Source organism: Tympanuchus pallidicinctus, unplaced genomic scaffold (genome assembly GCF_026119805.1).
Source record: "Tympanuchus pallidicinctus isolate F22 unplaced genomic scaffold, pur_lepc_1.0 scaffold7, whole genome shotgun sequence".
Classification (NCBI taxonomy): Eukaryota; Metazoa; Chordata; class Aves; order Galliformes; family Phasianidae; genus Tympanuchus; species Tympanuchus pallidicinctus.
Window position 1 is genome coordinate 14,574,843 of NW_026294791.1, and position 60,948 is coordinate 14,635,790.

General features: G+C 39.2%; 1 protein-coding gene across 1 annotated transcript; it reads left to right on the plus strand.

Moving 5' to 3' along the window:
* The first annotated feature begins 5,529 nt into the window (after positions 1-5,529).
* On the plus strand, positions 5,530-57,254 carry PKN2 (protein kinase N2). The gene is made up of 22 exons (XM_052666593.1): positions 5,530-5,824; positions 27,227-27,527; positions 35,408-35,559; positions 40,157-40,274; positions 41,788-41,933; positions 42,034-42,247; positions 44,885-45,070; positions 45,358-45,467; positions 47,217-47,360; positions 47,501-47,576; positions 47,897-48,071; positions 48,299-48,428; positions 48,921-49,057; positions 49,142-49,217; positions 49,301-49,392; positions 50,415-50,591; positions 51,186-51,248; positions 51,337-51,413; positions 52,642-52,784; positions 54,119-54,226; positions 55,504-55,584; positions 55,667-57,254. Exons 1-22 carry the CDS (start codon positions 5,603-5,605, stop codon positions 55,868-55,870), a joined length of 3,132 nt encoding a protein of 1,043 aa, XP_052522553.1. The 5' UTR covers positions 5,530-5,602; the 3' UTR covers positions 55,871-57,254.
* Positions 57,255-60,948: the final 3,694 nt, after the last annotated feature.

The window sequence follows — 60,948 nt, forward strand, 5'->3', positions numbered from 1 at the left end:
ATAAGGCCTTAATGTTACAAATGCTGCACCAAGCCCAATTCACTTCAGTGTATTCAATAGAAACACAGAAGCCCATCTGTGCTCACTGCAGAAACAGCATTGAGTATGTTAAGCTTGATCTTATCATCAAGTTTAATTAGAATCACTGGGACTTAGCATAGGTGTAAAGATCCATCATGTTGATCTACTTGTAGGATCATAGCCTTAATGTAAAGACATACAGCGTTTTGTTATTACTTCAAATAATCCGAGTTGATCTCCTTTAAAGAAATAAGGTCTGATCTTCCAGGTGATTCTGCACAGGTAGGACACATTCTTTCCACAAACATTAACTGTCATTCACAAGTCAGAGTTTCTCCTCATGAGAGTAGATAAGAACGGGAATTATTCTCCTTCCCTTCCAGCACTTTTTTCTCACTCACTGCAAGTCATCCCAGGGTCCAAAATCAATAAAATAGGTAATGTTTGTTGCACTCCACTCCTCAAGGCATCTGTCTACATTGCTGGTGATAATATGCTAATATTATCTATGCTAATAACATCTACCCCTGGGTAATAAGTATGTAAATCCAGAAGGCAATTTTTAACTACAAAGTGCACCACAATTGGTAGCAGATCTATGATTATGTCATAGTAACTCAGTCAAAAATGTTAACGTTACCTATGTAATTAAAAGAGTATTAAATGAATAGTTTAGGAATACACAAAATTTGCAAGCAGGCACCAGAAGAGCTAAATAAACTTACTAAGTCACTTCAGTTTTATCTTTGGAAACGTCCTCTTCACTGCCAGAGGTATATGAGCAACAGCCTCAGAGTTCTCATGCTCTCTCTCAGGAGGTTGAGTTTTGTCTGTTTATGTGTGTGTTTCTTTTTGTTTCTTTTGTTGTATTAGATTTTTTTTTTTATATAGAATTCCCTTTGAGAAATTACCCACTCAGATTAACTTTCACGAAGTACTGTGGAAGAAACGAGTTTTCAATAAAAGAAACAACATTCTCAAGCTAAACACACTAAAATTACCCATACCTTTGATATTTTTCCCCTGATTTAGCATTTTCTTTAGTAAATATTAGCAAGGCCTGGTCTAAAGAAAATTATGATATTAAGCTCTTTTTTTTAATGCAACCTCAACACATTTCCTTCTCAATTTATTTCAAGAATTATTACTGAAGAAAAGCATTCTCCTATCTTCATAATTATCTGAGAAGCAAAATAAGTAAAGTAAAGCAAAATAAAGAAAAGTAAAAAGTAGAAGTAATAAAAAGCTGTGTACATATGTTCATCTCATTTTTCCCATGTCTGATATCTCCTGGATTTCACAGGGTTTTCAGAGGATCCAATTCCAACTTAGAATAACAACTGTTAAAATACAAGAGTAATGTTTCTACGTTTACAAGTCAGGAAGAGCAAATGTCAGCATTACTAAAAAGACAACTGAAGAAGGAAAAAAAAAAAACAACCCTGAAAGCTAACACCAGGTAGCCCATTTCTTTTATACAATTATCTTCATTCCTAAGCGAAAGAATTTAGAGAAAATGCTTGCATAAATTAGACTTGTACTATGAATTTTAGTATTCCCACTTCACAGGTGAAGAGTGGGAAAAGAAGGGATGGAAAATAATTTTCTTTAACAGGTATCAATATTGCTTACAAACCTAATTAATTCTTCCCCTATTAAAAAAAAAAAAAAAAAAAAAAAAAAAAAAAAGTTCATTAATTTCTAGCTCTTACTCTGTGCTTAAAAACTTTGGTGCTAGGCTGAAACTGCTGTACCCTCACTCACCTAACAGACAGATCTCATTTCTTCCTTGATGTCATCCACGCCAATCACGCTTATTCACGTTTATACACTGTTTTCCCTCTAGAATACATCACTAATTTAAACAGGCAATACTAATCAGAAGCTTCAAGAAGAACTTCTATTTCCTGGTAGCATCTTGATATCAATAAGTATAATATAACGATCACACACGGCTACTCTTCTTCAGATATCCTCCATCCTAATTTCTACATGCATTACTCGGTGAAATCAGGCTCTCCCTTTTAAAACATAGACAGCTAGTTAGACTTTATCTAAAAAATATCTTGTATTTTGCTTACAGTATCCTTGATACTTTGCTAATGAGTTCTGTAATGTGCCCAAGGATTCATAAGGTACACTTGCGTAATGGAAATACTAAGTCACAGCCTGAACCAGTGATTGAGCACCTGGTGGAAGACAGGGCCAACCAGGGGAGCTCAGCTGTATGCAATGCCCCTGAGAAACCAGAAGGATTGGAGCCAGAATCCAGCCCTTCCCAGACCTCATTTAAGGGTGGGCAGTGGAGGTGACAGCATCTCTTGCTGGAGATCCTTGTCTACCTAAGACCCTCCAAAGGTAAGTAGCTCTTTTCCTTAACTTCTGCATCTGTGGCTTCCGTATTTAGGCTTGTTCTCATTTGTTACAGCCAAAGACTTTGCCACCCTGCTATAATTGCAGTACTTTCCATTCCATTATAGCATTACACTTTGTAATACATAAAACATTGGAAGTCATAGCAATTTACTCTTCCAGTTTTGTGGGATAAAGGTTTTAATAAAACAACCTGAAAAAGAAGAAATAATCAAGTGTAACTTAGCCAGGACTACTGTCATCCCTTTTGTTCATTTTGCTTTTCCAGCATGATAATTGAAGGGATGATCCAACAGAATAAGTGCTGAAGGAAAAAGCATTCAGACATCTTAAGGCAAAGGCTGAACTCAGGACTCCACATAATGCTAAATTCATGGACTTACGTACTTAACTGCTTTCTATTTTGAGACTCACTTGGAATGTTCTCTCTTGCTCAGTAATTCACTGTCAGAGTGCTTAAATGTAGAGCTACAGCTGTCCAGCAATGCCTTGTATTTTCTGGAATCTGGAAGAAGAACGATTTAATTATCAGAGATATAGATAACAATGTTTTATTACTTTTTCAATTCTTGTATCAATACACTTCTATCACAGAAACCAAAACATTGTCCTTACAAGCAGTGTAAATTATACTGGGAATACAAAAAAAAGCTTATAGGCTCTGTCTTGACAGGGATAACCATGTCTAGCCTTCACTCAATGAGCAGTTTACATTGAGCATGACCTAAATCAGCTGTCTGTTTCAGACACTCGCAGAGTTTATCAACTGTTGACATCAGCTCATACAGCTGCAAGTTTTTTTGTGTGGGGGGGGTATTCTGTGTTTCCTTCTGACCACACCTTAGAAAGGACACACACACAGACTCCTCCACTTCCTCTGCAATAGCAGCAGTAAGAGACCACGTTTGATGACAAGTATATGTAGTGATTAAAGTAGAATAACGTAGTAATTTCTGATTACTCGTATATATCTTTAAACACTTGTTCTCAAAAAAAGTCCAAGCTTTAAAGCTTGGCATCACACCAGCATGCTCTAAAAGATTAAATTATTGTACAATTGTCTTTCCTTGCTCCCCTACCTTGTTTCACAATGCACCCAAAACTTCACTTTTTGACTTCTGTCTGCTGATTTATGACCACTTCATATTAGTTACAGCAAAGCCATGCTAGCACAGATTTCACTGGGTAACTGGAACTCTGGCTATGGTAAAAATTGAGCTTGAATGTGTGGTGAAGACAGAATAAGTAGGACTTTCCCACGTAGCCTTTCTCACAATTGTGCTCTATGAACAGCTTCTGAAATTCTTCTTTATACTTAAGATTTGAGTAAGGTACATATTTTTCATACATTGATTACATAAAGATGTTTATATGATGCCAACATGTAGGTCACATTTCTGACCCTGACCTTCCAAGTTAGAATTCCTTCTGTAGATTAAAACTGCAACATAAGTTAAAAAAAATCACTCAAGAACCCAAACTGTTTGTGGGGAATTTCCATTCACCACAGAAGGCACATACCTCAACAGTTTTATTTAAGTCTAACCCTGTTACTGAGACAATTCCCAATTTAGCCTGGGATGGTGTATCTTCACCTGTGACGCCTGATGTACGTGACAGCAAGCAGTGAGAAAGACCAGTGTGACCTTGCATTAAAACTGTTTCCCCTGATTTATGAAGTTTTCAATATTCTTTGTAGTACTGTGACTGTTAGACAATTGACAAGTTTTCTTCCTCTTTACTTTCCACTTTTCATTCCAGCCTACAATTGCCTGGCCACACAAAACAGAAATTAAAGCCATTAATTCCACTGAACTAAGCCTGCATGCAAATTTGTACATGTGCAAGCTTATGAATAATATCAGTGTAGTGGAAAAATATCTCACTTGCGTACAGATGCACAGTGTCAGAGCAGAAATACCTTGATTTTGCTTTTATGTAAAATTAACTAATGGAGACATCATAGGCTTCTCCTGTACTGCGTGATAGACAGCACTTCAGGTTGCTGAGTTTGTCTGGTGCTCAGTGGAATCAAAAGAACACAAAACGTTTTGAATTTGCTCATAGTAAAATGTATGCTTCTTTTTGACCTCCCCTGTTCCTCTTTTCCCTCCAGAATTGAACCTGCAGTTCTGCATTGAACAGACCACGCTGGGCCCGCGGCCGCACAGCGATGCACTGAAATGAACGCAGCAAGCACGAGCGCTCGCATGAAGATGCACCTACAGAAAATACCTCAACTTGTACGAGCCTGGCAGGAACGGCACAGACGAAAACAGTTTTAATTACTTCCACGCAGCGTTTTGCATGAGCTCGATTAGCCCAGTGCAACGTCTGAAATGAGGGTGGAACGCGCGTGTGCGTACAGAGCGGGCAGCAAAAGCGCTCACGAACAGGTGGAACAACACACAGGCAGGAAACCGAGAATCGCAGCGGGTGCCGCTGAGGGAAGAGGCACCACTTCCTCACGGGCTCTGCCCTCGAGGCTTTCAGAGCTGCCTCTGGGGACTAAGCAGGCACTGCCGGCCCCCGAACTCACCCGGCCCCCGCACGCTGTCGCTCAGCCCATTTACGCTTCGGAGAACCGCGTTCGCCGCCCCCGCTCGCCGCAACCTGCCGGCCCGCCGCTCCGGCTCCCAGGGCGGCGCGTGGTTGCTTGCCTTGCGGCCGCGAGGCAACCGGGCTCGGGACGGCCACGAACGGCCGGGGGGTTTCGGCTGCCCTCGGCAGCTGTGGGACCGAGCCCCAGAGACCCTCAGCACCAGGGTTGTGCCATGCACCGCCCTCCCCGAGCCATCGCTGAGGGAAACAACGGGACTCTGGGAACCGGAGATTCACAGGAGGAGGAAACGCAGGAGGGAGCCGGGGACTTGAGGGGAGCGTTGCTGAGAGGAGCGCGCCGCACGCGCCCGCCCCGCCCGCGCGCCGTTCTGCCCGCGAGGGAGCAGAAGCTCCCGGGCGGCAGCCAGCACCCTCCCGCCCCCACGCTCCCTCCCCGCCCCCCTGCTCCAACTGTCACGTGCTCCGGGTGCCGCAAAGCAGCGCCGCTTTTGCGACAGGGTGACAGCCAAATGGTGCGACATCCGCGGCGGCCGCAGGAGCAGCAGCCGCGGCGGCCGAGCGCTGCCAGGGCCGAGCGCCACGACAGGGCGGGGGAGCGCACGGCGGCACCGCACCGCACCGCGGCCCAGCGCCCGGCGCGACCCCCATGAGCGGTAGGGGGGCGGCGGCGGCCCCTCCCGCATCCCCCTGCCTCAGCGCCGAGCGCTCCCCCCGCCCCCGATGCGCCCTTAGTCCCGGCCCCGGACCCGCCTCCCTCGCTCCCCTCCCCGGCGGCGGCGGCGGCGGCAGCGTCCAGGTGCGGACTTCAAACCCCAGCGCAATGGCGTCCAACGCGGCCGAGAGGGAGATCCTCTTCACCGAGCTGCAGGTAAGCGGCGGGCACCGCCCGAGCCGCGCTCCCCGGTGGGGAGGATGCGGCTGCCGCGCCCCGCCGCCCCCTGCCCGCCGCTCGGCGCGCCGCCGGGCGCCCACCCCGCTGGGCCGGGCCGAGGAGGCGGCGGCGGGGCGGAGGAAGCCCGCGCCCACCCAGGCCTCTTCCCGCCGCGCTCCCCCGAGAGCAAAGGCGCCGCCGCCCGGTCACGGCCCCACCCCGCCGCCGGCCGCGATCCGCTTTTGTCTGCTGGCGGCTCGCTCGCTCCCTCCCTCCTTCCCTCGCTCCTTCCCCCGCGGCCCTCCAGCCCGGCCCGCGCCGCGCCCCCCGCGGCCCCACGGCTGCCGAGCGCCCCCGGCCGCCAGCAGCGGAACGCGCTGCCTGTTCCGGGCACGGCCGAGAGGAGGGGGGAGGGAGTCCCGGGGGCTCCCGCGCAGGTTGGAGCCCGGGGCCGCTCCCCGCAGAACCAGGAGCGGTTCCTTTGTGCGGGCGTTGAGCTCCAAGCTGGGAGGAGGAGAAAATGGTCCCTAAGCGCCGCTGGTGGCACGGCGAGGGTTCATGTGGCTGCAGGACGAGACCCCCGGATCCGGCGGCCGGTCGCTTCCAGCTCCGAGTTGGGCCGTCAGTGCCCCGTGCAACTGTTACTTTTCTGCTAGTCAGCTGCAGGCGTAGGCAAAATTCAGGCGCTTCGCTACTGTGCTCTTATCTGTAAATGTCAGCCCAACCTGCTGGCTCTTCCGCTTCCTTGTCTAAAGAGTGCTCGTTTTCTGTTTTATTCTGTCCTTTTTTTTTTTTTTTTTTTTTAAATCTGTGTGAGTTACGGTTTATCTGGAAAAGAATGCATCTCTGGACTTGTTAGTTGGACAATTAACCAAACTAAGAAGTCCATAAATGGAAAGCATTGAATTTCATGTTTGAATAGAAGCAAGAAAGGCATGCTTAAAAAAGGAAATATTTATTTCATAAACGCTGAGAAATCCTTTGGTAGGTTTAAACGTTCGTGCTCTGCTCACTGCAGTAACAAAGGAAAGGAAGGCACAATGGGGACATAGCGTCCTTTTTGAGACTGCAGCACACGAGATGGCTGAAGGCTAAGGATCCATCTGGAATGCTGAACTTTAATCAGCAACTCAAAAGTGTCTAGGAAGAATTGCTATGGTAATACAAACTTGATACGATGATATGTAAGCTGGTAATCCTGTTTGAAGTGGTGAGCTGTGTGAATAAGTAACTGTGGTAGTGCTACAGGTAAGCTGCGCGGGGCAGAGCTTCAGTAGGAGTACTGAGAAGGGGTGGGATTCAAATAGAGGGGCTTTGTTGTGTTTTGTGTTGCTTGGGGGTTGTGTTGTTTGTTTTTATTTCATCTTTTTGGGAAGATGAAATTAACAGTGATGATGGATATTTAATTTTTAAAAAGTGGATCAGATGCTTTGGTTAGGCTGTCTCCCACATTATAGATGGTAACTTCCACAGCAGTAAGGGTAGTCCTGGTGCCTACCAGAAAACTTACAGAGTTAAGGTGGAAATCCCACTAGGATTTAAGTTTTGTAAAACAGCTAGCTTTAGGTATTTTTTCAGAGGAAATTCTACATCAGGTTGTACCACTTTGAAGGTACTGCTTTCTTTTCAGTGGCACATACTGGCAAAAATCGCAATACCCTTTTCCTTGTGAGTTAAAGGCAAATAAGTCACTCTTCATATACCTACAAATAAAAGCTACTTCAGTGGCATGTTCCCAAAGAAAGAGGAACTACAGTGAAATGTGATGCCATTTTGCTCATCTCACATCAAGAGAAAACTTCCTCAAACTAAAAGATACTGACCTCAGAGTTGTTTATGCTTAATCTGGGCTGTTCTGTGCATATCACAATTCTGTATGGAAAGGTATGGAAGTTGTAAAATGCAAGGCTTTGCTAAAAGCTGAGTGCCTCTGGTAAGTGGCTTGATTTTGATTGTGAACTGTGTGAGGTTTAGATGTTTAGATAATGCTCATGAAGACCTACTGAAAGCAGTTGAACAGTGCTACCACTACGCTTGTTCCTGTCTTCGAATCTGAAGTATCAGTCAGTGATAAAAGTGGCGTATGGGTTATTGATGCTGCCCTGTGTGCTTTTGTTGTGATGGCCCCAAGTGCTCCACTGTGCTGCGAGTGGTTAACTGTGAGGTTGGGATTCGTTTAGTGAAAGTGGCTCCATCCTCGTGAATCAGTGGGGCTCTCCTGGCATAAAAATCTGTAGACTTTCCCAACTGCTGACTAATGGTGAGAAGTGGGTTTTGGGTAAATAGGAAAAACAAAAGGGCAAAATCACTAACTGCTGCAAAGAAAGTGATAAAACAGATGTGACATATGCACTTGTTTCAGAGTGAAGTCCAATTAGTCAACAGTCTGATTGCACTTCACAATGAGTTTTGTGTGTGTGTGTGTGTGTATATGCACGCACATTAAACTTACACACATATAATCATATAAAAATTAATTTTTTTAAAAAGACTTCATATGTTTCTTAAATGCATTTGCTGGCGAATATCCACATCTGTCCCACTACTGCTGCAAAGCATTTTTTCCCATTGTTGTATGTTACTTCAGCTTTTCACAAACAGTGGGAACTATCTCTTGCTTCTAAGCAAGTTTTCACGTAAATTTGTTCCAGGCAAAAATCGTACCACTTATCCCTCAGTAGTCACCAAATGCATACTAGAACATAAATCTGGTGGTAACCAAACATCCTTTTAGTTTGCTGTGTTTAGTGTGGCTCCAACAGGATTTCCTGCTTGCCAAAGGCTGACTGAGAGCTCACATAAAGCCAGCTTACCTTTTAACCTTCTTTTATCTCCAGTACAGGTTCTTATGTAGGAAGGGGCAGGAGCTTGGGTAAGAACCTGTATTGCTGATGTTGCCTTCCCTTCCAAAATTCTGCTGTCCTTCTCTGAGCTTGCATCCTGTTAGAACTTTTTCCAGCAGGTAAAGTGGCCTCGCAAGTGCTTGCTTTTGGGCTAATTGCAGAGCCTTAAACCATTTGCTTTTTGCTGGAAGTGACAAGAAAAAATGTTATCTTACAATGCAGTCAGCTGTTAAAGTAAAGCATCCATGAAATAAAACTTTTTACATTCCGTATGAAAAACGCTGTCTTTGCCTTTTCAAAATCCCTATTTAAAAAAAAAAAAACAACCGACAAAACACATTTTTGAGGTAGTGTGCTTTTCTAAACACTTGTGCTTTCTTGTAAGTGACAATAGCTGTCAGCATAGTAAACTGGTATGGCCTAATAGAAGTTATTACTCAGGCCATTTAAATGAAGCCATTGTGTATGTAAAGTGACTGTGCTTCTGGGTGTTCCCTACCACTTCTTTTCCAGAGAGTAATATAAATGTTTTCATTTGTAGACTTCTACTGTTAATGTTACAGGATTTATTTTAAGGAAAGAAATTGCTCATTCAGAATTGTGCTTCCAAAGCAATTCCTATTTTATTAAAAAGTATATTTGTTTTCATTTGCTAGAATTCAACAGCTAAAAGAGTTTTTCAAATGCCATCAAAATTATGTATTTATAAAATTACAGAATATTTGCAAAAAATGTTTCTATACATGGACTGGTCGGTATGACAGGATTTTTTCTTTCTTCCTCACTGGTAATGTTCCTTAATGGGCACCGTAGTCACCTCGTGCTCTCAGATGCAGTTTCTCAGGAAACTTGGAAGTGTGCATTTCACATTAGAGTCATTTTAAAAAGGCTGTTGCTAACTGGTTTGCTTAAAGGAGTGATGAACAATACCATGACTGAAATGTATGTAAAGTGAAGCTTATGCTTACTTGATGGCATTTCCTGTATAGTTTTTACTATTTGCTTTATTTTTCCATTTTATATCTGAGATGAGCATATTCATAAAATGAATGTGATTGAAGAACGCTCAGTGTTTTGTTATCTGCATGCAACAAACGGGACAACTTTGTTGTCTGTGTAAAAGTGCATAAAGCGAGGTGTTTGAACTCACCCTGTTGACTGAACTACCAGATGCATCTCTGCAGACCTGCATTTCCTTCCTGGCTGCTCTGCTCGCTGCCGGGTGACATTAGACAGACGACTTTGCTTACTCATGTTTCAATTTCCCCGTCTCTAGAACAGAGGTAATGATGCTTGCTTTTTAGGAGATAAAGAGTACTGGGTATTTATTATTAGCTGTGGTCAAGTGCCTAAGGACACTTTAAAAAGGTACAAGTAACCTAATTAATTTGTTTTGAACAGCCATTGTAATTAGGCTGGATATTCAGCCATAAGTCTACCTTCAGCTTCTGTTCAGCCAGGACAGATAAGCCTCAAATAATTTTGCATTACTCTTCTTTCTCCCAAACAAGAAAATGTCACATTTGGATGAAATTGCCTTAAACCATTCTGTTGCAGTTCAGACATGAAAATGTGTGTGCAGCTGCTTGGACTCCTCAGGTCCCTACAGACACTTCCAGAACTGGTGAATTTAGGGAAGCACTTCAGTTTTTTTCCATTTGTGGGTATATATTACTCTTGAAACAGTACTCTGTTCAAAATTTGTATTAGTAAAATATACATCCTGTCCTCAGTGGAACATAAACAGTCCTTAAAATACCTTAAGGTAGGTGCATGTGTAGGCTTTTGGTTTTGTTTTGGTTCGTGGGTTGTTTCCCCCATCTTCTGAATTCTGCTGGTCTGCCTGCTAACAGAAGTCCACACCATAAATCCTTGTATAAATTTAGTTTAATTTTCTTCATAGGGGCAGAGGTGTTTCTGGGACCCTGGTCTGTTATTGTAACTCAAAATACGTCTTCGGTGATGGGTAGTAGAAAAGTAGATTTAGTTACAGTATGCTTAGTAGCTCTGTTGGAAAAGTTGTATACACTGTGAATGGTCATTCATCATAATTTAACCTAAAATCTATAGTAGAATAACTAGGTAAACATGTCTTTTGCATTGGAGAACAGTGGTTTAAGGGCCTAATAATGGGATTAGGAGTCTCTTCCTTCAGTGTCTCAGTGCTTTGCTGAATTAGAGGCTCAGACATTACTTGGCCTCTACTTAGGTTCAGAGTAATGAAGCCTTATGGTGTGTTCTATGCAGCACAAGGGTCTCTGCTTTTTCTTTTGGCTTTTCTCAGAGCTCATTTGTACAACTGCTGAAAGTTGTTTGCTGGTAGGATTGTTGTTTTTGTGTGTTTTAATTTTATATTTTTTTATATATAAATTTTCTTTGTGTGGATCTATTAAGTGAACGAGTTCAGGAACAGTCTCAGCTGAAATTTCTCTCATGAGCTAGCTGCTCTGTAACAGAGGCATTTGTATGATATTCTGAAGTTTTATTTGTTTTAAAAACCAGGTCTGCACTTCCTACCATGAGGAAAACACCTTCTTTCCTTTTGGCTTTATGTTTTTTCCTCCCCTAGAAGAAATGAATCTTCTGTTATAGGACCCACAATTTCTGCTACCTTGAGCTGTGATTCAGAAGTACTACATTGAAACAGGAACTAATAGCACCCTGAGTCAAAGTGTGTTGGGCATCTCCTCACCATAATGTTACATCTGGTCAGTGTGTTTATTTTGAGCACATCAGTGTAACTGTGTCACACTGCCACACCTCCGTATCATTTCAGGTTACTGCAGTCTTATGGTTCCTGGTCACTCACCATGATGGCTCGCCAGTGATTTGGATTATTTGCATGGCAGTCTGAGCACGCATCCTGTGAAGCAAAGTTCTGTTCCGTGGGTTTTCTCGTGGTGCTTTCTGGGATGCTTTCCAGAACTTTCAGGAATCCTGTGACTGTGTCAGATGAGTGCAGTTTTGTGGCCTCCACTGACTGCCCGCACAGCTTCTGGCAGCTGCCATGGGGTGTATGGCTGAGCTCTGTGAGGAGCGGACGCTAATGTGAACAGTTACCTTCTGCCAAATGGATCAGCTCTGCTGGGAGTTATTTTGCTGCTGTACTGTCAATAAGAGAAGAGTCTAAAACCAGGATATTAAGGCCAAGGCATTTGTCTTTGCAATAGAGTGAACAATCTGTTCCTGCAACACAGTAGTGGTAATTTGCTGGTGTTGAAGAACATGGCCATAACTTCTGTTTTTATTGATACTAGATGCAGATGTGGGTATGCTGTGTGTCAGAGATATGGCTGCTTTGGCTGCAGTTCTGTTTGTTGTACAGTGGTGTACAGAGCTGAGCACTCCTGGAGTGACTTGAACCGTGATGGCAAAATGTGCTCCTGGCGATGGAGTTTTTTACTTCTGCTGGGCAGCTGGGGGAGAAAACAAGAGTATTAGCACGTGTAGCTCCACTAGGACAACTGTGTGTATGCTAAAGGCCTTTGTTGTACCACTACGGGCACTTACTTGTGCTCCTCTAGTACCTACGAATTGTGGCTCTGGGTCAGGATCGTTCTGCACTAGGCTTTGCTTAATGTGGAACAAGTAAGAGCTGCCACAAGAAAGCATGTGACAAAACAAGTGATGGAAATGTAGGGAAGAAGAGGAAGCACTGGGATGAGCAGCTCAGCCATTTGTCTGGGGACGTGCTATAGCAAGGGAGTGCTCAAAGGGGTGTTAGAAGGATGTAGGTTTGTAGGTGTTTGGCAGAAAATCTCCTCCAAGGACTGGGCGACGTTTGAGTATGTGGTATGGGTGGTGGAGAATGGTGACCAGGCTGATGATGAGTAGAAGTAACCTAGAGGTACCAAATAAGTTTGAGAAGGCCTTGGCTATGGAAGATGAGTACATGCAGATTTTTTCCTGTTTGGGTGGGGTTTAGTTGTTTTTGTTTGGTTTGCTGTATAGAAAGGTTAACGTGTGACTTGCTCTGACCTGTTAAGCAAATCCAGAAAACTGGATTATGTTTTTGGATTTCTTTGTTTTACTTTGTTTTTAGGTGGGAAAAACAACAATAAACGTGAATGCAGACAAAGTAAATTAATTAAATTTTTTCTGCCTCTAATTCCTGTGGGTTTCCATAGGCCTGACTTTCCACACTCTGACTGCATTGGTTTTTAAATTCCTGATTAGTTCTCTACATAAATACAAATCAGGGAGCTTGAATTGAAAGCCTGTAATTGTCTGCTTCGTGTCTGTAGTGTGCAGTAGTCAGGGCTGAAGGAAACTGATGTTTCTGCTCAGGGTTTCCAAATGTTTCCAGTCCTCCAAGGTAAAAGGATTCTGACTTTAAATGAAGCCTATTAAACAGAAGAACACACTAACCTGATGATGAAATTAGAAGAACCATTGGCTTTGCTGAACATAAAGTTGAGAAGAGCTGAGGGACAGCTTTCCATTAAGTTCTGAGATAAATAAGCAACAGGAGTGTTTTCTCAGTTAGCGCTGGGCATGCAACATGGAGAATGTTGCTCAGCTCCAGACTGTGATGGTTTTTTTGATATCCCATAAAAATTAATATTTGGAATATATAAAGATCACTGTAGTGTATATTGTTTTTATAACATTTGTATATATTACAAGGATTCCTTTTTTTTTTTTCTTTTTTACGTTTGAGGGAAGTTGGTGGTTGAAAGCAGCAGAAAAATCTGTTGGTTTTTTTTTTTTCTTTTGTTTTGTCTCTTATTTTTAAGTCCAAGCACAAATTGCTTAATTAAGTGTGAAAGAATTCTAGGGTTTAGTGTGTCACTCATGCTATAGTTTGCCTTTAACCTTAGCAACTCTGTATATTTGAAAACTGTAGAAAGGTATATTCAGTTAGTTCTGTTGTTGTAGCTGACTAAGATCAGGCAGATCTGTGACAAATTTAGGATGGAAAAGTTCTGCTTGTTCATTGTTCTCACTGCACGCTGTAACTGGAAGTTTTGCACATGCAGACTTAATCGTGTCAGACTTCCTCAGCTGGTGCTGCAGCTAAAAGCAGTTCTGTGCCATGTTGTGGCGCTTTACACTTGCGCAGACAGCTATACTGTGAACAGATTTTGTTGATAGTTTTGTTCTAATGTTTGTGGGGATTTTTTGTGTTGTGGTTTGTTGGTTTTTTTTCCTCCCTAAATTAGTTTTCAGCCTGATCAGTTTCACAGTCCAGCTCACTGTGTGGCCATATAAAGGTTTGTACTGGCGTACGTCAGGGAATAGTCCGGGGTAGGAACAAGCTGTTAGGAGAGGCTAGGACTGCTGGTTCTTTAGGGCTGCTTTTGTGCGTGTGATGCTGGTTTGTGTAGTAAAACATTCATCAGATTACAGGCCTGAGATTTACTCTGTGTATGTGGTTTTTGCTAGAGACTGTGAAGAGAGTCCAATTGTGCTGCAGATGAATATACAGATAATAAGCAACATGCTCTGTCTGTGGCAATTCTTTTCTAGCTTTGCATTCTTCAAGCAGAAGGTCTTATGGTATCCTGCATGTGACTGTAAGAACCTGTTTGTCTGCAAAAGCCTTGAAAATGGAATTGGTTTGGACATTATGCATGGATGGAAGATGTAGTTACACTTACTCTGATGACAAAGACTGAGAACAGCATTATGGTTTTGTATCAGAGTGCAAGATGTATGCGGGGACACCACCACAACTTTATTTACTAGGCTTCAGAAGTTCATGCTTGGGCTTTTTTGTGCTCAGAGCAAAAGAGAAGTTCTGAAAAATTCAGTCGTCTTGTTATTTCTGTAACTAAGTAAGAAGAAAAAAAGCAAGTATTCAATTGAAACAGATGGGATCAAATTTTAGAGTGGAAAAAAAAAACAACTTGCTGTGCAAATAATATAGCATTACTGTCCATAAACAAAATGAAGTGTGTGAGGTGTTGGTATGCTTCAGTTATTGAGTAGTTCAATGACTACGAGCCATTTGAATATTTAGTGGAGAAAAAAGATGAGGTGAATGTTTGCAATAACAGAATAGCTCTTAATGATCATGTCAGCATCAATTAAAGCTCTAATTAGAGGACTTCGATGTTGTACAGTGGAAGTTTAGCCAAATTTAGGGGAGGAAAGGCCTGAAAATATTGTCCACAAAGAACAGATTAAAGGTAGCAATGTAATTAAGTGTTTTCAAAATTACTATTTATTTTTCCTCTTCTTAGTGCACATTGACAGACTGTGGGTGAGTTTTTCATCATAACCCAGCTGTGCCATTAGGACTGTGGACATTATTTTTCAAATTTGTGCTGTGGGGGTGAGCATTATCTTCAGAACAAGCAAAAAGAGGGGTTTGGGTGATTCTAGGTGCTCCAAAGTACTGCTGCTGCCAACTGGCTCATCTGTTTTTCTAGGCAAGAACCTTTCTGCCAGCTCACAGTTAAATGGCAAAAAAAATACTTCTGTTCTCCTGCCTACCTTTCTTATTTCTTTGTCACAGAAGGAGAACCTTAGCCCCATTGTGATAGATTTATGACTCAAACTGTTTGTCATATCATTGGAGGTGTGACTGAAATTCCTCTTTCATCATTGTGATGCATATTATCTTCTCACTTGGATTTTTAAGTAACATAAATCCAAAGACCTCCAAAACGTGTCTTCAGAATTTAAGAGAAATGTGAACTGACTGTGTAGCCTGTCATTTTTTTACAGGCACAGTGTGTAAAACCGTCCATTGCTTTTCTGCTTCAAATGTTTATTTATGTGAAAGACTTTGCAAAGCAGTTAAGTGGAATGCATTGTAGGAGAATGTTCCTCATATAGATACAACTGCATGTGACACGAAAGGATTATTTCTTCTCTACATCTCAAAGTGTGTAGGCTAACATTTAAAGGGAGATGATGACAAAGAAGTGTCAGTTTTTCTTAAAAACAAAAGACAAAAGTACATCATGGTTTGTGACAGTGCTCCTGTTGACAGCTCTTTGGAGAACTTCAGTAGCTATGTGGGCTTAGTGGCAGGGGGAGAAGGAATACAGTAACAAGATTCTAGCAAAAGGTTATAGGAGACGAGTCACGCTGAAGGCGGGGTGTCAAAGGCTTGTATTGAAAGTACCAAAATAAGTCTTCTGTGGATCTACAGAACACTTGAATATCAGCAAGGCCTTTTTGTGTAGGGCTTCTAAACTTAGTGGCAGCAGTAGAAAAGTAAAAGTACTGTAAATCGTACATGCCTGACTACTAGTGTAGCATTCTTGAACTGCTGCCCATTTAGGACTCGGCAATCTCCTTTAATGGAAGCATGTTTTCTTCAATATTTGAGCTTGTTTATTGCTTATAAATAAGCTCATCTGAAGCTGGTGTTTGAGGTTGAGAATAACTGTGTTACAAGTCATCGTTTGCAAATTAGCATATCTGTATAATTAGGAAGATAGTTTAAATTCTGTTCTTGAAACTTAACTTATTATTTAATGATATTTTTTTAAGTTGCTAGCGTTTGTTTCTTAAGTCTTTCCTCTCCTGAAGAGCTGGAAATATGAAACTCGCTTACAGGGTGTCTGGTTTAAGTTTCAAAATACTTTTCTTCAGCATTGGGTTTTTTTTAACTCTTGTTCTCTACTTCCTTACTCATACCAGTTAGCCTGAGTCAAACTAAATATTTGTCAGCTGCCAGAAAAATAATCAGCTCTAAGTTTCTTAGGTGCGGAAGGACAAGGAGTGCTGATCCGCTGTAGGGTATTGTTCAGTATCGTCTTCTGTTTCTCAGGTTAGCAGCCAGCACTAATATTAAAATGTTCTTTTGAAGTGTTGATGGGAGTAGCTCAGTGACATGGTCAGGGCAGCAGCTGCCACACTTTTGAGAATTGGTTTCTTTAACTCCCATTTGATTCTTGAACCAGATGACCTTGGGTATGGAAGGAAGACAAGGGAGAGACGAGTTCTGTAAGTTGTCTCACATTTTTGTAACTCTTTTCTTTCTGTAACAGATAACATTTATGGACTAAAAAGCAATATGATATTTTTTTGGCACTTGTCTGCCTTCCTGTTCATTACATTTTACCTGAATGAATTTACTGACAATTTCAACTTCATGCAGCTGTTCAAGTAAGCGCACTTTAAACTGATCTACTGGCATCTGTATTCTGAATTAAGTTATTCACATGCGTATTCTGAACTATTTTTTCTGCATTTCCATCCAGCACAAAGTATTATCTGCAGACTTCCATCACTATTTTTTGTTTTGTGCTTTGCTAATTATAGGTATTGAAAATGTTAAATGTTCTGATTACTTTTATGAAATTTTCCATTGTTAAAAATTAAGCTGTCTACTACCCCAAAGTAGTTAAATGTGTTTTTATTGCAATGAATATACTTGAATCTTCATACACAGTCAAATACATCTACTGGGAGTTTCTGCAAATTGGGGTTACAGCAGCAATAAGCATTTCAGTGGCTGCTGTGATGCTGCTCAGAAAATGGGGAGGACCTGTGTCTGGACAGAAGCACTGACTATACCCCAGAATACTTTTATAATGCCAGTTTCTTAACCCCTCTTAAGGTTAAACAGTGGAAAATGTAAGGAAGAAACCAGTAATTCTCAGAGAGGTTAGAGAAGTGTATAGCTGAAAGGATGCTAGCCTGAGCTAAGCACAGTATCTTATTTTGGAAGATACAGACGGATTGAATCCAAAATTTGTTCTTGTGTAGTTTTAATTTTGTTATTATTGGGACCAATTTTTATTTTCCTCTTGTGACTTAGCATCTTGACATCTTTATGGGAATGCTTGAGGGAGCCTCAATGGCCACGCTCACCCTTCTCTTTCAAATACAGCTGGAAAATACAACCTCCTAAAACCATGTATTGAGTCAGAACGTGCTGCTCTTTGTGATCAAGTAGAAGTCATGCTCCTGCTGCTTTTTCAGTTGAAAGTTAGTTTGTGTATTTTTGGCTGCTAAAGACAATGTGGTTTAGATTAGATAGCTCATTATAGAGAAACACAAAGCAGATACTCGTGGGAATACAACAGGTTAAACTCCAAACCAAAATAGCTTCTGACTGTAGCAATTTCTTTCTTTAGCTTGAAGGACTTCTTCGTGAAGGTATTGCTGAATGTCATACCTTGAATATATTTTTGTAGCTCTTGGTAATTAGTAAGCAGAATATTCCACCACTGTGAACAAATTTTACAGGCTACCATTTGGATTGCTGAGTGTGTTCTCAGGCTGCTCACTAAAATGCTTCTGAACTGGAATGGAGCAGAAAACTTTGAGACTTGATGAAAAATGTCTTCAAAAGTTACAAGCGCACCAAAATCTGTTGTGCTGAAATATTCTTAGAACAACTTTTTTTTTCTTTTTTTAATTTTAAAGATGTGTGAAAACTACTATGTGAATATGCACTGTAAAATGGAGTGGGGCTTCAATACTAAAAAGGGGATGAGTTTAGACTGAAAATAGGTTAAATATCACATGACTGGAGACTCGAATATGATTGATGCTGGAAAGCACATAACACATATGTAGAATATTATACAGTCTGAAAAAGGAAAGGCATTGAAATCACCATCAAGTATGCCTTGTTGTGGGCTTTCTGAATACTTCCCAGTGTAAGAAACAACTTGTAGTTCCCAGTGCATTTATAAGGTGAATTCTTTTTTGCCATTATTCTATAGACTTAGTTTTGTAGCATATTCAGTAAGATTTTTTTTATAGGCACACACATACAATGATGCATATAAAAACTGTTGCTTTATGCTGCCTTAAAACTAATGCTGCCTTAGAAGTGCATTAGTTATTTGGAAACTAATGCTTCCTGTTTTCATTTTAGCTGCTATTGAGACCGGGCTGATAACAGCTAGATGGAAGAGTCCTACACAAGGGTGTGTGTGAAATGGAGAACAGCTTGCCTGAGAGATGATTTGGATTATTGTGCTGTAGGTCAGTAGGGGATCAGGGCTCCTAAAAACTACTGAAAATGCAGAAAGCTTAAAAAACAAAAACCTTAAGCAGATTTGTATTTTGAAATGTGAACGTATTAAGACTTTCTGTAGTCCACATAATCAGCAAGTGAAATCACCTGCCCCTTTCTCATTGCTCTTGAAGCAGCTGTCAGAAAATTTTCTTCTTGCTTGTGTTTGTAGGTTAAGACAGGCTTCGCAATGTTTGTGACTTCTGTAATGCCCAGGGAATTCTTAAGTAGAAAATGGACATTAGGAGCTAGTGGGAACTTTTCATACCGTATTTCAAAGGTCAGAGAAAGAAAGGATTACAGAAACTATTCAAATGTATCACAGCGTACATCAGTGATGCTTTGTAGAAGTCTTAAACAAATGGGGATGTGAAGTAATGCTTCTATAAATAGCTGAGTGTCCATCCATAAACTTCTACTGGAAAGGCATGGAATGAGAAGCCTGAATCTCTGCAGATGGAATTCTGGGTGTGGCAGTACTTACCCTGATACTGAGAAGTGATGAAAAGAGGATTTTTTTTCTCTTTTTCCCACTGGCCACCTGTAAAGATAAGGAGAGAGGCTCTGCCATCTTCCTTTTGCTGCTGGAGTTTAAAATGAGCAACTTTCTCAGCTTCTTGGAGTGGACAGTGCGAACATTTCCTGACTAACTTCAGATATAGCAACCCAAACTACTGCAAAAGAGTTCTCAATTCTGGAGTGTAAAGGCGGTTCCTTTGTATAAATACAAGCATACATCCCTTTCCTGTTTTAAGAAAAAAACCCTTTTCAATTCATCTACCAACTAAGGAACTCGCAAGCTGTGGCGAGAGCACTGTTAAACGGTCCTAGAAAGCAACAAAAAATCCAGTTCCTTTACCAGGATCAAGTATTTGGCCGCTTGGCCTTTTGCCTCATAAAACAGATGTTAGTATTATCTCTGATATGTATTGCTGCATTTATAATGTACAAAATAGTTGGCTGCTAAACATGATGGCTCAATTAGAGTGGAATGTAGACTCTCAGCTCTTCCATTAGTTTTGTAATGGCTAAAAATAGCTCTGCTAAAATATAATGAAGTTAAATGGAGTAGCACAGCGGTTGTCTGTGCTCAGAGCTGGAATTGCCAGAAACAGGGATCTTTTTCCAGGCATAATTATCCATCCCAGAAGTAAGGATTTTGATACATGGAGTGTTTTGTTGTGCTTTTCGAGTGAAATAAATTACTGGTTTGGTTGTCTGTCTGTGTGTGTTTGTTTTTTTACCATTGTCCTGACATTTGTATATTACCACGAAATTCCTGTTTCCTGGCTAAGGATTCCTTTTACATCCTTTCAATGACTTGCATTTTCTAACCTGCATGAACAGTACTGAGAAGTCCCAAATTGTGCTGAATTTTTTTTTAATATAAGGGTTTTTAGCATACTTCTCCAACAGTTTACTGGGAATTTGTAACATTTCAGGAACCATAGCTTAACAGTTGTGGTAATAGCTGATACTGTAATTTGTGGATGGGCAGAATGGACAATCTGTGAATTATGAGGCAGATAATAATACATTTTAATGAAATAATAGCAGCTATTCTATAATTCACTTACCATAATGCATGAAAACCACTTCATAAATGGGAGTGGACCTGCTTGTCATTAAGTGCCAATGACTTGGGTTTGGATTCTTTGGGTGTTAGACTGTGCTGTTGTGATATTTCTGCTTAGCAATTCAAGTAGGAATTTAAACATGTGTGTTTATTTTAATGTTGATGCTACAGCCCTTGAAATTGGATAATTGCAATGGTAACTGCATTGTTGTAAGTATATTTTCTGAGATTCATGCCCAGTTAAACTATACGGCCTCTGTACAATATACATTGTATTTGAGGAGTTACCCAAGTCATAAGGCACAGCTGTGACTCAGGTCTATCTACTGACCTTTTTACTTTTGAAAACATCTTCCACCAAGTAAACTATCATATCCTGAAGCTTGGATGGGGACTGTTTTCTCCAGCATCTTGAGCTGTAAGTGTAACTTTATTCTGCTCTGAGGGTTAGACAAAATCAGATAAGTACTTCATATAAAGAATCAATAGAAATATTTATATTGGAGCGAAGTAGAACAGATTTATACTTTCTGAAGCAGCAAGAGTGCTTTATCTTAGGTGTTTACTTCAATGCCTGCTTCAACAGATACCTTATTAGTTACTGCTTATTTGGGGAAGGGGGAGAGCAGTCACAGTTTCTGGACAGATTACTGGCTTCTGTATTGCATGTGGTTAGAGGTAAATTCTCCATACAACATCTGCATGAACTTATTTTTATCTCAAATAGTTCTGTATCATATCAATTTGTATTTGTCTGCAAGCACTTCAGAGCAGTAAAACAACTGCTGGCACCAAACTTGAGCTTCATCTGACTACTGGGAAATTCATCAACTCCAACTGAGACAAACCTGGTGATAAGAATTGCTCTCAAAACCTTTTTTCATCTCTAACAGTTATTCAGAATGTGTGTTAGTTTCTGAAAGAAATGATACCTCACATACCCATTTGTAATATTTGTTTGGCAAGAATATTAAAATGCACCCTTCATTTTAGAAGTGCATATTGTATGTATTCTATGAATTTTGGGCTATTAAGATGTTGTTTGTGTATTGCTGTGATACAGAAAATTACAGATGTTCTCATGATGATAACAATAATTCCATGCTTATCTGAAAATGGTTTAAAAGAACCCACTAAATTCCTTTCAGTGCTAATTTTTTACTAGCAGTTTAAAATGAAAAATAATTAACCATTCAGTAAATCATTTTTGCTTTATATTGAAAGAACTTGTTTGTGCTGTGGAATTTAATAGAACTTCTACTACTGTCTGTGGTCTGGTTGAAACCATGTTATTTTAAATGGAGTTTTCTTCTGAGTATTTATTCTGCTTCTTTGTGTTGTTACACTGACTTGGTTACAGTAGCACCACTGACCCCATCAGTATTTCAGATGGACATAAAATTGAGAAGCTGAATTACGACTAGTACAGCAAGGTATCATAAGAGAATGGAGAAATGACATTATTGCAGGCTCAGTTTCATATCCTGGTCTTCTTCCTGGTCATGTGTAGTACAAGTTGTGACAGCAGGCTGTATTCATTGTATGGGAAGTTTGTGCTGTCTCTTCTGAATGCAAGCGGGTCAGGTTTGTTTGTCATGTGCTGGATTCTGCTGCAGTTTTGTTGGTTGGGAGTAGGAGCTGCAAGTTAATTGTAGAAATTGGGGAACAGCTGAAGTGCCCATGTGCAGTGATGGTTCTTGGATAGCGCGGCCATCTCCTGAACTCAGATCCAGGTGCTTCTTGCTTGTGCTGTACTGGAACCTTCCCAACTCCTCACTTGTCATAAGAGAGGCAATGGTGGGGATTTTCTTTTTATGTCCTATTTCTTACAAGTCTTTTTGCAGGTCCGTCTCCCTGCTTAACACATCAGGAGCTGCTACAGTGAGAAGCAACTGAAGGCAACGTTTCTTAAAACATTTTCTTTCTCTTCCATGAAAAGCAAGCTCTATTCTCTATGTGACTTGCTGTAGTTAGTGCACAGCACTGCCACAGTTCTGGTTCTGTCCTGCAACCTCAGCAATGAACTTCCTGGGTTAGTGACCTTTGGCCTAATCAGGGACTGTTGGTGGCTGCAAGCGTAGGTGGGAATGAGGAACCCTACACAGCCAACCACTAAATGTTTAGTTTTGCTTTAGTTGTGGAAGGTTCTTTTAAGGCAGAAAGGAAAGATACCGCTTCAGAAGATAGCTCTGTGCTGCCTTCTGGGCACCAGTAGTTGTTTTCAGTCCTCCCAGTGCAGTGTTCTCGCAGGGTACAGTGTGCACATTGGCCATCCGTGTTTTAAGGAGCTCTTCTTCTAAAGAGCACTTACTGTGCCTCTTACTGGTGCAGCCAGGCACTTGCTGTATCACACAGGAATTGAACCCCATTTAATGAGCGTCTTACTTGAATTTATCCATGTATAATGCAATGCACCACAGTTATTTGTACCTTAAGCAGCCTCTTGCTACAAAGAAGAGAGCTGTGACTTGGATTAAATTTAAATCCTTGTTTGTAATGTGTTAGCATAGCAAACTAATGCCAAGATCTATTAAGCCTTCAAGGTTTTTTTGTTCTTGACATTGGGTAAGCGCTGAGATCTTGACCACAATCATATTTCCTTCTGGGCAGGAGGAAACAGTTGATGTAGTTCCAGTAATCCGGACAGACTGTCACAGCTGGTTTTATGAATGACTTTGGGGAGGGGGAGGAAGGAAAGTTAGCAATTGATTAACGTTGTTCTTAAAATCAAAGTTAGTTTTGGGGAATTGCTATAGCAGGCTTCTGGGACCTTGGCAGTTAGTTCAGAAGAACAACTTTATTTTATCCCTTAAAACATAATACTGAAAACTATAATAATAGGCCTAATAGTCCCGAATCTGTATTTCCAGCTCCTCAAAAGGAAATTAAAAATGGACACTTTGTCTTTCTGGATTATTGCAACTGTATTATATACAAGTATAAACAGCCAAACATTTTTGGCTATACTTGTCAAACAGGTTTTCTTACATTTCGGCAAACTGTACTGGACGTAAAATGGTTTCCACAATTAAAGAGCATATAAAAATGAACAGTAATACATGTAGGAAAAATGTACATAGTTTTACAGTGAGTTTTTGTATAGCTTTTTTTTTTTCCTGAGGGCAGGTTAATTGCAAGTCACTGTGAAACATAAACGATACTGTGCCTAACTACTCAGTGGTAGGTGCTGAGCATGCTGTTGTTTAAGAGCCTGCTTACGTTTCTTTAAGAATTCCCAGCAGAATTCAGCAACCTGCATTCTTATCCAGTATTCCCTAAGATGAATCCAGTGAATGAACCAAAGTTGCCGTACTGTGCTGCTAGAAGCAAGTCTTTGGCAGTTATGTATTTATTATGGCAATTAATAATGCCCAGGATTTTAAGGTTATCTGCTAAGAGGTAGCAATTTGAGGATCGCATTTAATTTGGAAGTCATTCTGTCTGTACAACTGAAGCAGAATCTCTGGTATATTCACCGTCACAGTAATCTCTTCTGACTCTATTACTAAAGGACAGGCTCTGCCCACTACCCAGAACTTTCAGCGTCTGTACTTAAAATGTTTCCCAGGCATACAGAAATTGAAAGCTAGCATCTTGAGTTCATCTGTGCAAATAGATAGCCTTTGAGCCCACAGTCAAAGTGAGGCTGAGTCACTAGGCTATTGCAGTGGACACACATATGTGGTGTTCTCTCTCTCTCAGAATTACTATCTAATTTGTGGTCCTTGATGATTTATTGCATTGAACATAGTTTGTTTCATTACATGCTGAAAGGTTTCCGAAATCTCCAGTCTGGCTAACAAACATGTATTTTTGCGTTGCAAAGAAGTATTCATCACTGCCTGTAATTGCCTTTCTTACAGCCTAGCAGCAGGTTGTTGCTGTGTGTGCAAAGAGGTGGGCCCTGGGCACTCTGGTGTGTTGGAGGGACAGACATCAAAATATAAGTAACAAATGAGAAAGAGAATATTTTTGAAAGAATATTCAGCTCTAACAAGAAGCTTTTGTGATATCTTAAATCAAGTACCATCAAAAAAGCTTGAACATCCTGTGTTTTAAGTCATTTCTCAGTTTAAAAGGGTTTGGACTTGGGGAGATGCCCTTCTTAAAAACCCTTGACCCTCTTACTGAGGTGTTAGAAGTTGTGTCCAGTGGTGTCTGTTGTCTCTGTTTTGAAGCAGAGCACCACTGAGGCCGCTCATCTGTCTGACACGAGGTCCTGTCTCCAGCCATCCTTGCGTCTCAGCAGCAAAACATGTCAGTGCACGAGCAGAGCAGCTTCCCTTGCAGAACGCCCTCCTGCTCTATTTTCACAGCAATCTTCAGTGTCTCTGGGTGCACGCTTTCCTCCTTTGAAAATTGTTTCACAGTGACCTTTGTGCCACGTGAGATGTGTAGATTGCCAGGTGACATGACGCTTTTTGTTTGTAAGTGGCATTAACTCTGGATGACAAGAGACAGCGTAATGCCTGTGGGTTTGTTTGGAGTTTCTTGTAGTAGCTATTACAAGTTTCTGCTCAGTTCTAGCACAGCAGGCTTTGTGAACTTTGCATGAAATGCTGTACCCTGAGGCATTGGTGCCATTTGGTGGTCTTGTCTGTATATAAGCATATATAAGTGAGCAATATTATATTTGTGTGTATAGGTACTTAATAAGTACGTAATATTTATAAAAATAGCTATTCAGTAACAACACTGAAATACATAGGCAATGTAACCAGCTACCAGTGGTAGCATCCACACTGTTGATGTCTTAGAAGCAGCTTAAAGAAAGACTGTATCCTGAAACTCCAACTCTGGGAACAGAGGTGCTGAGACTGCTCTGAGAACTTGACCTTAGTTACCGGAGTCTGAAATGCAAATCACTAATGATCATGAGAGGGCTCCAAAAACCTGTCCATTGAAGAACATAACACCCTTGAACAGCTGAGATGTTGGGTTAGTGGAGGGATGAAAAACTCCCCTGTAACAAAATATCGTATTGTTCAATAGATAAACGACTGACTGAAGTCTCTTCAGGAAACCCTAGTCTAGAATATTTCTGAATTATTTATATTCTAATTACATTGTTCTGTTTGAGAAGTGTACGCTCTTGGCATATTCTTAGCATACTTTAGGTGCTGGTATGGAAAAAAAAGAGATTTGTTTTGTTTTACATCTACCTTTCCTCCTGCAAACTTTAGAAAGTGAAATATCGTGCTTTGAAGGAGGCAAGATGACACGTTTATTCCTAGAATTCTTGCAGAGTGACTACAAACTGTCATGACTTAAAAATACACTTTTTGTACATATTTACAAACGCTGTTTTGATCTTTGTTTTTAAAGGCTCGATCATAGTGTGCTAATCCCTACATTTTTATCTGTTAAAGCAAACAGGGAGATCAGAGACAGGAATCTAATGTGGGTACACTCGTTACTTAAACACGGGCAAAATAGCATACAGTTGCTGTATGAATGTAGATTCAGTTTCGGTTGTTTCTCAACACGAAGCGCTCAGCATGTGATCGTTGGTTTCCTCCTTGCTGGCTCGGAAGCTTTGTACTGGTTGCTTGCTCATCGCTATTGATTATTCTTGAGGAAAAAAAATGTTGATTCTTTTTATATGCCTATATATGGAAGCAATGTCATGGATCTCCCAGTACAACTATTAATAGCCTCTCTACATATGCATAATAAATAATTTATTTTAATCTGCACTAACAGAAATGCACTTGCAGGAATGACAAGTGCCTTTTAAATATAAATCTGCATAGTTTTTTCCCCTTGCATGACTCACTCAGTTGTCATTTCTGACTTGTTTGTTTGCTGTCTCTTTCACAAACATCCAAATCTTGTGGCTAAGTGATTATTCCAACTACTTTAAATAGTTAAGAATCTTTCAATTGCTACCTCTTCATATTAAAAGTGATAGTTATGGGTAGAAGTTTTAATAGCAGGGGTCTAAAGATGAGTTAGTAAAGCTTTTAAACCATCCTTAAAAACTGGGTGATTGGATCTTTCTTATTGTTAGGGGAGTCTGTACAGATTTAAATGTTTTGACTAGCATTATCTGTCGATCTCCATGTCCCAGGCAGAACCTCCTGATCCTCATCTCTCCAAAAGTAGCTAACACAGAACTGCAGAGGATTCCTTATTCCTGGTCATGGAACTGCAACCTCAGATCTTTCCCCCTTGTTTTATTTTTTTTGTTAATTAGTGTATCATAACTTGAAGTGACTGAAGATGTTCATGTGTTGATACAAATTCAGAATGCTAACTTCTATTTCACAGTTATTCATTTTGAAGAAAGGGGTTTTTGTGTCTGAAATCGGAGTCAGTGAAGTAGATGCAGAGTATATCTAGAGATTGTGTGTTCTGGGAGCTCATTAAGGTTTATTAGCCTAATGCTGTTCTTTCTTAACTCCTTCCCAAATGTTGTTTTTTGCAGCACCAAATAACAATGACAACTAATTTATAGTCAAAATGTTAAAATTTTTGATCATCCCTTCATGTTGCTCCCTGCCTTCCCAAATATCTGGACAGTTCTGTTAACGTGATGAGGAAAGCATCACGAAGGATTTTTGGTTGTTTTTTTTGTTTATTTGTTTTCATTTCTTTACTTTTATTTCTAATGAATTTAATAGTATAGAAGTTAATGAGAGTTAGTAATTGTTAGAATTTAGTCTTATTTCCTGTTTTCATTTGGTCTATTAAAACACACAAATCTGCAAAATTATAAATGTGAGTCATTAGCTCTGAGGCATATAAATGCTAGGCAGGCAGCCATGACAAATCCAGAAGTATTTAAATCTCTTGCTGATAAAAATAGGCACAGTAAAAATGTCAATAAATTTAAAATTAACCTTCTGTAAAAATGTAACCCCTGTTAACATGTAATGTCTTGAGAGATTGTTGCTTTAGGGCAGCATGTAAGTTACTACATGGTATTAAAAAGTAAGTATTTAACATACAAAGGCCAAAAGCCCAGTCACTGCAATTTGTAGCATATGTTGTCAAGAAACCAGGTAATGTGATGTAACCTCTGGTAGTTACATTGATGTTTTTCTTTCCAGGGGGATGCCAAAAGTCTTCTGGTCTCTGAGAACCTGAGCACTGGCCAAAAGTTGGACTTTTCAGATACAATGGTACAGCAGAAGCTGGATGAAATAAAGGACCAAATCAAGCGGGAAATAAGGAAGGAACTTAAAATCAAGGAGGGAGCTGAGAACCTCAGGAAGGTCACAACAGATAAAAAGAACTTGGCATATGTGGACAACATTTTGAAAAAGTCAAATAAGAAGTTAGAAGATTTGCATCATAAGTTACAGGAGTTAAATGCGCACATTGTTGTAACGGATCCAGAAGATGTTACAGGTACTGTATGTTATAATGATGGCAGTTTACTTTTGTTAGTTTACATAAGCTATTGTCTGTTTCAATTGGAAAAAAACTGCTCTGGAAATGAGCAAACCTGTAGGTGGAAAATTGGTTACCTGTGTATGCTTGTTAGTTCTGACTCAGAAATAAATGTCCAGTCCCTTCGAGTTGAAAATTGCTTCCTGGGGAGGAGAGCAGACTATTTGTTGATGTGTGAAGATGAATGTAAACCTGTGTTGATTCTTCACTTTCAGTTATTACCGTATTCGTATATTTTTTCAGTCACAGTAGTATCATCTAGTGGCTTTTCATTATATAGGAGCAATTTTCAGTATGAAATATCCACAGTGAGGTCGCCCTTTTTAAGATATATTGAAATTGTTTTAATTAGTATTTTCTGTGGCTTGGTGGTGAGTTGATATTACTTTATAAAAATATCAGGCTTGATATTTTAAGATGGAACATTGTGAAAGTGAACAGTCCTTTTTCAGCTTTATGGAATGACTTAGGAGGTGCTGCCAGCCTGCTGATTTCGCATTACATGGACTCTTTCTGGCAAAAAGTTAAAATAAATGCACGCATGCCATTGAAGGTGTTTATAAAGTGAGTGCCAAGCCTTAAGAAGCCTGGGCAGTGGAATAGAAAACTGCATCATCCTTCATTTTCTAGAAAGGTCAGTTAAGGTGAGAATTCAGGAGAATACTGGTAAGCAATATCAGGAATGCATAGTATCTGGTCCTGCAACGTGCTAGGGAAATGTTGCAGTGTCTATGGTACACTTGCACAATGTGTTCTGCGTTTGTTGCTTTTGAGGTTTGAGAGCGACAGTTATGGGGGAAGGGGAACTAGTGAAGCAAAATAGTTGCTGCAGCATGAAATGAGAATACATACAATAATGTATGCTTCAGAGATGGCTGCTGGGTTTTCTAACAGGTATGAAGTGTTCTGTTTCATACTGGCTGAGGTTTATGAAATTCCTCTTCAGTGTTGAGGGTAGAGGGGCCTTTACAGGAACGAGCAGAAGGGAAGAGAAAGAAAATTAGATGCAAATTCTCTACAGTTTGAATATAAAAATTTTTGTAGACATAGATGTGAGAAATGAATCTAGTAGTGGAACCTGAAAAGCAGATGGCACATAACGTACAACAGGAGTGCCCCCTTCCAGGGCAGCATTTTAAAACTGTCACAAGGAGCTGATCAGCAGTATTGTCCCTGTGCCTGTGCACATCTCAGGAAATACAGCAGACCTTTAGAAAGCACTCAGTAGTTCTAAAGAGGTTTAGATCTTTGGGTGCAAATAAATAATTAACTAATGCTGTTCAGGTCCTTGGTAAGTTTCTGAAAATGCCAGCAGTGCCCATTGCTTTTGTGAATAATGGATAGGAGCCAGGCTCATCCTGCCCATTATTCTACACCAGAGACTTCATGAAAGGCTTAAGGAGTAGAAGATCAAAGTTGATAATCTTATGTGCTTCTAACTGCTTTAGATGCATGCTAAGCCCCTTAATACCTTAATACTACATTTTTAACTTTCATTCTGTTCAAAATGTTATTGGCAGATAGCCTTTACAGTCTTAATTATTAAAACATGCCCTGAGAAAAGTGCATTGTTTCTTAATTACTTCTATTATTGCAGGCTACAAAACTTCATTGAGATCATTTTAAAATCAGAGCAGGTATTCCACTGTATATATATATATTCCTTTTAATATTTTACAAACTTCTAGAAGAAAAGAAAAAAAGATAAACCATCCTTTCTTAGATCCACAATCTACAACTATCACCTCTCCAAAGCTGAAATTACTGAGCTTTTGTATCCTGTTTGCCTTGTAATTCAGTTGCCTGTCTCCTTCCTCGTTCGTAGTCACTAAGTCATGGGGGGAAGGGTTGTCAGTCTGCAGACAGACTGAATGCTCACTAGCAGGGGCATAGGTGTTTTTCTGATTTTAATATTGAAGTTTTATCTCAGTAATAGCTGAAGTCAAAACTATAGGCCTTGGCAAAGTAAGGCTGATAGTATAAGACTTAGGACACCTAAGCTTACTCTGTGTGTATAAAATATTTGCATAATGTTCAACAGATACATAGAGATGTGGCCTCAAACATCCCTGTCATCTGACAGCACAGCTCTGTGGGGAGGTCACAGCTATCTCAGCCTGCTTCTTGCTTCTGCTTCAGACTGACATCGTGAATTTTATAACCATTTCCTCCAGTATGTAAGAGTACCAAGTATAAGTGCATTAATTCCAGACACTAGCTTTATTCTAAGTTGCAGCTTTTTACTTGTATTTCACCCTTTTCTAGTTTGTTAGGTACAAGTGATGAGTGGAAGATGTATATGGGAAATTAATGCAAAGTGCAAATATGGAAAATAAGGTTAACGAAACAAAATTTTGGGAGTCAAGGCTTATATTCACTTTATATACTTACAGTATCTTATACTTTTAGTGGGGTGGTCCTAGATTTTCCCAGTCTTCAAGGTTTGTTGTAAAGGTTACTGGGAGTTCTAAGTAGCAAAGTCAGGACTGAGATCCTTCAACAAGTAACCCTGAGAATAATTGTCTGTAAGGTTATGATCCTGTTGACCTGTCAGGCCTGGTCTCTGAGGATTTTTGGACTGTTTCTGTTTCTATTGCTTGACTGAAAATGTATAGTGGTGGCCTCAGAAAGTCATTTAGTTTTCCCTTGTTGCAGTATGTGAGAAGTGGGTGTGAACATATGTTTGTAAAGTGCCCTACACTTAAGCTGGGAAGTGTCACACAGGCTGTTGTGACTCTCACTGCTGCTTATGGTTTCAAGCAGTGGCTTGCGTTATTTTTTTTTTCTTTTTCAATGAACCACTAATTTGTAGTGCAACTACTCTGTAATCAGCACACTGTAATTTGTAATTTATGTAGGTAGGTCTCTCTGGAAGTACTGCCTCCTGCTTATTTCCAGGGAAACAACAACAGATACAGAGAGCACAGTAACACTATTTGACAGAGCACATTCTCAGCTACAAAACACTATTTTTCAATACAGTCACCACCATTAGCTGTGCATTTTCACCAGCCACGAACCACAGCCTGCATGCCACGCTTGTTTTTCAAAATAGTAGATAAATAAACGTGCACCTGTGGAGGTGGCCAATGTCACTGTTGCCATTGCTGAAACACATCACCCACCACCTCGCATCCACTATTTGGTCTCTATAAACGTTCAGCCAGTGTCAATGAATGTCAGTGGATACCATTTCTCTGCTTGGAGGCATTGTTTTCATAGCAGCCCCCGTAAGTTAAAACCATTGAGTGTAATCTTAATAAATCTTCAGTAGAAAAGCATGTCATTAACATTCAGTTTTAAATGAGTTGGGATATTTTGATGGTATCTTGCCTCGAGTCGAAAGCTTTCCACGTCCTGATCCCATAGGAAATTATTTTCCCAACTACTAAAATTGGTATTAAACCTTAACCAAGAAGTATACTTTGCTGGGAAAAAAAAAAAACAACAACAAGCTGTATCGTTGAGTATGAGGACAGATAAGGCAGTTGATGTGTGCTTCAGAAACAACTATAACCATAATGTGTGTTTACTTTCCAGTATGAGGTTGCTGGTAAATCTAGATCTATTCTGGAAGTGAGACTTTGCACCCTGGTCTGTCCTCATCATGCAGCAGACTCGTCATACTAGGACGCAGGGTTTTAAAATTCATGTGTCAGCACTTAAATGTGAGGCAGAATGCAACAATACAGATGGAGTAGGACAAGTGTAGTAACCATTACAGCTGAAAATCAGAGAGATTTATTTGAGTGTATGACATGAGGATGTCATGTCTTCACTCATAGACATGAAAGCATTTTGTATCGTTAAAATACATTTCTGCATATAAGCACAGATTAAATTGATATTTTTTTCATGTGTCTAAAAAGTCACAGTAGAGATTGCCCTTTTTAATATTCAGGGAGCTAAAAGGTTGTACTAGCTTACCTGCAGCAAGGCACTGATTTCATTAGGAAGGGGTTGCAACAAATTTAGTTCAGGTATTGACTTTTTAGATGTCAGACCTATGGTACTGATATTTGTCAGAATTGTAACTTTGGGGAACCTCAGTGTGGAATAATGCTTTTGAAGCAGTGTTGAGACAATTTGCTGTCGGTTTTTCAGTAAGCCAAATTTGCCATTAAACAACTGAAATTCATTTCAAATTGAAGTGTTTTTTCCAGGAAATAAGTGCTGGATGTTCTCTGTGAATGCAGAGCATCCACTGCTGCCTTGGACTTGCAGACAGGTTAGTTCAGTGCTATCACATCTGATTTCCTGTTTGTTTGGTTTTCTGGTTGTTTTTTTTTTTTCAACCCCAGCAATACCTGAACAGTGTTTCTGTTGGTTATGGCACCACATTGAATGTCCTCGAATAAATTAAAATTGTTTCCCAACTTGCCACTGAGCTTAGCAGTATGCTGCACTGCCATCAAAAGCAAAATGTGGACAGATACATGGGCTCTTACATTTCATACTGAGCTTGTTGAATAAACCATGTGGGGAAGTCTTCAAAGAAAAGAGAAGCAGTCTAGAAAAAGAAGAATTGTCACTACTCTAATAGGGATAGCTTAGAGCATTAGTATAAGGTCATTTAGAAACAAGGAGTGTTTGCTGGTAAGCATTATGCAGACTCAATCGAACTGAAGAGGTTCTCAGAAGAGGAAAGATAGAAGTGTTAAGATTAACACTTCAGACCAGAAAGTGCCATTATCCTGATGCAGTCCAGAGACTCTAAAAAAAAATAAATCCATTAAAGCATTACCTTTTACTTCAAGTCTTATATTTTCATGAAAACAGGATGTCACGGGTCCTGGAAAGCAGTATCACAGCTCTGGCAGCCTGGCTGTGTGTTAACAGGCTGCACAAAACTCTCTAATGTTAGCAGCAAAAAAGGCTAGTTACATGAAATGAAGTCTAGTTCACTTGAAATACATCTGTTACTTCACTTGATACTCAAAATATCAGGAGAAAAATGCTTAGGGGCACTAATCCATTGACCAGAAAATCTGTTACTGTCTTATGCAAAGCTGGACTTGAATACATCAGAAGTGACGAGTCTTGTGCTATCCTTACTGACCAACTAACATGACAAACCAGAGAATCTGTCAGTTTCCTTGGTCGTCACTTACCTTACTTCAGTGAATTATCAATTTGGTATAAATACTTAAATCTTCAATTTTAAGTTTGTACGTAAAATCCTATTGATTGCACTTACCTAGATGAACTTATTACTTATTTGTATTACAGCAATGACTGAATGTCTCCAGGTGAGACTCAAGCCCCTCGGTATGATGCTTTACATAAATAGGTAATCACTTTAGTATGGCTAGTTTTCTCTGCTTAGGTTTTAAGAGATGCAAAGAGAGGAAAACAGATGTAGCTTGTAGCACTGCAGCTAAGATCGTCAATGCTTTCCATAATAGGACCTGTTTGGCTGGCTGACTTAAACTTTAATCTGAATTCTTCTATAAGAAGCTGCCTCAGGCTGTTTATTGTAATGAGGCTGGGGGGGAAGGAGTCACTTGGAAGCCATTTCTGAGAAACTTATAGTAAACAACTATAATGTTCCACATTCAGAAGTTCAGCAAGCAGCTTCTGTGACAGAAAGATTTAAAGAAAAAAATCCTAATCATTAGTCTGTATTACAGAACTTTTCTTTGTTGCTGCTTGCTAACAAAACATATAGTACTCAGTTTCTACTAAGCAGTAGGGGGGAATGTAAGTCCACAAGTGCAGGCCAGCTCTTTAGATGACCCAGGTAGGTGATGTGGTTATACCTTCACAGTGCAGACAGGCAGAGGGAGATAATAGCAGCTGCATGGGCAGCCAGAATTGTGGTATTCTCTAATTAGTGCTTGACTTGCAACATTAGTATTGTTTTAATGCAAAGGAAGAGTGCTTGTTTGCATCTGTAAAAGCTGTGAAAACAGACTTCAGGAGAACCACAATCTTCCCCAAGGATCATCAGAGGACTGGGATCTTTAAGTGGTAGAGGCCGGCAACATAAATCTAGAGTTGGTAAATATTCATTTACAAAATTATTCTACTTTATAAGGAGACCTGACACTGTGACTTTTAAGTTTCATGTTTGTTTTAATTTTGAATAGATTAGTAGGTGAGGATTTGTTAAATGTGAAGACATAAGTAAGAGAAAAGCATGTTGTTAATCTTTTTTTTATTAATACCAGATTTAAGCTAAAGCTGTGCAAGTGCAGTATTTCACAAACCAAGCCAAAACACTGAGGAGAGGAAGAATGAGAAAACAGATGAGGAACAGCACAGATTTATTTTTTTTTAAACATCTGGTACTTTCTGTAGTACGTTTCAGTAGTGAGTGTGCAGTAAGAGTCTTAAAGTGTTTTCAACTGAAGAGTGAATTAACAGCAGAGGAAATTAAAAGTTCTACTTTATGAAAACTGTGTGTAGCCTCACCAAAGACTGCAGCGTAGAAGAAGGAAATTACATAGCAAACTCAAAAGTAAAATGTATTAAATCTCGAACATTAGTTATTAGAAGCTTCTGCAGAATAAATGTGAAATGGCAGATAAGACACCCCTAGATAACTCACAGTTAATAATTTGTAAGTTACTAGTGCAATGCCTGTGTTTTCTAATAACCAAGGATGTCAGGAATTTGATCCACCATCTTAGTTTTAATTCAAGGAAAGTTAATTAAAATTGAAAAAAGACCTTACTGTTGATTTCAGATAAATAGTCTTCACGAGACCAACTAACGTCATTTTTCTGTAGAGAATCTATCCCCTCAATTGTTAAAGATAACAACAACAACGAGAAAACATTATAGTAATGGTATATAGTAATATATATAATGGTATATAGTAATAAGTAATATAACGTATCCTTTTCTACAAAAAGTTTAAATGAGAAGTCATTGGGCCTGTTAGGGAAGACAATTAGCCATAGCTAAAAGGATGATCTTGTTGGAAATCACAGAATAATTAACCGTTAGGAATTAGTGCAGTGACCACTTGTTTTCAGTTCATTAACAGTTCATGGTGTAGAAGCTGAAATAGGAGTCAGTGGTGAATAGACTTCTGGAGAAGGAAAACCAAGTTAAGGAGTTCAAGTATGTAACTTGTTTGATTGAAAACTAACTCGCATTCTGTTGAATTAATCCAACAAGATGGAGGTCTAAACACAGTGATATTCTCGAACAAAAAACTTCATTCTTCCCACAGATCATCATGTTCAGTATATCCAATTAACCCATGACTCAGCTCTGCAGAGCAAAAATCATTCAGTCTGATGTAGGAAAAGGCTCACATTCTCTGTTCTTACTTTTGACATAAATTGTGGCTACAGTGGGCGTAGCTGTAATAATATGCTGAAATCAATGAGGAAATAAATTTACTTAATATCAGCATTTAGAATATGCTTATTGGTATTGAATAGTTCTGTCCAAGTTTGTTTGTTGTAGATTTTAAATCGAACTGTAAGAAAGCTTAATGGCAAAGTGCGCTTTTAATTGACTCAAGACATGTCAGAAGAAATAAATCGCCTTTGAAACAAAAATAGCCCGAGCTGCAAACCTGCCTATATTACCACTCCCGGAAGTGATTCATGTGAATTAGGACGTGTGTGGGAGTCACTGTACTTTGGTGAGGCTTTGCATGTTAAGGCGCATTTGCAGAGCTGCTGCAAAGTAGCTCAGGACAGGACAGTCAGTCTGAAGTGCCGAGCGAGATGTTTGTGCTTTGTTTATCTATGACTTAATAGAACAGAAAAGTTTTCGGAGTGTTCTGAGGGTTTTTGGTTGTTGTTTGTCTGTTTGTTTTCTGCTTGCTTTTTATTTTTTTTTCTTTGCTCCACACACTACATCTTGCATTTAATTCACAGATTGTCCTAGGACTCCTGATACTCCAAATAGCGATCCTCGTTTTCCTACCAACAACAGATTGATGGCCTTAAAGAAGCAATTGGACATAGAACTGAAGGTGAAACAGGGAGCAGAAAATATGATACAGATGTACTCAAATGGTTCTTCAAAGGTAAGGCTTTAGAATGCTTAAAGAACGTAAAAATAATTGTGGAATTTTCTATTGCTGCAGTATGAAAGTACAGTGTGTAAGCAGCGTGCAATTTTGGTGTTTTGGGGTTGATTTGTTGTCATTAAGTAGCAATGTAGAATCTGCTACAGACTGCTAGGCTGTTTTTGTTGTGGTTTCATACCGACTCAGGATACTTGCTAGACCTGGTTGTTTTATCAGCCTGTCCACATGCAATTCAACCTCCATAACAAATCCGGTGTACTAAATTTAGTATGTCTGGTAATCTTTGATCATGTGTGATTTACAAAGCAGCAGAGCTTGGTATGGAATCAAGTGGTGGCTGATGCTTTTTCTAGCCCCGCTGAAAAATGTACATCTGTTAGAGTTAAGATGTGCATGACAATTATACTGAAGGTGATATTGCCAGATACATTTCTGAAATTTTCATCTCATTTTAGTTGCTAGTAACAAGACTCGTACCAGAAAATGTGTTTCAATAAGAGAAGCAAAATATTCAGATAGCATTGTTACAATCAACACTGGTACACAGATATGTGAAATACTTCCTCTCTTTCCCTCTCCCTTGTGCTTATTTACTGATTTATTTAACAGAAGCGTGGTATTCTAGAGGTAGTTACCTGATAACATCAAACTGAAACTAGAAGTTCTCCAAGAGGTAGGGAAGGGGCTTGCTAACTCCTAGATGGGTTTGACTTATTACATAGTCTTAACTAGGTAATAAAATTCATCATACATGAAGAGAGCTCTTAACTCAACTGAAAGACTCACCTAATTTTTTAATGCAGGTAGAAGGGGAAGACTTATTTTGAGTATAAGGTAATCATGCTTCTCAAATGAGTAAAACAGTGTCTAGGGGGATCCTACTTGCAGCCCCTTCTGCTTTTGTTAGTTACTAATTACCTTTGCTTTCCTCTTATTACATCATTATGGAGATGAACCGAATCTCCAAACTAAGGTGAAAAACTGACATAGGTATAATAAATAATATGTAGTAGCTTGGTTGGTGTTAAGAAGTTGGTAAATACAATTGAAATGTTTTAAGTTCTTATCTGGCTGGCCCAACACATAGATGAGATGAGTCAGTGAACTTATTCAAAAGAAATGTTTGATTTGAAAAGTAAACTTCTGTAAATTGCATTGCTGCCAGTTGGAATTGTACTCACCAAAAAGTATGGGTGAGGAACTACGTATTTGTCAATGAATTTCCTCCAGGGACTGGTGGAGAGGCAGATTACTTTTGTACCTGCCTACTCTTTGACTTCTTTGTACCTCTTGCTAAAACCACAGAGTGCTGCTCACTTTCTGAAAAATCATTTTAGACTAGATGGTCCATAAGTGCCATCAAGCCCATGCCGACCTGTGAGCCAGCTGGTGCTGGTAGCCTTAGCTGAAAGTGACCTGTCACCTCCTAGCCTGGGGCAGTGGGAAGAGGTATCTGCAGTGCCTTATGACTAAAGGCCAGGGAATGCAGTCCTCAGCTCCTGGAAACCCTGGAGTCCACATCCTCTGGGGCCATGTACTTAACATCAGGCTAGCTCAAAAATAATAATCAGTTGATCCAAATGGATCAAAAGATGTACATGATTTATATCCCTAATAAACCCTCAGCAAGTAACCTTATAACAGCCTGAAAAGAACTTAACTAAACACTCAGGCTGTAACATCAGACATTGCTAGCAAGCTTTGATCAGACCAGGAACAAGAGGTAAATTCTGGCTCACTTGATGACTGAGGCATGTAATTAAAACTGTTGATTGAATCTTGTTCTTTCAGTTGGTTCAAATGAGCTTACCAGTTTGGGTGTATGTGGTAACTGCACTGGGGAGAACAAGCTGGAAACACAAGAGCATTGCCAGCTGCTTCAGCAAGCTGGATGGAAAGGATGTGTATTCATTCTCATGGTCATAGTACTGTGTAGTGAGGTAATTCAGCATACTGTAGGCTTAAGTATGATGATTAGGTTGTAGAAAGCTGAACTTCAGTTTCTGGATGAGGTGGCCAAAAGGGGCAGAAAATTCTCACTTTGAATCCAACCCGTAATTGGGAACATTGAAAAGGGCCCTCTTTAAAATATATTAAACTATTTTGTTACCCAGGCATACCACAATGGAATTTCAGATTTGCTGTATGATTTTCAAACCTTACTTTAATGGAGGAAGGTCGTAGTTTGTTTCTTAAAGATTTAAAACAAACAAACAAAAAACAACCAGTAGTCTGCTAATAATAATAAGTATGTTTTCTCAGGTGAAGGGTTTTCCATTTGAACTTAGTCTGCTTTCTTCAATAACATTCAGCTCAACCTATTCTGATGTGTTTCTGAGGTACTGGATCATTTTTCCTTGGACTTGCTGAGATCTGTCTGAGATCCCGTGACAGCTTTTGCAGATCTGTTTATCAGGCACTGTCAGTTTCTGTGTACACAAGAGATGCTTTGACATATTTTTGTTCAGACCCCATCACTAACGGAGCTGCTAAGTATAACACATCCATCCTGATCTTGAGGATGGGATGTTCTTTCCCTTGAAAACATAGGGTGAGCTAGAATCCCTGGCTAGTTCAGTAATCTTACATCAGCTCAGCTTCACACGTTGGTGCTCCTCAGCAAGCGCATCCACTGGAGTGACAGGGTGTGGGAGACAATCAGGTGAAGTAACGTGAAAAATGAGATGAAAACAAAGATGAAAAATGCTTTCAGAGTTTGTGTGCATCAGGATGATGCATGGATGAAGTTTAATATACGATTCTGACTTGTATGTAATCAGTTAAATCCTATGCTCTGCTGTAGACAGTAGTTATTTCAAAAGGTGATATTAGTATTTGAGAAGGCACTCATTTAACAAAATTAAGCGTACTAATTAAATAGATGGATAGCTGATGTGGAATCTTCAGCATAAGGACGTTATAAACATAAGGCTTGTGCTAGTCTTCATATTTGAAACACTGATTAATATTACAAATTAAAATCAAGAGTATGTACCCAGCAGGATATATAGTATAAAAAATATCAGAGTGGGTGATGCATTCGGTGCAAGGTCATAGTAGAGATCTGTGAAGGGAATTTTTTTTTTCTTCTCAGCACACTGATTTTTCTAACATCCTCTTTATAGTACTCACATGTACTGTAGTGCCAATACTTCTAGCTCTGGGAATCTGTACTATGCAGTAGTTGTCTTGATGGGGATAAGGAGAGAAATATATATATATTTTTTGAAGTCTTAAATAGTTGGTAAGTTCATTTGAAAATTAAAAATTTAAGTATAAACCACGTTTATATTAAAATGGCTTCATAATGAGGTTATGGGGTGGCTACAAAATAAGTTAACCAGAGTGGCCTTTGGGCTACAGCAAGTGCAGTGTTCATCTGTACTGATTACTGTTTGTTAATCTGGCACTGCACAGCCATGACAAATTGACTGCCTTAATTTTTCCCACGCTTCTTTTCTGCTTGAATCTAAGTCAGGTCATCCTTAAGTTATCTTGTAACTCCCTATCCAACAACCGTTTGATAATCCATCATAAACCAAGTCTCTAGTAGCTCTGGGACCAAAAACACTGTATACCTGAAAAACATGTGAGGATATCTATCCACACTCCTGAGAGTGAATTGGTATTATTGATGAATCTGAAAGTTCATTTTCAGAAGTGTTCTCCTCTAAGCTGCTTTTCTTGTTATGACTTTTGATAAAAGGAATTGGGTACCTCCATCTATTTGGGGCAAAAAAAATGTTGTCCCTAAGTTGCTGATGAAATAGCTAGTGAAGTAATCTGGTATTTTGTGTTTATTCATGGAAAAATAATCAGTTTGATCAGGCAAAAATAAAGCAGAATTATTTATAATTAAATATAACGTGCTATGTGTGTGCTTTGTATTTCTAATGTAGAGATTGAAGTTTAACTCAGGTGAATTGGCACAGTGATTCTTGTATGTATTTAGTCTAGCAGATTTGGTTGTTGGAAGAGTTATTAGAAGAGTTCTTATGTTCACAAGGGGGAAAGGCTTAAAAGTAAGAGGGCAGATTTAGGTTAGACATTTGGGAGACATTTTTTACTCAGTGCTGCAGTACTGGCACTGCTGCCCAGAGAAGCTGTAGGTGCCCCATCCCTAGAGGTGCTTAAGGGCACGCTGGATGGGGCCCAGGGCAGCCTGAGCTGGTGGGTGGCAGCCCTGTCCATGGCAGGTGGGTTGGAACTGGGTAATCTTTGAGGTCCCCTCAGACCTAAGCCATTCCACGATTCATTATAAACTTGTCATTCTCCATAGGATGGAGGTATTTTATACTTTTGAAATATATTCATCTACAGGTGGGTGTTTCTAGATTGTGCCTCCTGTATCCAGCTTTAAACAGAGTTTCCATGGGAGTGGTTTGTAGTCTATAAATTAATCTGAATACCCTTTGGTCCTAACCTGATTTCCTCTAGATTCTTAATGTGGTTAGTGGAATTGGTCTGCTGTATCTAATGAGCTACATAGTTGTTGTTCCTGAGCAAGTGGTCTTTAAAGCTTTCAATATTGTATTGTGTATTGTGTTTATTATCTAGTATTGTGAAGAGTTTATTATCTTTTTTCTTTCAATAGGATCGAAAACTTCTTGCCACAGCTCAACAGATGCTCCAAGACAGCAAGACAAAAATAGAAGTTATAAGGATGCAGATTCTTCAGGCAGTTCAGACCAATGAATTGGCTTTTGATAATGGTGATGGACTACAAAATAAATATTGATCTTATTAATGTCAGAATACCACATAGATATGTACCTATTTGCACACAGAGCTAAATTTCTAAAACAACTGCATGAACTGAAAATAGCAAAGTGCCTTGAAGCTTATCGAAGAGAAATACAGGCTCTCTTCATCATCTTGTTCATTCCTTATCAAGTCCACTCCTGTTCTGTAGGCTTCATTCTGTGTGTTTTCTCTGTTTTGACAATAACTAGTACTTTAAAGAAAAGTATGTACTTTTCACTATCCTAAAAAACAAAACAAAACAAAACTGATCTAAGTATAAAGCCTGTTTGTCATCCTTAAATAGATTGACCTAATTAGTACTAGTGAGAACAGAGGTGTAAGGAAACTTTTATTATATTAGCCTTTAGGCTTGCCTGGAAAGTAGTCCAAAAATCAGTATTTTTTAAAAAAGAGAGCCAATTTGAAACACACAGATATTACTGCATTCAGAAGTAGTTTTAAAATTGCACACCTCCTGAACTTTAGTAGCCATGAGTGTACTAAAAGTTGTGGGCATATTTGGTACATCTCTAAGTTTTAAGCTTCATTTGTATGCATCTCACAGAGTACTGAAATTGTAAGATAATGCTCCTAATCAGGGCCTCAGTGTACTCTCTAGGTATTGTTTGTTTTGTGGACTTGGATGTTTTTACAGTTATGACACTTCTGGCTTTCAGTACCCCACCTTAGCACATGGGTTGTGCATGTTATTTGAAAAACAGAACAACAAAGAAATCCTCAAAATGTACAGTCTGCTTTCTAGCCTAGACTTGCAAGAAAGCATGAGCAGGATAAAAAGTGCGCACCCGTGAAAGTGCATATTGTGAAAGTGCATATCTGTAGGTGTTAATGCTAGAAAGGGCTTTCAAAGGCCTTTAATGTTCCTACTACTCCTAGAGATGGAAACAGTAAGGAATAAAGCAGACTTTTTTTATTTAGGAAATCTTAACGTCGTAAGAGCTGGATATTAAAAGCTGTTAATGCAAACCATTATGTAATGCAAACCATTCAGCATTATACTTGGCATTTACTATGAAGCAAGAGAATTCTCAAAAACTGATCAGGGATATATGTAGCTACAGAGTAATTTGAAAGATAAACCCTCAGAATATGATTAAGAAATGTGCAAGTCTCAGAACTTCTTTCTGCCAGCTGCTGATGTTTGGAAGATTTGGCTTTCTATGAAGGTCATTTATCACATAGCTTCCCCAGTGATGTCTTTTGTTTCTTGCACCTTCTAGCAGTTACAGCCCCACAAGTAGTAGTGCCTGTTTACTGGAGTGAGGCTGTGATTACTGCTTTTGTTCTTCAAAAAAGAATTTTTTTTTTTTTTAATTAGAACTTCACTGTTATTTTTATGACATACTGAAGCTGAATTTTTTCCCTCTCTGTGTGCACTGGGGAGGATTGGGAGGGTTTAATATATAAAGATACTGAGAAAGGGTGTGGTTTTCAGTGACGTCTGTTTATATTTCTTTGCAGCAAAACCTGTGATAAGCCCTCTTGAACTCCGAATGGAAGAACTACGGCATCATTTTAGGATAGAATATGCTGTTGCAGAAGGTGCAAAGAATGTGATGAAATTACTTGGATCTGGGAAGGTTACCGACAGAAAGGCACTTTCAGAAGTAATTCGTCATTACAATTTCTGAAACCTTACTTTAAATGTTCTTTCAAGGGGAAAAAAAAAACCAACAAATATTGTGTTTGTTTTTGTATTTTAAAAAGGCACAAGCAAGATTTAATGAATCAAGCCAGAAGTTGGACCTGTTAAAGTATTCACTGGAACAGAGATTGAATGAACTTCCTAAAAACCATCCCAAAAGTGGTATTATTATAGAGGAGCTCTCATTGGTCTCTTCACCCACATTAAGTCCTCGTCAAAGTGTAATATCTACTCAGAACCAATACAGTACACTGTCCAAACCAGCAGCTTTAACAGGTATGCTTTATGGGAGTTCTTTTATTTTCATTACATGGTATAAAAGTAGTCTTTAGTGCTAACTTTATTGCCTTTCTGGAAATATTTCATTGTTGGTTCTTTGGTCTGCTTTTTTTGTTTGTTTGTTTTTAGACAAAGGCATTTTAAAGTGAACAATGCAATGTCTGTGATTTATTTGTTCACCATTTTATAATCCAGCTGAAATGAAAGTGAAGTTCTGGCCTTAAGTTAGGTCACTAGGGAACAGTATTGTGAGCATTCACTGCTTTTCATCTTCACATTATCAAGCAGTTTTAAAGGTGGGTAAGTGTTGTTATCCCCGTTTTACAGATGGAGAAACTGAAGTGCAGAAGGGTTAAGTGGCTTCTCTGGTCATATAACAAGTATGACAGAGCTGGAAATAGGCACCCAGATTTCCTCCCAATCCCTATTTTGCTCACTGGACTACAGTGGCTTCCCGGAAGTTGAGATTTATGTTACTAGAAACTTACTTATTTCTAAAGCAAAGAGGGAGATCCTAACAAAAATGCACTGTTATCAAAGCCCCTATTAAAGGACAGACGTAACCTACTGGGAGGGAGCATACTTAAAAGCTTTATGCAGTTTTTCAAAGTTGGTTCACCTGAAAGTATTGTCCTTCATTAGAAGTAAACTTTTCAAACAAATGAGCCAGACTTTGACAGAACTTTTAAGTATTTTCCCTCCTGATGCTCTCGAAGTAAATACTTTTGAACACTTGAAGATATGTTGCTTTACTAAATATATTTATTAAGTGGCCACATAAGAATTGCCGATACAGAGTTTGGTTTGTTTCCTAAACAATTCTGTATGTAACTATTAAACCAACCATCAACAAAGGAAAAAGTTTTACAATCTCTAACTTGAAGGCTACTCTCTTCAAGCGTGTATAACTGATACCAGAATTTCAAGTAGGGTTCTTTTTAAAAGAAAAAGAGAAACTCTTCTGCCAAGCTGCAGCAATAATGGACAAGACTACTTGCCCTACATTTTGTTACCAAAAGTAACTGAGGGTAAAAAGCATCAGAACCTCAGACAAGAACCCTTATGAGGATACAGAGTGGAGGGATTGTATTTGATAAAGAAGTTCACCCTCAAATGATGTATGATCAGGGCACAGCACATCATGCCTTTTTTAAAACAGCCTTTTTTTAGTCTTTTTTTTTTTTAAAGATAATCACAGCTCATATGCCTTACAGTGACAAACTTCTCTCTGAATACAATCAATAGGTACATATTAAGGTATATACTGGTACTTTCCAATAGGAATAATCAGAACAGAGCTACATCCTTGTAAAGCTCTTAATTTGTCGCTTTCAAATTAACTATACAGCCTTTGTATTCAACTAGATCTAGCAGTGTCTTTGATTTTGCCTTTAACATTTTGTGAAATATAGATGAATGCTACTGTCATACTATTTTAAATGCTCCAGTGGGACTTTCTTGTATGTATCTCATTCTACAAGATTATGATCTTTCTGGATATTAATTTATCGGGATGTTTTTCTAAACAGTTCTGGAATTAAGTATTTTATTTTGTAAACTGCCTGGGGAGCCAACAGAATCCTTGCTGTTTATACCAGTATGCTGTTCTCAGAAACATAAGCTGTCACTTATGATTATTAGATCCTAGAAGATGGAATTTGATCTCAGATTGGTCTGTCAGTCTGTTTTGTGGGCTGTAATATTGCCAGGCTATTTGTAGGTTCGGTCTGATTTAGCTTTCTATTATGAAAGAGTATTTTTAAGTTATGCAGTTATGTACATAGGAGCTACACTACCCTAAGAGCTGTGTTTCTAGGTGACTACATGGTTTTGAACTAATTTCACCACTTTTAATAGTCAATTTCATCACTGCTGGTTATGTCATAGCTTTACAGATGCTATCTTTACAGGATACGGTAAGCCGTTACGTTCAGATGCTGCTGTGCTGCTGGAGGAAGCTCTTTCAAATTAAAACCACAGCCTCTTCCTCAGTTGGTTGAAGATGTTGGAGAACAGCTTCTCAGCTGTTTCAGCTTTAATAAATCCCAATTCAGTAAAGTTCTAACAATTCAGTGATTGTGAATTATATACTAACTCAAACCGGACTTAAGCAGCCAGCAGGCAGATTTCATTTCTTGTTTTATTTTAAACACAAAGTCTTAACAGTCAGTGTGCTCATGTTAATTATCTAAGCAATCTATCCAGTATTGCTTGTTTATTATCCTGTACTACTTGGTTATGTAAAACTCAAGGAAAAACTCAGACTGTCCCATGAGCAATGTTCAGTTGGTCACTTTAGAAAGTGGCGCTGCTTAGAACTTGAACCCAAGTCAGTTCGATGCTTAACAGAAGAAAAGTTTTTCTGAGGCTAAATTATACAACAAGAACTGGTTTTGTGGCATTGTGGTGGACTGCTGCTTCCTTCTAGAAGGCTGACTCTCACATACTTCACTTTTTTTAATGCTTATCTTCAGGTTTGTCTATCTTAAGTCAATCGCTTGTTTTTTATCTGATTGTTGTTATACCCAGCACGGTTTACAATATGAGCTATTGCCATAATATCAATCATTAGTCATTCACTTGGCACATCTGAGCACAGAAACTTTTGACAGGTAGTTGTTTGTCTTGTTCTAGGTACCCTGGAAGTTAGGCTAATGGGCTGCCAAGACATCTTAGAAAATGTTCCTGGTCGATCGAAAGCCACATCAGTTACTCTACCTGGTTGGAGTCCAAATGAAGTCAGAACAACTTTCATGGGCAGAACCACTAAAGCTAAAGCTGGGATTAGTAAAAACCTTCTGAAAACGGATGACTTGTCCAGTTCAGTATACTTTCTATTTTTATGCTTACCTTTTATTTACATTTTAATATGCATGCTGTGTTTTGTAATTAGAAATACTAAATTGACTTGAAGCTGTAAAATTAGTGTTCCTTCAGCTGTCAAGTTGTTATGGATTTAAAAATAGAAATAAAAAAGCCTGCGCTATTATGATCATAAGAACCAATTAAATATGAGAGCTCTTTTTAAGGGAAACTTTCTGAAGACCTCTTTGTTTGTGGAAAATCCTCTTATAGTTCTAAGCTGAGTTTGTGTACTTTACTTACAGATGAAGTCTGTGCTGTACTGAAGCTGGATAACACTGTGGTTGGTCAGACTAGCTGGAAACCAATTTCCAATCAGTCGTGGGATCAGAAATTTACACTGGAACTAGACAGGGTAAAGATGCAGTCTGACATCATTGACATGTATAGATAATTATGTAGATTAAAGTAATGTTGCTTTTTACATATATATGTTTTTATATATATAAAAAATTTTATTTATTTATTTATTTATTTTTTTACTGTTGTGGTTAAGTTCAAATTATAGGTATACAAATATTTTTGTCCTTAACAGAAGGAGTAACCTGGAGGTAAGCTGATCTGCTGGGTTGCTGTTCTACAGCTTTTATCTTTTCTCACTTATGAAGAGATGTAATGTCTTTTCCAAGGCCCTACACTTATTATCTTTTTAGCCTGTAACAAAGGTGCTGAAATCAGCTTTTCATTTATAAGGAAACTGTATCAAATACAGTTCAGATATTTTGGCAAACCTATATCATAGAATTTTTACAGTGTTTATCCATAATTATTACATGTTCTCAGGTGAAGCAGATCAGTTCTTATTTTTCAGGAATAATAAAATCACTAACATTTTTTTCCTAGAACCTTAAGTGTTATTTTGATGGACTTCAGTATTTGGAATGACACTTGATAACTGTTTTCCATGTTCCTTTTGAAGAGAATTTCTGACATGTATTTATAGGTACCTAATACTCATAGTATTTTAAGGGTACAAAGATATCTTTTTTTTCAGTGCAAAGTAGGCTAAAAATTAAATTTTGTTTTAGAAATCTAAATGGCATCTCAGGCATATACATAATTAGGGGAAAAAAAAGAATAAAAACAGGAAAAAAACACCCCTACCTTCCTGGTTGTACTGACCAGTATTTCACTCTCACTACCCAACCTGTCTAAGCCAAGCCAAATCCCTTCCAGGGTGAAGAAAGAAGCAGATTTAGACCTGCAGCTAGAGAAATCCAGGTTCCCAGCAGGAGTGCAGAATAAAACTAGCAGTTGTGGAGTCCATAACTTTTTGTGTGTTATTTTCAGATGGCTTTTTAAGTGGCTTTTTGGTGCCGGAAAAGAATCTTGCTTCTGCTGGGTGTGGCCACCTATCACCCCCTGTATTTCAGACCCGTGTTCTCAACCCTATGATGTTTTTCTGTTGCTTCCTCTTTACTTTGGTTTCCTTGAAAACCCACACCTCTCAGATAAAGAGGGTGAGCTGATGCATCGTGTGGAATTAGGTTGTGCCACACAGCGCTGACTCTGCGGTGCACTGCAGGATTTTGCAGTTTGCAGCAAGTTTTGTACGGAGCTTATAGGACACCTTAAGAATATATAATCCCACTGGCAAGATAGAGGCAGTTCCTTTCATGACCATGTTACAAAAAACTGCGTGTATTTCTAGAAATGGTATAAAGTCTTGAGGTACACATCCTGAGGTGTACCAAACACAAAGTGTCACTGTACAGCCGTGAAATTCAATTGATGCATGTATGTAATGTAAAAAATTAGCAAAGCTGAGCTTTCTAAGAACAGTTAAAATCTTGTTGCCAGAGTTTAAGCTATGAGGTACTGAACTACTAGTGCTTTTGTTAGACTGACTGAAAACTGGTGAATTTTTTTTTTCACTTTTTCCCTCTATTCATGACAATTTTAGTCTTCTTTCTTGGACCCTGGAGATCACATTTGAACTAATGCAGAACAGTAGTCATCCTAGTGAGAGTTTGCTTGCTGTGGCTAGACAGCCATAGAAGCTCTGCATTTTGATCATGAAGCACTAGATCTTATGGTTGTGGAGAAGTAATTATTGCAGAAGAATTACTACTGAGGAATTTCCTGTGTTTGCTTGCTGTCATAGTCACGTGAATTGGAAATCTCAGTTTATTGGCGTGACTGGAGATCCCTGTGTGCAGTGAAGTTTCTGAGGCTGGAAGATTTCCTGGACAACCAGCGGCATGGCATGTGTCTCTATCTTGAACCACAAGGCACTCTGTTTGCAGAGGTAAGAGTTGTTCCTTCAAACACTTGGGCACAATTGCAAGCGTTATCTTGCAGAATAGCTTAACAAATTATTTTCTTAAACTTTTAAGGATGTGTTTTGTTCTGAAACTTGAATTATAACATACGTTACTTGAACTGCAGGTCACGTTTTTCAATCCAGTTATTGAAAGAAGACCAAAACTTCAGAGACAGAAGAAAATTTTTTCAAAACAGCAAGGTAATTGTTTAATACAAACATGCGAAACTTTAAAATTATATAGATAAGTGACATTTTCATACTGAGATTTAATGTTTGTCTGTGAGTAAAGCTGTGCTAATGAGATGTTTGGCACCTCACTAGGAAAATTTTTGTTCAGGAATTCCTTCTTATACATAAGCACTTAATAGTGAGCAATTGTGAATTGTAAGGAGTACTTCAGATTGAGTTTGTTCTTCATAAGCTAAAAATTGATGAATATGATCATTGTAAAAAAATCACAGATAATAAATGCTAATCAAAAAATTACTTGCACTTTCTTTTTTCGCAATATCCCTCAGGCAAAACATTTCTCAGAGCTCCTCAAATGAATATCAATATAGCCACTTGGGGAAGGCTGGTGAGAAGAGCTATTCCTACAGTAAACCACTCTGGCACCTTCAGCCCTCAAGCATCCGTATCTGCCGCAGTGCCAGTGGTTGATGCGCGCATTCCTGAACTGGCGCTGCCAGCCAGGTAGGCAACACCTGCAGTATTTTAATGCTCTTAAGAGAGAGTAGAGAAGTGAAATGTTTATGCAGAAAGGCATGTAAAATGAGTTTTCTGCAACACTTAAGAGCTCTCAGCATTCTATTTTGGAAGTCTGTTTTATAGACAGATGGTACATGACATCCCGTTTTAAGTTGGTTTTTGTTAAACCTTTCTCTGCTGTACGCTGAGAAGTTATTTTATTTTCTTGCCAGCGACTCTCCTGTAGCCAAATTGGACTTTGAGCTGGAGCCTGAGCCTCCACCTGCTCCACCTCGTGCATCTTCCCTTGGGGAAATATGTGAACCTTCCTCTGAGATGAAAGCTCCTGATAGGCCAGCTCAGGCAAGTAAAGTTGATGTTAAGAATTTCAGGCTGTATAGTTTTACCAGGGTTGTAATGATGATATCTTTATGGTGGGCTTCTTCCTTTGTATTATTATTTAGCATAATGCTCCCATCATTTAGCAGTAAGCTCCATAACTTACACATACAGAATTGTCTAAACAGGATGCTGTCATTATCCACGGTGGCAAACTGTTTCTGTGATTTTTCACAAGATAAAAAGAAAGCCTAAAAATCATGGGAGTATTCAGGAAAATGTCAGGGCTTTTTTTGTTGGTTTTCTTTTTTCTTTTTTTCCAAGAAAGAGCAGAACAACTGGAGGAGTAGATTTCACCATTCTGCTGAAAGCTTGTTTATATGTATTATCTTAAGGTATAATGTTTGAACTTAGTTAATTCTTGTGTTAACAATTCCATATGCTTAAGGTAAAAATTTCTGCATTTCTTTGTCTTAGGAATCTGCTTTAAGTTTTCAAATGCTGTTTTCTTCACAGGATGATGTATCAACTTTTGATTTCGAGAATGGTAGAAATAGTATTGTTCCAAAACTCCAGCCTGGAATAATCTGCGAGTCTGATGTTCCACATTCAGACACAAAATACACCAACATTCGAGAACCTGAAGACAGAAGGTAAAAATGCTATGGTTTTAGTGTTGAATATGAATAACCTTTATTGAAGTCAGCTAACTGGAAAGCGTGTGTTTATTTACACAGAACACAGCAAAGATTTCAATTCAGTCTGAAGGACTTCAGATGTTGTGCAGTACTTGGCAGAGGACATTTTGGAAAGGTAAGTGTGAAAAGGCTGTATCAGATGTCAAGGCTCTGTGAAAAACTGGATTTCAATCTTAAGTCGTTTATCCTCTGTTTCAGGTGCTGCTGGCAGAATACAAAAACACAAATGAGATGTTTGCTATTAAAGCCTTAAAGAAAGGAGATATTGTTGCTCGCGATGAAGTAGACAGGTCAGTGTGTAAACATCATGCGTGGATTCTCTAAATCAGTTCTGTTTTCCTTCTGCATGCGGCACGCCTCTAAGCTCTACCAAACAGTGATTGCTTTCAGAGAAAGGGCAAAACGAATCTCCCCGTTCACTTGGCTGTTACAGACCTGTAGCCTTTCTTTGGGGCAAGGAAGAAGCAGAATAGACCAGGAACGCTGTTTATTTTAGTGCTTCTCTTACCATGCCTGCATTACAGCTCTGGCTTTAAATCCAATCCTGCTTTTTATTCAGACTCTCTTGTAATCATGGCTTCTAATTACTTGTTTTATAGAATTCCATCACATTCCAAGAGGACAGTGCCTATGCTTTCTTTGCTGGCAGAAATACATAAGATGGTATTTCTCAACTTGTAACATACTGTCATACTCTGTTCCTCATATTTTCCCATGAGTCTACACTCATGTTGTTAATCTTTGTCCAAGAAATAAGATTTTTCTCTGTATGGAAGTCAAATGGCTATTACAAAACTGACTTGGTTCAGCACAAGAAGGCGCTTCTGCAACTGTTCAGTGACTGTTTATGTTGGAGAAAAATAAATAACTGTATTAACAATAAGCTGACTATCAACTGCATTAAGGAGAGATAATCAGGAGCGTTCCTAGATAGATATCTACAGTATTGTAGCTTTTTTTTGCCTATGTATGTTATACATAATTAAAATGGATGCAACATGATGCTACATGATACTGACGAACTAATTTGGTAGGAAAATGGACAGGATTCTGTTTTCAGGAACCACTAACTTGCCTTTTTTCACTTGTGAAGGACCAAATGCATCTTCTTAGATATCCTGACATCAGTTTAATGTGTGGAAGTATCAAAAGCTCTTTCCTAAAGAAAAATATTCTTCTTATCTAACCTGGAAGAATGGGGGGGGGGAAAAGCAGAAGATCTAAGTTACCAACAGTTTTCTGAGAGTTGAACTGTGGGTTCAGGATTCAGCTTTACGTTTTACTGTTTTGGGGTTTTTGTTTCTATTTGCAGCTTGATGTGCGAAAAGCGAATATTTGAAACTGTGAATAGTGTAAGACATCCCTTCTTGGTGAATCTTTTCGCTTGTTTCCAAACCAAAGATCACGTTTGCTTTGTAATGGAATATGCTGCTGGTGGGGATCTGATGATGCACATTCATACTGATGTCTTCTCTGAACCAAGAGCAGTGTGAGTATCCACCCCTCTTTGTGGCATCAGTGGAAGGGCATTTGGTTGCGTTTCACTGGGCAAGAATTACAGTATTGCCTCATGCCTCTTGTATCATTTCAGAAAATACTACTGAGTTTTTAAAAGGGCAGATACTGATATTAATTTTTTTTAATTAAAAAAAAACCACACATGCAGATTAAGTGTTCCTGAATCTAAGTTGAATGCAAATAGTGGCATACAGATATTTAATGTTTATAATATTTTTTTTTTTAAGGATTGTGTTAAAAAGATAAAATCAGAAGTTAAAATAAGATGTAAGGCCAAAAAAAAAAGGAATAAGAGAAATGAGGAATTCTTCAGTGCCACAATGGTGAACCCTACAGAAAACTTCTCCTTCAGGCCAAGTAAACATATACGTACAACTTGCAAGTTTGAACACTATTGGCACTTGAGTTTCAAATTCTGATCCTGTACAAAATTAATCAGTACCAGAAAATGCAAACCATAATTTTCAGAGGATAGCTAATAAAATAAATGCATTATGATCGACTTCCTATTCTGAAAAGCAAGACTTGAATCCGTTGAAACTTCAAATTTCTACTCTTTCAACAGATTCTATGCCGCATGCGTTGTTCTTGGACTTCAGTATTTACACGAACACAAAATAGTTTATAGGTAAGTGGTCACTGATACATTTCTGACAGAGGTATTTCAGTACTTTCAAATATCACTAAAGAAACCTTATTTTCAAATGTTCATGTAGAGATCTGAAGTTGGATAACTTACTGCTGGACACAGAAGGCTTCGTGAAAATAGCTGACTTTGGTCTTTGCAAAGAAGGTAATGGCTCGCTATTTATTTATTCTAGGGAAGTTCCATCAGCTTTCTTACTTGCTCTTGTCTGCTCCTTACTGACAAATGTATACTTTGTATATTGATCTGGTATGGCTTGAAGGAAAAATACATCTCAGTACAATTAGGGGAGACAGAAGGAAGTTCCTTAGTGGGGAACTTTTTAAGTTGTGAGAAATAGCTCACAGCTGCCTCCTACGTCGGTCGTGTGCTCTGAAACTCTTTTCCTTATTCTAAACCAAAGTTGGCCCTGTACAGTGAAATCAAGATATACCTCAATTTTTTTAATTTTTTTTAGCTCTCAAATAGTTGCACAACTCGTAGTCTGTCATGCCTGTATACTTAGTGTATTAGCTAAAACAGGAAAATTTATCTCAAAAGGGAGGCCGAGAGGCTAAAAACTAACTTTCAAGTATCCAGCTTGAAGATGTAAGTTAAAGGGTTTGTCTGCATTGAGAGAAGTATCCTTCTCAAACCCCAAAAGGAGGAAAGACCTGAAAAGGTCCATCTCCTTTTTCAATTTGTGTAGTCTATCCCCAAAATATTTCATTTCTAGCCAGCATAAGAGGGAGAGGAATTTTCTAAGTTCAGTAGGTGCTCGAGCATTATTAAAAACATCCGTGAGCAAGTTGTGTCACTTTAGCTAAAATTCTATAAATGACAGAAGGAAACAAGGACTAGGAAATCTCTGTGGCTTACTGACTACTGCAGGAAAGCATTTTCTGCAATAAATGCTGTGTGCAACACCCCCACTGTCACATCAGTGCTTGTGGTGCGCTTTTTAATTGTGCCCCTCCTGCAATTACACAGTTCTTATGTTGCTCAAAGTTGTTTCACTACTCTTCGTGTTTAACTTTACTTATAGGTATCTTTGCCACTGCAGAAGCATTTGCAATGGGCATATTTGACTGAAGTAGGGCACAACATTTTTCACAAGCTAAGATAACAGTGATGTAAGTGTAATTGCAGGCTTAATTTGGCTCACTGTGTAGAGTTAGATATAGAAAAGCTAATACAGAAGCACACTTGGAAGAAGGGCAAGGGAGGGAAGAATATGGGAATGTTTACTTAACTCATTAGAGTGAGTTTTCAGGACAGACCCTAGGACCTCAGCATCACTTAGCTGAAGTTGTGTTAGAGAGGTTTTACTTGCTAAAGGAATAATTTGTGGAGGTGCAGAAAACCTGCTTGTTTTTCATTAATTGTAACCTTTCAGGAATGGGATTTGGAGACAGAACAAGCACATTCTGTGGCACACCAGAATTCCTTGCTCCAGAGGTGCTGACAGAAACTTCCTATACAAGAGCTGTAGACTGGTGGGGTCTTGGTGTCCTTATCTATGAGATGCTTGTGGGTGAGGTATGTTCCAGTAAGATACAACAGTCATAATAGTGTATGTTACAAAAGTCAAAACACTGGCCTGTGAAACATTTAATACACCCTGCACACAACAGTTACATTGATATACAATGTATATAGACATACCTAGTTCTAGAGTGAACATCTTCAAGGTTCATTAAGAAAAAAATAGGAACTATTTAACTGATACTAGCTGCTCCTACCACTGCCAAAATTGATTAGTAATGTCACAGACCTAAGTTTCCAGCTGCTCTGGAAGCAAATGAGTCATAGTTGGTTCAAGACATAACCTCTGAATTCGTTTGGTTTGCTTCTAATTACATCATTATGCCTTAAATCAAATTACGGTAATGACACATTAATATCAGTGTCTCCAAGCAAGAAAATGGCACGTTTGGTTTGGGGGAGTTCAGTATCTAGCATGCAGGGCAGAGCAATAACAGCTATTCATTTCAGTTACCTCATCTTTTATTGTCAAAGTTGGATGCGTAATGCTGTAGCAGTCTTCTTTTTTCAAATGTCTGAGTTTGAAAAATCAACTCCTTAACTCCTGTAGCTTGAATGGAATAAAACCTTAATTCACAGAACTGGGTAGTAGTGAAAGATTATGCTGAAGTTACTGATTATCTGAATTACACATTAGAAGAGAATGCCCCAGTTCTGCATGAATGAGACAGTATAAAGAAATTATTACTGAGTAGTTAACTTAGACCTGAAGGCAAGGCTGTGTGTGCCATGCTATGTTGTTAGTTATCTCCAGAGCAACGTGGTGATGGTGTACATACTAAAAATGTGGGGGGAAACTAAAGATTTATTAATCGTTTTATTATCCTTGAAACAAAGATAGCTCTTGAGGTTTTTTAAGGAGAAAAAAAAAAGACAAAAGTCTTGCAAGGTGTGATCTGCATCATTCAGGCCACTCTAGAACAGAAATATTCCTAAGCTATAACATGCTGAAGATACAAACCAGCCTTTCATGTGTTAACTTGTGGGTGGCAGCTGTCCCAGCGAACAGCTAATACATGCCTTCCACATTTTCTATCTTGTGTCAAGAGTTCAAAAAAAGAGACTAGTTATAGGTTTTTGTGCTTTTAAAAACACACTTTTAAAGCACAGCCCTTTAGATTAAAAAAAAAAAAAAAAAGGATAACAACAACTTGCTTTTCTCTCTTAGTTATGGAAAAGGATTGTGTATCTCCAGGGAAAGGAAAGTTTCAATTTAGGAAGACCAACTCCAAGCTGTCAGCTGACAATGTTGCAATTTTTTTTTCTTTGAACTGTGAGCGATTTTTAAGCCTGTTCAGTAATTGTGGGGTTTATCACTTTGATCACAGTCTCCTTTCCCTGGAGATGATGAAGAAGAAGTGTTTGACAGTATTGTAAATGATGAAGTAAGATATCCACGATTTCTGTCTACAGAAGCCATCTCTATAATGAGACGGGTAAGAAATTACATTAATTTCAAAAATTAGTGTTTCCCTCTTGTCCTACAGAATTTATAACTTTCAGGAAGAACAGAATACTTTTAAGAACCTATGCTCGTTTTTTTTCTACGACTAAATTTCAGATTTGTTTCATTTATGCTGTGCCATGCCATCACCAGTTTCATCTTAAAAGAAAACTCAGTGCCATTTCACTTTCTTACACAGGAGCAAGCCTTTCTGGTTGAAATGTAAAACACGAGAGCTCTATTTTCTCCTGGAGCGAAGTTTCATCATCATATCTAACTAGAGAAGTCCATGTTTCTTTTTCTTACAGAACACTGTTGCAGTGACTGACGTGGTAGCTTAACGTAGTCACATGAATATTTTAATTCAAAGACTTCTAGCCCCTTTTGGTTTCATTCCAACAGGGGCAGGGAGCACCATACACGTAGCATCTACAGAGCCCCGCTCTTCTCAGAGAACAGCTGATTTTGTGATTTTTATTAACGTTATTCCATATTGTAATGCCTCTACTTAACTTCAGACTTTTAATTTCTTTAGGTGTCTGAGTTAGAGGCTCATCTCTTTCACAGAAGGGCAGTACTTGGAGCTGGTTCAAAGTCTGACGCTGAGCACTGTTAGTCAAGCACCCAATTTAGGAATAGGCAGTAGTAAGTTAAAGCATGTCTCAGTAAGTAATGTTAATAATTATATACAATAAAGCAGAAATATTCTGTAGCTCAAAATGAGTGCTTCCCCCCAGGAAGGGGATTGTTTTTGTAGAGAAAGAAAAAACAAACACTCTTTTAAGGCAGTACCAAAAGAAGGTATTCCACAATGAGGAAAAACGAAGGAACCTACTGCCCATTGAAGTACCCTCATCAGATTTGTTCTCTTCTGAGCCAAGCTGAAATTTCTGCTTGCTTATGTAAATTCTCTATCCTCTCCATCAAAAAGTGCACTTTTCATTATCTGTGCTGAACACTGTCCCCACAGATTACTTCAGGTACTAAGGTATTACACAGCAGATTTGCAGAGTAAGAGAGGCAGGCCTGCTCAGTACACATTCCAGGCTGCTTGTATGATCTGATTCAACTGACACTAGAGGAGAAATGCTGTCTCTTTCTACATAAAATTTCATCTGTACCTTTCTCTGAGGACCATGAATTTTCTGAGTTAGGCAGTATGAACTTCATCCATCCAGTCTCAGTGTTCACTCTTATACATTAGTACTCATCCCTCATTCCTCTCACTACTTCTGAATTTCCACACTTAAATCTTTCTTGTTTTGTCAGCTGCTACGAAGAAATCCAGAGCGACGTCTTGGAGCTGGAGAGAAAGATGCTGAGGATGTAAAAAAGCATCACTTCTTCCGGGTGAGTAGAAGCCACCATTTTTTGTATAGGGTCATAAAGGAACAGAGAGAGGAAACTGAACACCAGTTGGTTTATTTTACAGCTAATAGACTGGAATGCTTTACTGGCCAAGAAGGTGAAGCCTCCTTTTGTACCCACCATTAGAGGAAGAGAAGATGTTAGTAATTTTGACGATGAATTTACCTCTGAAGCACCTATCCTCACTCCACCTCGGGAACCAAGGATACTTTCAGAAGAAGAGCAGGAGATGTTCAGAGATTTTGATTACATTGCTGATTGGTGTTAACTTCTAGACACTGTGAAATCCTAGCTGACTGGCTCACAAGAATGCCTCTCTCAGAAGAATACCGCCCCTCCAATTGCTCTCTGTGCCACCTGTAGCTTCTGTTTGTTTTGGTTGGTTTTTGTTTTGTTTTTTTTTAATCACATGAAGACCCTTTTTAAGTACTGTTTTAACACTCTTGTGAAGAGTGGCCTCTTTGTATATTGTTTTTTATCTGAGCACTGGAAAGCAGTTCTATGGAGTTCTTAAGCTGAGTGGTGAATCCAGGCTGTACTGAGCTTACCACACGTGGGCACACTTGGATCTGTACTGTTTCTCTCACTCTTCCACCGCAGATAACGTTTTTAAAGTATCTGCCTTAGATGGGAAAAGCAGACTTTGAGCTAGTAATCACATAATGCTCCTCAGACACACGAAATAGAAGTTTGTGATACTGTTGACACTCACACTGAACATGGTTCTAGCTGGAGAAGGCAAATGATTTCAGTTAAACATCTTGTGCGGTCTGTAAAACTACACATTTCTATGTACACCTTCCTCTTGTTCTTAAAATAATGGTGTTGAGAACAGATAATGCCTTGTTTTATAAATTTTCTATGGTATTTATTAGGAAAAATGTTAAATGCCTTGCCTTCAAGACAACAACAGCATAAGTGCTTCCATGAAAAATAAAAATCCCGAGAAACCCAGGAAGTTTACCAAAGCCACTTGCCAAACAGTTTTGCCTTCAAGCTTTTTAAGTATGGCTTAAAATTCTGGTTGAAAAAAAGAATGTAACAGAGATGTTGCTCAGCCTAACCACAAAGAGCAAAGCATATACATTTCCTGAGCCCAACCACTTCTATACTCAAACTCATGCCTTTTCCACTCACAGAGTGGAGGATAAGTTAACCATTCTGTATGTAACCACCTAGATCATCCTGTATCTGCTGTACAATATCGTATCACCATTAGGAAACATAAGGATTTTCAATGTATACATGCTGTGAACATGTATATTTGGAAGTTGTAATGTATTCTTATGTCCAGGCAAGTAATGTAATTATACCACTTCATTAATTTTGCACAGTGGCCACGTGAACAACATTGAACTTTGAATGAAAAAATATTCGTATGGGCCACTGAACTCCAGAACTTAGATTGGCAGTTAGCAAGAGTAAAAGCAATATCTTGTAACAGAATGTATAAATATTTTTGATAAAAAAAAAAAAACTTGTATATTTTATAAACCTCCTAACACTAAAAGCTGTACCTCAAAAGTTGAACAATAATTTAGACCTGACACTGTGTACTCGTTCTCCAAGACCTGTTGTGGTACCTGGTGTTTTGCAGCAAACGTGAATTCTTAGAAAATAAATTTCCCATGTCACCCTTCATTCTAGCACCATTCAGAACTCGTGTATTCAATCTCACAGGTGTATCCTGGCAAAGAGTTTGCTGTTGGTGGGCTAAGATAGGGAGGATCAGCACTGAAATGAATTAAAAGCTTGTAATTGTAATCGTGTGAAGATGAAGCAGAAACCACTGGACATTGAGGTGGTGGCTTAAAATCACGACGCTGGACAGACCTGCAGGGTCAGGCAGAGGAAAGGCAATAAGGAATAATGGTTAATTGTTCTAAACTGGGCTTCCCCCACCCCAGGAAGCAGGAAAGGCATCTTTACCAACTCTACAAATCATGTTAGGAGGAGTGAACGAACTTTTCAGCAGTTTCCAGCTTAAGAAACAAATTACGTTCCTGTATCTAGCTGAAACTAAATACTTTTGAGGTACAGTCAGCTTACCCCCTTGGTTCCCAAATATATATATGAGCATCTAACGGGGTGCTTAGCAATTATGAAAGTATCCTGAAAAATACCTTTTGTAACTACGTCTTGTACAGAAATCTCTTTTTTAATCTAAGTACATCTCTTAAAAAAATAGAGGGCAGGGTATGTTCACCCAGTTAAGCTGAAAGAAAGCACTAATTTTATCTCTGTAGTTTTAAAATATTTTTAGGCAGATTAAGATTTTAAACCCTAGATTGTAAATATATTTTGCTATACTTTATCTGTATGTGGCTGCTCAAGCACTTTGTAAGGAAATTAGGATATTTTAGAATGGTACACTATGCATTAAAATGAAATGTGCCTTTAACAATGTCATTTTAAGTGTTTTGCAGTCATTAATATCACAAATTAAAGTTTTAAATAGAGTAATTTGTAAATTGTGTCCCAGACATGATTTTGCTGTTTCTTGAAGTGATGCCATGTTTTTTCCCACGGGTTACTTCAGAAAAGAACTTGCAAACAGGAGGCAACTTACAGAAAACCAGTCTCTTAGTGGTAGTTCAGCGTACTCCCATTTTTCCCCTCAAGTCCAAATAAATAATCAACTCTGAACATACCTTCTTTCAAATTAAAGGAGTTGTCTCAGTGGGATGAGCAATCCTTCCAAAGGGAGCAAGAAAAGATCACATGCATTAGCTGGACGGCTTGGCTCTGTATTCTCCCCTCACAAGCTCCTTTTGAGGACAGGGGCAGACAGCACTCCCTCCCTCCTGGGTACTTCTTCATTACTGCCTTTTTCCCCCCATTATATAGGGCAGCTCTGTAAACAAACAAAAACCTGCACATAACCAACAGTAAACCTGTTCTTTTAGCAGGAATGAAAAGCTTTCTTTTCTGAGTACACTTAGAAAACAAATCTTTACTCACCACTCTTAAGAATGAGCTGAAACTTCAAGAGGCTACTGCCTACAGCCACCTCACTTGAATGCTTAACTAAGCAGACATTCCAGAAAGGGCTAGATCCAAATGAAAATACAGCTTTAAATATCTAGTCTAAATTGCAGTGCAATAGGAAGCACCTGAAGATACTATGCCACATCCTTTGCTGTCTTGTCCCAGGCTCAGTACAGAGCCAGCTCCCAGCAACACCATTGGCTTCTCAGCAGGGACACGTGCACCCACCAGCATCCCAAACTGCACTCTGCTTGGGCTCTGCTCAGCATCCAGGGGGCAGTCAGCTACCAGGCTGGAAGCCCAGGGTCAGAACCCTCTTCCTACTATAAATACTCCCAAACCCAGGCTGCTGAGGTGTCTTCCCATTAGCAGAACACCCAACTACACACAGACCTTTCTTTGGAAACCAGCAGTACAGCCATCATTCCCGTCATGCCATGGTATCATGGCTCATCCTGCAAATCATCCCACTGTCCTCTTCACTTGATACATTTATTTAGTGAACAGAGAAAGCAGTCTTGTCATCTAACAGGCGAGCTGCACCTAACTCAGTGCTCAGATTGTCCAAGAATAGGTTCTATTGGCTGTTCTTAGAAAGCAGGTACTTGAACTTCCAAGTTGCTGCCACAGCTCTCAGCTCCTAATGGAAGATTGTCTGACCTTGCCCTGTTGTTAACAGCCAAGGGAAGATATCTGAGCAAATGTGGCTGTTCTGTCAGGTCACTGCACGCAGCCAGCAGGCTCCCCTGCTGCGCCTCAGCCTGAGAAGAGCACTGAGCTACTAGGGCAGGTTCTTCTCCAAGTTGCACCACAACCAGGCTCAAGACTCAGGAGAAAATTTCTTACAGAAAACATCTCTTCACAGTGCCAGTGCCGTCATCTTCATGCCTGTACCAATACTTCTGTTTGCAGCAGCTGTGTGAGCCCCACTTCAAAGGCAAGAAACTTCTGACTTAAATAAAACCTAAGTATGACAGCCACCTAGGAAGCACGGCAGCTTGCCAGGTGCGTATATACAAGTTTAAACTCAAACAGAAGAGATAAATTTTTCTTCTTGTGGCTTCCAGTAGGATGCCACCAGACATTTAGAGACTGCTTTTCCAAGGAGCCAGTGTCACTTACCTGGAGGACAGGAGCAATTACAAAGGCTACAAGAGTGCAGCAGAGCTCTGAGAGGCCTGAGCTTATTTACAAGACAAAAACCTTGCCTCCTTCAAGTCACACCGCATCTAGAATTCACTGCATCTAGAAATGCTGTTGCACCACGCACACCGCAGAGACAGGCTCGAGTCAGAAACACACAGAGCTCATGGCTGAAGGAAAAGCTTCTGTGAGAAAAGCAAAGTCCTCCACAAATCAGCACACTAAAGCATTAGTAACGACACAAAAATGAATTCAAAGCTGTAGGATTTTTTTTCCCCTGGAATGCTTTACAAAACCAGTCAACTTACACCAGAAGTAACCAGTTTTCAGAATGCAGCACCCCTTCAAGCATATTCCTCGTTGCACCACTTCAACCTACATAATCTATGACACCATCTCTACATCAGAGGCATACACAAGTTACCTGCAGAACTGCAGGGAGAGGCAGGGTCCAGCCAGGACAGCATATCTCTGCCTCTCTACACTCCAGAGCTTTGTAATGTTCCTTTTAAATCTCACCCCACACAGCTTTTGCTGCATCTAAAAAATTTGAACAGCACACACTCACTGCTCACATATCAAGTGCTTATTCCCAATGCCTGAAAGCATTTAAAATAGGAGCATTCCTTTCTAAACTGCATGTAGTAGTTTTAACACACTGACACGTGCTGAAAAATATCCCTGCTGTACACTTCCACTTCTGCATTTCCAAACTATAACACTAAGGTACAACCCGATCCATTCCAAGCATCATGCCTGCTCCTAAAGGAGGCAGCCTGAGAAGCTCAAACTAAGATGGGAAAAGCCCAGGTAAGAGAATTTGTTGTAACGCAGTTTACAGAAAGATGTGACATGAGAACACAACCCCTCCAAACTACCAAGAACACCACCTTTCCCAGCTGGAGCAGAATCATTTTTCATGACTGCAACCAACAGCTTCAGTGTATAAAAGAACTGTATAGCCTTTGTTACTTGTCCACAGTAAAAACCTTAAGCTGCCACATGTCAACAGTCTCGAGTGGCAGAATAGGATTAAAACAAAACCACCAAGAAAACAGTGAGGGCTGTTAAAAATCAGTGCTGCTAGCACCAGACACAAAGCCCTCCTTCTGGATGGCTTGGGACCAGATGCATAGCAAGCTGACCTCTACAGCTGTTCATTTTAGTAATTAAAATGAATTTGCACCTGTGATGCAAAATTAACTTGGGAACCAG

Excerpts from the sequence above, each read along its gene's own strand:
- PKN2 (XM_052666593.1), top strand. The coding sequence starts at position 5,603 with ATGAGCGGTAGGGGGGCGGCGGCGGCCCCTCCCGCATCCCCCTGCCTC. Across the intron at positions 48,429-48,920 it reads CTCCTGATAGGCCAGCTCAG|GATGATGTATCAACTTTTGA; the intron begins GCAAGTAAAGTT and ends TTTTCTTCACAG. Across the intron at positions 49,218-49,300 it reads GCAGAGGACATTTTGGAAAG|GTGCTGCTGGCAGAATACAA; the intron begins GTAAGTGTGAAA and ends CCTCTGTTTCAG.